Source organism: Nicotiana tabacum, chromosome 9 (assembly GCF_000715075.1).
Source record: "Nicotiana tabacum cultivar K326 chromosome 9, ASM71507v2, whole genome shotgun sequence".
Taxonomy (NCBI): Eukaryota; Viridiplantae; Streptophyta; class Magnoliopsida; order Solanales; family Solanaceae; genus Nicotiana; species Nicotiana tabacum.
Genome location: NC_134088.1, coordinates 117322285 through 117394373, shown reverse-complemented (window position 1 = coordinate 117394373; position 72089 = coordinate 117322285). Strand labels below are relative to the sequence as shown.

The following is a 72089-nucleotide window of genomic DNA, read 5'->3' as shown; positions in this document are numbered from 1 at the left end:
TTTCAGAAATTTACATGAAAAAAAAACACATTTCTGCTTTCAATCAACAAGTTAAAAATAATGAGACCAGCAAGCAAAACTAATTATTTCTTTTCTTACCGTAAGAAGCAGAGTTCCAGCCATAATTATCTCATTCTTAGACATTGGCCCCATTTTCTCCAACTTCTCCTTAGCCAACCTAGGTGCATCCGGACTACTCTTCACAGTAGGCGGATAAATTATATACAAAAGCAATGGAACCACAATCAAAGACACTAAACCAGGAACTATAGCTGCTTTAGCCCAATCCATCCACCCAATTGTTTGATTAATTGTACTAAGTGTCAAATTTGCACTCAAAGGATTAGCAGCCATAGCTGTCAAGAACATGGATGATGAAATAACAGAAGTTTGAAAACAAGTCAACATTAACCAAGATCCTAACTTGTGTTCAGTTCCATCACCTACATTACTTCCACAAGCTACACAAAGTGATTTTACCAAAGGCAAGAAAATCCCACCAGCTCTAGCTGAAACTGAAGGAATAGCAGGAGCTAAAAGGGCTTCACTAAAAACCAAACTATAACCTAAACCCAATGAACTACTACCAAACAATGAAACAAACTGATAAGCAATTCTATTCCCTAATCCAGTTTTAATAAAACCTCTTGCAAAGAAAAATGCAAGTGCAATTAACCATGGAATTGGATCACCAAAAGCTGAAAATGCAGCTGCAAAAGTAAGTGTTTTAGTTAAAACACAAGCACCAAGTCCCATAAGTGCAACAGCACCAAGAGGTAAAGGTTGAGTTATAATCCCAACAATTGTAGCTAAAAATATGGCTAATAATTGCCATGCATTTTTAGTAACACCAGCAGGTGCAGGAATAAACCAGAGGATAATTCCAGTGGCTATGGATGCAATTAATGGCTTTATTGCTGCACCTTGCCATGGTTGCTGAGGTGGAACTATAGCTGAAGGAGTAGTAGAAGCTGAAGCTTTTATAATTACACTTCTGGGTTTGTCAAGATTCGATCTTTTTCCAAGATTCAAGCTTTTTTCAAGATTTAAGGGGTTCTTGAATGAAGAAGTCAAAAAAGATGGGGTCTTTTTTGATATTTGAGTGGATTGTAGGGATTGGGGAGAAAAAAGGTGTGATTTTTGAGATGGGGTTGGCCGGAGACGGAGGTTGACGGCGGAGGTGAGGGCCAAAGACGCCATCTTTGTGATCTGTAAGAGAGAAAATCTGGGAGTAATAGGGGAGTTGAGTTTATAGTATGGGCTAAATTTTGTGGGAGTGAATCTTGACCGTTGATTAGAAATTGAACGGTAGTGATGGCGTTTGGAATATACACGGTAAATGACAGGGCCAGCTTTTGTTTAGTCTGTTGTGTCAGCATTGCGAACTCCGTCTCTGTGTGAAATAGGCTTCTTGCTAAGTCCGTCACTGTTCTTGATGCTAAAACGCGCCGGCTCAACGCTAAAATGCGCCGTTTTAAAGTTTGTAGCTAACTTGAGCTTTCCACGTGGCGGTAGATGAACGGTGAAGTGCCTGATTTAGTGACTTAAGGATCGACCCACATTCTATTGTGTGACACGTGACATGATTTAGTTGGTGGAGGTCATGCTGTGTTGACCCAAAAATGGTAAAGTCAAGGGATTTGGGGTATGGGAGGAATATAAAGGATAAAATTACACAAGAGGCCGGAAGGGTATAATCTAACTATCAACAAAATCATGAAAGGTAATAATTAATTTTTTTTTTTTAATAAGAGAATTTGCCGTCACTATCCTTTGATATATGATCGTACTAGACAAGCCTACGGTCTCGATCGAAAAGGTATGCAAATGAATTCGAACCCTAGACCTCACATTTAGAAAGCCTCATGTTCAATCAACTCAACCAACCTCGTGTTGATAGAATAATTAAGGTACGCATAAACTGAGTCGTAGGTTAATATCTTTTCATATTTAAAAGAAGGATGAAATTACCAAAGAGGGCTTTTAAGTGATGTTATTGACAGCCACAGAAATGCAAAATGGTGGCATGTTGGGAAAAAAGACAAAGAAGAGAGTTCAGAGAAGTGTGAGGTTGTGGTAAATCTCAAGAACAGAGAAGTAATGTCAAAATGGAAGTGCCTCTTTTTCTGATCCAAAGGTCAGAGAATTTAGAAGGCAAATTCACCTGAACCTCACGATTTTCTGTTATTTGTCTTTATTCAATCAATAGGACAACTTACATGTTCAACCTCCCTTTATCACTAGGGCCAGTGTACTACTTACATAGTGGCCTGTTATTTGTTAATATATGTACTACTTAAAGCTGTAATTTTGGACCAATTTATATGCATTTAGGCTAAATTTTTCCGTAGACGTTATCTTCCACCAATATAACTATAGTTAACTCTCTCAACAAACACTTAAACATATACGGAGAAATTACATAGCGTTTTTATTCCCGTTAATACTAAAAATTCGAGATTTCATGATTCTCAACTTAGTGCATTGATCACTGGCCCCATGTTGGGTGCTACCTCCCTCATACTAGTATTTCCAAACAAAAGGCTTTATTTTTCAAAGAAAGATCCTCTTTTAAACATGTTTCTTGAAACTTTTTCAAATAATGCTTTGAAAAAGAAAAGAGTCGAGGGTCTACTGGAAATAATATCTCTATTTTCACAAGGTAGAGATAAGGTTTGTGTACACACTATTCTCCCCAGACCCCAATATGTAGGATTACACTGGATATGTTGTTGTTGTTTTGAAAAGGAAAATCTATTAAAAGATTTTCAAAAAAGTTGTCTAAATGGGCACGCATTGAACACTATGAAGCGGATATAAAATTTAAGTCTATAAATGAAAGGATGTAGCTTAGACTTGGATAGATAAAAACTCGATGGTCCCGGTTTGGCTCATACATAAAATGTTATTCATATGTTCCAAATTTATTGGATATATCTCAAGCCTACTGAATTCATGAGTCCAGATTTTATAAAATAATTAACCCAAATAATCGTTCATTCAATCACTTAAATTAAAAATAGCTGGTAGAGGTACAATATATGCATAATTTATGTATTATATATGTATAATTGTGTATAATTAATTTATATGGCTTGAAAAAGTAAACAATGAATATAACCGACTATTTGTGTAAAGATCTCTTTTTTTATAGTCGAAACCAGGCCCCTTTTTATCGGCCCATGTTGTCTTAATCTCTTAAGTTCGGCCTGGTTCTTGATTCCTAAAATCTCTCCTCACAATTTCGTAACATGTAGAGATAGTACTGTTTAATTATGAAGGGGGAAAAATTGAAAACGTATTTGTGGAAAAAGCAAATGTGTATTTAGAGATAGTTTATTCTTAAAAGGGGTAATAATCTTAAGCCACTTGTTAGACACACTGCTTTTTGTGATGTTCCATGCATTTATTGGGAGCAGTGGTTTTGGCAATAAGATAGAGTCATGCCTCAAATTTTCTTTAGAAAAAGACGTTCTGAAATTGATATAGAGGCAAAGGATGATACATCAATAGCTAATAAAGATCAACCGTTTTGCTTCTTTTACTTTTATATGAGTAGGTGCTTGCAGCTCGCTCGCTGTCTACTAAATGAGTCACTCCCGGATCTTATCTTTAATCTCAATCAAATTGAAATCAAATTAATAAAGTGAGAAAGAAAATAATAAAAAGATTCGATATGGTGCTCACTAAACCTCCGAAATATCTAATAAGTTGAGTTTTAATTATGTGAGTCATATAGAACGTCAATGCATAAAATGGGGGTTATAAGTAAGGAAAATATAGGACACATTTGTAATGGAGAGGACCTAATTGAATTAGTAACAGAGAACTGAAATAAACTATGGGACCATTTGAACCTTTTTCCTATTTTATAGGATAAGTTAATATTAAATATTGAAATCATGAGCAGCGTAACGTCGCTTTGGCCGAGTGGTTAAGGCGCTTGCCTGCTAAGTAAGTGGGGTTTCCCCGCGTGAGTTCGAATCTCACAGGCGACGTTTGAATTATTTTGAGCCACTGATCTTTTATTTCTATCCTCTTCTTCCTCCCCCCCCCCTCCCCCCCACATTAGGAATTTAGGATTATTACATTTTTGCCTTTATCTCAATTTTATCGATCTCCAAGTCACATTGATTAAATTTTATATATATACAGACTATAGTCATTGCGTATCTTTAATTTTCAACAGCAAATTTAAAATTAAATAAGACATTTCACACGAATTGTTTGACTACATGAGATAAATATAATATTATCGAACAAATGAACTAATAGCACTATACATGCAATGTTTAAGTAAATATTTTTTACCCCAACTTTGCTTTGAAAAATTGGGTAAATAAAATAAATAATGCAATGGCAAACTGTTAAAATAAATAAACAAATAAGAAAAGGAACTAGCAGCTAATATATAACTGAACTAACATACATATTTGCAGTGAAAATGACATTGTAACTTATAAGCCGTTATAACTGAGATGTCATAATCATGTAACTAAAATTGCCAAAATCAAAGAAAATGAACACATTACTTAAGATATAAATAAGGAATCTGTTTGGATCATGGGCAAAACCTTAATTCATTTTTGATTCTTTCTTTCTATTCGTGAATTGCAAGTTTGGGAAATTGTAAGTTTATGTGTAACCAACTTTAATATTATCGAAAAATCAATTGATGAAAACGAAACTGAAAGCTACTTGAGAGACGTACTATCGTGCATGGCTTTTCAATTCATTCTCTAATTGGTAGGTTATAAAATGAACTTGAATTTGTGATTATTTGTGAAATAAAAACTTAATTTGAGTTAATTTTTGTACACTAACAGTTTAAAGAATTTTTATACTATTAAGTTAACTAAAAGATAATACATATAATTGTCAATAAAAGTGACAAGTTATTAACTGCAACAGGTTAAAATATATTTATAATGTAAAAACCGATAGACGAAAACGAAATCAAAAGCCACTCGAGAGACGTACTACCGTGCATGGCTTTTCAATTAATTCTTCGTTTGGTAGGTAAAACGAATCTTGGATTTCTCATTTTGCAATATAAACTTTAGTTGGATTAAGACTTCTCAAGGCAATTTTCGCTAGTGATTTTATAGTGGATAAAGTTTAATTACATTAATATAATAAATAATATTTTAATAACTTTAGTGTTATAATAAATATAGCATTTGACAAGGTGGATTGCTCTGATGGTAAGCACCCTCCACTTCCAACCGAGAGGTTGTGAGTTCGAGTCACCCCAAGAGTAAGGTGGGGAGTTCTTGGAGGGAAGGATGTCGGGGGTCTATTGGAAACAGCATCTCTACCCCAGGGTAGGGGTAAGGTTTGCGTACACACTATCCTCCACAGACCCCACTAATCAAATTATACTGGGTTATTGTTATTTGTTATTTATTCATTAATTATGTGAAAAAATAAATATTTTTTTTCCTTTTGGGGCGAGAGAAAAGATAGAGGGTGATTGATTTAGGGTTTTTCTTATACACCATAATGGAAGACAATTAAATATACCTTATCTCGGTCTTATGTCACATCAGAACATTGACTAACTAATTCTTCCATAAATGTGAGATCAAATTTGGAAGTGAAGTTTACTTTGCCTTGTATGTTTTTTAATCTATATGCCAATCTTAAACCTAAAAACCTAGAAGGAAATAGGTGGAAGAAACAAAAATGCAGGCGCCTATTCTGGGCGAGTAAGTTTTTACCATGCTAATAGCTTGTTTGGCCTGAAAAAAATTAGTTTATTTTGAGAAGTGCTTGTATTTGGCTAATCATATAAAAAACACTTTTGAACTACAATTTGTGTTTGGCCAAATTTTTTAAAAAATATTTTTTAAGTGTCAAATTACGAATAAGGACCTGAAGAGATTTTCTTAATAGTTAATGTTGTATAAGTAGATAAATAATTACGAATATTTATTGCTAAAGATAATAATTAAGTTTTTTATATTATTTAAGTAAAATATAAAAATAAAATTGAAAAGTACTTTATTCTTTCAAGATAATTTAAATATATCAAAAATTATTCAATAAATATAAAAGTTCATCCCAAAAGTCATTTTATATTACTTAATAGTTTAAATTAAGTAAGGTTCTTTTGGTATATATAATATTTTGATAAGGGTATTTTTGGTAGGAAGAAAAGTCAAAACTGCTTCTGTTTCTGCTTCTTAAAAACTGCTTCTTCTAGCCAGAAGTATTTTTTTTTTTCGAAAAAACTTGGCTAAACATAGAGTTGTCAATATGGGTCGGGTCGGGTTAACCCACCCAGCCCACCTGGGCTTTAGCAATTGACGGGCTAGGCTAGGCTAGCCCACAATCATGATGGGCCTTATAATGGCTAGCCCACCCAAGCCCTATGTGGGCCGCGGACTCCCACGGATCGACCCATCATTTTAAAATTATAATTTTATATTTTTTTAAGTACTAACCTAAAAAAAGATAAATGTTTAAAAGTAAAAAAATATCTTATTGGGAAAAATTCGCAAAACTTAATAATTTTTTACACTGTTCTAATATATCACAATAAACACTAAAAAGGTAAAAGACAAGACTCAAAACAAACTATTCAAGAGAACGTCTATGATGCTTATAGGAAATCCAACACATCATCTTCATCAAACACATTTAAATCCGTTTGTGACAAGGTTGTCTTAACATCTTCACTTTCATCCACAATTCATATGCAATATTAATTAGTTAAATATTAAGAATAATTAAATTTTTAAAACTAATAATATTCAAATTCACAAAAAAAAATTACCAGTTTGATTTTGAAAAAAGTCGTGTAACTAATTTCGAGTAGTAACAAGTGTTTGGACATTTTCATGATGGATGCATCTCCTGTACCTGGTATGGACACGCCCACCAATGCTAAATGTTGATTCTGATGCTAGTATGCTACAATGTCATATACTTTTTATATTTTATATATTTTAAATAAATATTTTTAATTATTAGGCCCACGGGCCGGCCCAACCCAGCCTCAGTCAAGCCTTACGGGTTGCATGCTTACTCGTGTCGGGCTTAAAAGTCTCATTTTTAAATGGGCTCCAAAAATTCTAGCCCAACCCTACTAAATCATAGGCTAGACTGGGCTGGCCCGGCCCAACAGGCTAATCCCATGTTGACGGCTCTAGCCAAACATCTCAAATTGAGAAGAAAAAAAAAAGAAGCACTTTTTTGAAAGAAAAAAAAATACTTTTGCCTTGGCGAGAAACTTGGTCAAACATGCTATAAAAGTGTATATCAGTGTGACTAACCTCATTAGTTCCCTAATTTGTTATTACGGTTATTTAATAAAATAAACTATAAAACATACTGTAAAATATAAATGGAGGAAAAATAATTAGAATCACATTCCGATCTTTTTTACATTCCAATCTTAAAAAAGATCGAATTCATGACTACCCTCTCTTCCTTCTCTCGTTTTTAACTTATACACATTAAAAATAAAATACTCTTATACAATTAGGGTACTTTAATTTGTTGTAGCACAGTTTTGCCTTATTGTTTTGTTAGAGTAATTTCATTTATTATGGATAATTATTCCTAATTAACTTATAAGTGATATCGATCATATACAAAAAAAATTATACTATTTAAAGAAGTTAAACAATTTTTTTAAAGAAAAAACATATCCTCCCTTTCTAATTGTGCCCAAAAGCTGACCTCATGCCAATGCATAATTTACGTAATCAAACAATCGTGTCAAAAAGATATTCAGAAACCTTCCAGACAAATACCTATATTAAAGTCAGATCAGTTAGTTATGGAATGTCATAAATCTTGAGGTGAAATGATTTAGGGAAGCACTTACTTTCATTCTGTAGCTAATTACCTTTTAACTATACAGAAATCACTTTAATTTGCCTCCTAACCTAAATCGACAAAAGAATATCTATCTTAGAGCTTTTTCTTGTAAAGACACCTCTCACCTGCAAACCCAACAGGCATGGAAATGGATACATGACTGAAAATGTAATGGGCAAATATTACTTTTAGTCTGTGATCGAAACTATATATTTGGTAACAGTAAATATATATATGAATATGAATAATTATAAATTTTATACATTTTTTGGCTATCATTTTTACATCGGCTATACAATATTATTTTTCGAAATGTATTCGCACTAAAGGATCGTTTGGTTCCAAGGTGGAATATCCAGGAATAACGGTCCTGGGATTATTATCCCACCTCCAATATAAGATACTAGTTAATACCAAGATCTTTTGGTATAAAATTTATAACGGTATTAACTAATATCCATAACCAAACATAAAATAAATATAATCTCACATTCTATTTAGGGATTAGTATTCTAATCCCGGTAACCAAACGAGCCCTATAGGTTAAGACAGATCATAAAAAGAAATCACTTCATAAGTTTTCTCTAGAATTTGAACCTTTGTCTCTATCATTTCACTTGTTCAAATATTAAAATTATTCCCAATTTTATTATAACCTTTTCATTGATATCTAGCACCAGATAAAAGATAATCTCAATTTCTGTTACTTATTGTAGTGACGGGCGTTCGGTACTTCAGTACGGTATTTAATAATTACAGTTCGATACTTTGGTATTCAGTATATTAATTGTGCGTACCAAATACCGTACCATAGTAGTTCGGTACTGTTCGATATTTTCTTATTTGGTTCAGTATAGTTTCGCTACGATTTCGATAACATATTGTATACGGTCGAAACCGGGCTCATCTATTGTATGACAAGTCATGAAACGTGACAGGTTGAAGCTCGACCCCAGATTATATCGAACCAAGGCGTGAAGTCAAATCATCGAGCTCGTGACTCCGGGACCGAACAAGATTGAGAAAACTTTATCGGGCCGAATAACGGAAGGCCAAAAATTCGCAATCGGTTGAATATCACGGCAGAAATCTCGGCACGTATCAAGGAGAGGCCGATTAATTAGCAAATTATGAGATTTTTACCTTTTATAATTGTATTGTGTACGGGTAAAACCGAGCTCGGTGTTCGATCGAGCTTGTGAAATGGAGGGCCAAGGTCGGTACATCTGTAATTGGGTAAAAATATAAGTCCGAGGTTCGATCTCACATCCAACATGGTCAACCAATGGCGGAATATAATATTCAAGATTGGACCCAAAGCATCATCAAAACTAAGCCATCGAGATTATCAGATTTTCCCTCGAGTCTACCGAAGGCGTAACCGGTCCTGTTTCTGACGGTCTCGAAGAAAGCTCTGCCAACTCATCCGACAGGTGTCCGTGATTCTTGCCATTTACCAATCTTTTTGGTAGAAATTACGGAATTAGCCAAAAAGGGAACCAACGGTCTTCAAAATCAAGGACTTATGTTTTTTATAGTACAATAAAATAATACCCCAAAGGGTAGGTCTCCCTCAATATATAAAGGGGACTTGACAATTCATTAAACACATTGTAACACATATCAAAAAAGCAATATACTGTTATCTCTAGCTTTGGCACAGTTCATTTTACTCCGGCATCGATAATATTAGTTCTAACTCGAGGGAGATTAATCTCCCAAGGCTAGGATTGCTAAACTTGTGTGGTTTGTATTTATTTTTTATCTATTATTCCCATAATTACTCTGATTTTTTACTCTGTATCAAATTAAATCACATGTCCTTAAAACTATATACAAATTCAATTGTTATCCGATTTTGAGGGTAACCACATACCAAACTCTATAATATTACGCAGCAACAAGAAGCTCCTAGATGAAAGGATTCACTAGATTCATCTATGATTCACAGAAAAACATGTCCAAACTTTTAGACATATTCTTTGATGATCAAAGAGAATGCATTATAGGGCAGCGAAAGGGTAAAAGCTCATGAGATTTCCGTTTCTCAGTGTAGGACACTAGGACTGTAGGAAATATTTCGGTATATTGGTATACTGAAATATCGAGCACTCAATACCGAATATCGTATTAAAATATTAAAATACTAAAAAATTTATATCGAAATATCGAAAAAACTTATACTGAAATATCAAATTAATTCGGTCCTATATTCGAAATTCGATTTTTTTGATATTCTGCTCACCCCTAACTTATTGTGCTATGTTTCTTTATTACCCTAGCCATAATTTCATTTTGAACTGATTAACTTCCCTATTGAAAATGACTGTGTTGCTACCTTTAGGAGTGACAGTGAAAAGGAAAAAAGCTATCATTGTTCTTTGAATTCTACCATTAAGGTTAAGTAGTAATTAATGTTATGACTGCAAAGTCCTAATGACAATTAGCGCAAGCTGACTTTGCATTCTTTTATGTGGAAAGTTCGTATTCCAAGTGGACTTATCACCTTCGAGATTAAACCCCATTAAAGGAAAATTTTACTTGCGTGTCATATCCATAATCCTTGATTAATATCCATAATCGTTGATTTTTCACAATACTACGCAAAACATGCAAGCGCACACATAGATAGAAAATACATATCATACACGAGGACGGCTAAGAATGTCCATTAAAAGAAGCAGATGAATAAGATTATTTTTTAAGCACGAATAAAAGGCGATCTAATTATTTATCCATAAGATAGCTTGTTCAATCCACTAATAAAAAACATAATTGCTTACATTTCAAAAAGTTTTGTACACGAAAGACTAATAGACAATATCACTAATCTCTACAATATTCATATGTGACTATACATATATTCCTTCAAAAGTACATGGTGATTATTACAAACATCAAATTGAAGTAAAAATGACCAAATTACCCTATTTCTAATTACATCATTTAAAGTATAAGGTAATGCAAAATATCCTATACAAAGAGTTAGGTGCATTGCAGGAAATAAAAGTATATATCTACCAGGAAATGATCCTTATTCTCATGAGATTCTTTACCCTCTCATCTTCAATTTCCTGTCCAAATTTATCTCAATATATGAGGTTTTATATGAACTATATAGGATTGAAATTATGTGGTCTAATATTGAAAGAAAAATAAAAGGTCTTGATATCCATAGGAAAATTAAGGTTGTTCTAGGATTATTCAACTTGGAAATCAAGAAAAGGGAAAGGTGAAACATCTTTCATCAATTCCTCCAAGTCCCACTCTCCCACTTTTAGATCATCTCCTTCCCAATAATTCCCTATCCCTCCAAAATTCTCTACTTTGATATTACTACTACTATTGAAATGGCTAGTCAAGTTGGTCATATTGTTATTATTAGGGTTACTGTTTTGGCTGCTCCTTTCAACTAAATTCCCACCTTCAACATTTTGATACTCAATACTTACACTCTCCAATGGTGGAACATAGATCTCTCCTTCAATTCCAAGATTTCCTCCAAATATCCCATGATTATTCCCATAAAAAAGACTTCCATTAGTCACATTCCCTCCTTGTACCATGCATGGTTGTGTAGTCAAGTATGAAGGTGCACCAAATCTACTAGGCATGTTCATTAGACTGTGCTCGAGCGTTGGCAAAGGATCGATAATGGTGTTTAGGGCCATCGATGAGGAAGAAGACGACGTTGAGTCCATGTACATGGCCATTAGGTTATGTTTTTCCATTGACATGAACCCTTGATTGATTCCCATGTTGAGATCTTTGCAGGGTTCTGAGGATGAATCACTTGCATTTGGTGATGGTGTAGAAGAAGAAGATGAATTCTTTAGCCTCTTTTTCAATGTCGAATTCCAGAAATTCTTGATTTCATTATCAGTACGTCCTGGCAAACGTCCAGCTATTTGTGACCACCTTTGAAATAGAAAAAAGGAAATAGGAGTCAACATATAGGTCAAATTGTGTAAAAGTGAAAGTGAGACATACATGTACGTAGTTTAATTTTATTATTTGTTTGGAAATGTTATTCTTAAAAAGAAGATTGTAACAAGTGGAACAAATTCTAACTCTAAGTCCAAGATGCTAAAACACTTGATCAATATTTATTAAAATCCATCTTTAATTTGCCCTTTTGACTAAGAAGAACTAAGTGCTTAATTATGTGAAACAACCTAAATGAGAACAGCGCACATGCATGTTTTATAATTATATTTCTTGTTTGTTAATATTATTAGGATTTAGGATTTTACTTATAAAAAAAAACTACTTCCCCTCCGCCAGATTTGCTAGCTAAAAAATTAAATAGATATGCTATCAACTTCTATAATCACCAATTAACTTCTAATCATACAGTATAACACATATATGAAGAAACCTATGATTCTACCTATCTTCCCTTATTTAAATCAACAAATTTTATAATATATAAAATACTCACTTATTAAATGACCAGTTGGCAAGATGTCTATTTTTTCTTTGCTTCTTTCCATTTCCAATTAGACAAAATCTCAAGATATATATTTATCAGAAAAATAAAGAGAGAGATTCATTCGTTAAGTAACACCAAATTCTTGAAAAGAATGTGAACTCCATTAATTGTAAGCAAGTAACCAAAACTACAAACCTTAAACAGATGGAGATTATCAGACTTTAATTTAGGGGATGCTAATGCAATTCTAGAAAACATTAGGGATTGTCCAGTGGTAGACCTAATTGTGTGTTTAATTACAAAGAAATTAAATTAGGCGCGCAGAATAATTTGGTGGATGTTAACTCATTGAAAACGTATAGCTAAAGATATGCATGTCTATAAATCATATTATTAAGCTGTTGAAGTCAATAACATCATGATTAGCTTTATCATGTTGCCAATGAAGATTACCTGGAATTCACTGTGTTGTCCCCTTAATATTACTAAGATTCATATATATATATATATAGTTTCCTTCTTCCTACCAACCACCCCGCCAAACCCTAGTGGTGAGATGGGGTGGAGAATAATTACCTAATTTATATATACTAACACTGCTGTAATGATTTTAATGTTATGAGTGTATGTTAACTTGTCCTAATAAATTAATTACATTATACTTTTTTTGTTATTATTTTCACTTATTATGAACGGTTTCATATAGTTATCATTTAGATGACATAACTTTTTAATTATCAATGTTTAGATATTAAACTATTGGGAAAAATAATTCTTTATGCGTTAATAGTATTTGTATAGTAGGAATTTTGTTCCTTATTCACCTTTTTTTTTATTTATAGAAATATCGTCATGCAGACTAGTAGTTTTCAAAAGACGTGGACATTAATCTTCAATCTTATTCACTCAAAATACATTTATATTTATATTCTAAAATTTTCAAAATTGTGATAATATTTTATGTATAATCGAATTCAAAGAACATTATTATGTGTATGCTGCAAATTAATTATGTGTGTGGTTATAATGCCTTTATTTTATTTAGAAAATTAGGGATCCCGCTAGGTACTGAAAAATAACACTAAGAAAATTGGAGTTTGATTAATGGTCCTTAATTACCATGTATTCAGGTTTTCTTCCTAAAATAAAATAAAAAATAAACCTTAAGAATTATTCTCCCTTAATTATCCAACCGCCTCACGCCACACACGCACACACACTAACAAAAGAAGTAAACTGAAAAGAACGAATAGGGAAACTTAATCTAAATATTTATCCTAAATTCCCTGTATGTTTTCTCGTGTCAAAACTTCTGAGAAAACGACTGCAGTTTCCCTCGTATTCATACAGGTAAAAATTGATGCATTCTCATGCATAAGTTAATAATCTTTCTTGCTTAGCAGATTGATGAAATTATCAAAGTTGTCTTGAGAAAAAGTTTTACTACTTATATTCACTGACATTACGAAAAATTTTTACTACTCCTTTCAGTAAATTTTGACTTGTAGTATCAGATAACTTACCTTATTATTTAGTTTACTAATCTCGCTGATTATGGATGACTAACTATAGTTCTTATATCTTTTAGGTGGTTTATAACAATAACATACCCGGTATATATTTCTACAACTGAGTTCTAGGTAGAGTAATGTGTACCTAGACCTTACCCTTACCTTGTGTACAGTGGCGGAGCCACCTTATAGGGAGCGTCTTCGTGAGAAAAATATACTGTGTAGCTAGGTAAAAAAATAAATTATATGTAAATATACTATGTATGACTCCTCTTAATTTCTTGGTATGTTTACTTTTATATATTTTGACGCAAAATTTTGGCTCCGCCACTGCTTGGATAAGTATATACAGGTTGTTTCCGAAAACTCACAGCTCAGGTAATCACAGTAAACATCGGTAAAGATAAAAATTTGTTTGGTTAATAGTATAAAAATTTGTTTGACACTTATAAAATGTATAAAAGTTAAACTCGTCCAAAATACTAGTGACCTTCATGCACCAATAAATCACATGAACACATTGAGAGAGAAAAAAAAAAAGAGAAAAAGAACAGAAAGAGAGAGATATACCTGTTCCCAAGAAGGGAATGTAAATGGATAATAAGTTCTTCTTCTTGAGGTGAAAAAGCACCTCTTTTAAGATCAGGCCTCAAATAATTAATCCACCTTAGCCTACAACTCTTCCCACACCTTTGTAATCCTGCATTTCTTGCTACATCACTCCAACACCCTTGTCCATTTGTCAACATATAATGCATCAGCTTCTCATCTTCCTCTGGTGACCATAACCCTTTCCTCAACTTCACGTTCGCGTTGTTGTTGTTGTTGTTGTTACTGTTCGTCCCGTTCTTGCCTGAGGAGGAAGAAGAGAACTCAGGCTTCCTCATTGTATGGATTCTTTGTTTTGTGTTCAGAGACTCTTTTTCCTGTCTCCCCAACTGTTTTGATGTAAAAAGAAGTCACAACTTTATATTGATGAGCATCATCATCCTCAAAAACTTTTTTTTTTTTTAAAAAAGAAAAAGAAAAAAAGAAATTAGAGAGAGAGAGAGAGTGAAACTTCCATGGAATGAAAATCATAATCATGATGATATTGATGGTTGTGGGGTTTTGCTTAGAAATGGGGAATCAAGAAATGACAGGGTATAAGGGATAAAACATAGGGGTGGGAGATAAGACGCGGATTCAATATTTTAATTTGACGAATTTAATATTTATATTACGTAACGTATTTATTATTGAATTCATTTGCATATTTTACAATTATGATATTAGAACTTTAATACCTATTGAAATTTTTTGTTATTTATTAAATATATATTGTATGCTCAGTATAGAAAAATATTGGGTTCAGATAAATCCGTTAAAATTACTTTAGTGTGTGTGCGGAGGAGGGGTAGGGTGGTGTTGGTTGATAAGTCTAGGTAAAAACGGTTTGGAAAAGGATAGATGGTCTTCTTGTCTTTGACTCCATATCTTGTCTTTTTCCTCTATGTATATTTCTTCACTAGTAAGTTAATGATTAAAAGTTGAAGGGGTACTAAAATATGTATATACTCTATGAATATTGGTATATCTTTGATACAACTCTATAAGTGCATGAAATTAAAATGGAAAGTTTGTTTTGTAACCAAGTCTAATATTATTATGATATATATTTGCTTCCACTTCACATAATCTACCCCACCCCCTGCCGACAAAAAACCACAATATATAAATCCACACGTGTACATAAAGATAAGAGAAAATATGATTATTATTTTATAAAAGCAGGATGATGGTTTTGGATGTGGTGGAAATTTTCAAGAATTCAAATCATCAGTTATAATACATGATCTTTGAATGGAAATTAATCATCCACCAACATTTTTCCATTTGTAAAACGACACACTCTATTACATTATTAAAATAAAATACCAATACAAAGAAGTATTAATCGTCTTAAGAAGATATGGAATATTATTTTTCAAGGGACTGATATTTTTAGCATTTTCTTGAATATCTAATTTCAAGGGACTGATATTTTTAGTATCTTCTTGAACATCTTTCAAGGAACTGATATTTTTAGCATGATATTTTAATATTATACAAATTTTTACATCCAATAGTTTTCTTCTTTTCTTGATCGTTGAGTCTCTAGAAATGTTCTTAATATTTGAAAGATAATTTAATAACTGCTCAAATTATCGTGCAAAACTAAAATAAAACAATTGAATTTGAATTTTTTCTTTTTTAGATAGAATAACATCCTTATAAAAAAAATGAACGTCCTTATGCTATAGTTTTAATTAAACCCCACCATTTTGATTTCAGTTTTTTATAACCATCAAGGTTACGGTGGAGTGGTATGTACTGCTCATTTCTCAGGGGTGGCCAGACCCTAAAGCAAGTGAAGTTGCTTTAGGCCCCAAAAATTTAAGGGCCTCAAAATTACTATTTCTCTATAGTCAATCTTATTTTATGTTTTTACTGAATTATATTTCTCTATTCATTAGTTAGTCACGTAACTATATCAAATAATCTAGCTTATCATTTATTTTTCTTACATAAATTATACTCTCTCCGTCCTAATATATATGAAAGTGTTTGACTGGACATGGAGTTTATGAAATAAAGAAAGACTTTTGAAACTTGTAATCTAAAATAAATCATAAAAATTTGTGGGTTAGAAATCAACTTTTCATTAAGTGTAAAACGGAAAATCTAAAGTTGAATTGTTTCCAAATATAGAAAGAGGATTGGCTATAAAAAATAGGAGTCACATAAGTTGGGACGGAGGAAGTATGTTTTCTGGGTTCTCCCATTTCAGTAAATTCATTCAATTTTTTGTACTTTATAAAACCAAGTTCTCATTTTTTTCATTTTACATACTCGCTTGTCTAATTTTTTAAATAATAATGCGCTCTCTATATATATATACCCGCCCCTATTTTTATTTTATGTTGAAGAAGTCATGGTGTCATTTTCTTTAGGTTTCGGATGTTGTTAAGCTCATGTCATTTCTTAACCAGAAGTCGGGTTTGAATCCTTGGTGGAGCCAGTGTCGGATGCAACCTCAAAGTACCGGATTCATATGAACCAAGTACTTTCGATGCGGCGTATGAATTTAAGCGTAAAAAATACCTAAAATTGCAAGAAATAATATATATAAACCTATAACTTTAAAAATATAATAAGTTTGAACCCATAGAACTTAAATTCTAGATCACCCTCTCGGTGGAGCCTCTTTATTAGAGATCATTTGACCATTCAAAATGAAATTTTTCAGTGCAAATTCAAATTAATCAGTCCAAAGCGGGATCAGAAAGAAAATAAAAATCGGTCATTTTCTTCCTTCTAAGAGAGGAAAAAGAGGAATGAAGAAAGAAAGTGGATTTTTTGTAGATTTATGTTCACAATTTGCCAAATCTTGAATGTACACGAAAAGTTTTGAATTTTCACAACGTCATTTGTCTTTCTTTGAAAATCAAATATATAGCATTATTGTATTTTTGGTCAAAAATGAACTTAAAAGCAATCACTGTTCACTTTGGTTACTTTTTCTTTCTTTTTTTAATCTATTAAAAAATCATTCATGTGTTTCACTTTTTATTTATTAGCCCTTTGAGCTTGCTATTGCTTCCCGACACGTTGCAATGATTATTATGTTAAATAAAAATAACGTTATTAGTTGTACTAATAACAATAATAATTAAAAACTCCTTTGCTTATGCATAAAAAAAAGAATCAAAGAGAAGTAGATAAATTGTGGTTTACGTAAGCGTGATAATATTATGTAAGACAAGAGAGAGAACCTCATGAGGAAAACAAGAAAGAAATTTTCCAACTAATTATCAACTGTTTAGACCCCACAAATTCACTTTTTGTTTGCTTCCTCTTGTATTTTCATATTAAGAAGTGGGGATCAAGAGAATGAAAAATGAAAAATATAAAGAAGAAAATAATGGAACCTATTTTCCTAGTTTTGGTTTTACGAGTAAAAATAGAAAATAAAATATTAAAGTGTAGAATCCAAATGAACATTTCAAGAATTTAGAACGGTTTTGCTGAATAATTATATATATATATATATATATTTCGGCTTTAGCATTTTTATTCAATCATATAACAATTTATTAATCAAACAAACTCCATTATTTTAAAAAGTATTTTTTTTTCGCCAAACCATGCGGACTCTAATTCCGCTACTCGCCGAAGTATATGTAGCTTGAGAAGCTGCTAAACATAACATGTGCTAGCTAATTTTAGGACTGGTAATTGAAAAATAGCCAACATTTGTAAAGTCATTGAAAAATAATTATTATTTGATACGAAAATAGAATCTGGACAAAAACACTCTAGATGAAACACATAAAGTTACAGCATAATATGTTGAATTATGGAACTCCTGCATATAAACTTCCAGCATATTCTGTTGGAACTCCAGCACATTATGTTGGAATTTCATATGTAAAAAATTCAAACTCCAACATATTATGCTAGAATTTTTCTAATTTTTAAGGGAGTTTTTGTTCAGATTTTATTTTGACATGAAAAAGTAGCCAAATTTCGATTACATTTGAACTTGTGGCTAATTTTTAATTACTAGTTATAAATAGGCTATTTCTGATTTTTTTTTTTCCCGAGAAACTGTCTCCATTAATAGAACCGTAATAAAAAAAATCGTAAGGAGAACTACTGCTAATATGTGAAAGATCACGTTTAGGTTACTCTAACGTGAAATGATTTAGATAAAATACTTGAAAAGTGATGTTTGAGTACAGTTAATGTAGTTTTGGATCTTTTCATTATGTTTATAAACCAGATAAGAAATTAATTACAAAAGAAATTATATATAATATTCTTTTTTCTTATTTTGTAGTCTCAACCAGAAAGACACGTTGTAAAAGTCAAGCTATATTAATAATAACATGCATGAAAATAGGAATTCCCAAAAGGCCTGAAAAGCACTTTGCCCTTCAAAGTTAGAGTTCAATCACATTTCACTTCATTCTTTAGATTTTGTCACACTACATACTACCCCGACAATCTTTGCATCTCAAAATGGTCTAAAAAATCTTGATATGGCACCAAGTTCTTGTTGTTACGATCTATTGTCTCTTTTCGTATTCATGAGGGTCTTTGGGAAACAATCTTTCTACTTTTCTGGGATAGGGATAAGGTCTGCGTACACTCTATCATATTCTACTTGTGAGATTTTACCGGATTGTTGTTGATGTTGTCGTCGTCGTTGTTAAGGGTTAAACTTTAACAATGTGAATATCACTATGTATCTTACTAAGGGCATAATCGGTATTTTATCATGAGAAACAACCAAAACAATAACAAAATAAAATAAAAAATAGATCAAGTTATCTCATATCCTTTCTATTTTTGTAAGAGATCATGATAATAATTCTATTAAAAAATGTTAGACTTAAAAGCATGAACTTTAGTTATCTTACCAACATAACATTTGAAAACTAATTTGCTATAAACTAAAAATTGGGGATCGTCCGTAGATGTCACGATCCGAATTTTCCACCTTCGGACTGTGATGGTGCCTAACATTTCACTTGCTAGGCAAGCCAACGTTAGAATAATATTAACCATTTTTAAAATAATTTTTAAATTTATTAATAACAAGGAAGCAAATGAGGAAGCAATTTTGAAATAATCTATAATAATAACGGTGTCTAAATACCATCCCAGAATTGGTGTCACAAATGCACGAGCTTCTAGAATAAATACAAATAAAGGTCTGAATAAAATAAAGCTGTCTGAAAATAAACACACAGCTAAAGTACAATAGACGGGGACTTCAGAACTGTGAACGTCATGCAGTTATATCTCAAGTCTCCTCTGATAGCTGAAATCCGAGCAAGTCTATGGTACGCCGCTGGGACCAACTCCAAAATCTGCACAAGAAGTGCAGAGTGTAGTATCAGTAAAACCGACCCCATGTACTGGTAAGTGCTGAGCCTAACCTCGACGAAGTAGTGACGAGGCTAAGGCGGTTCACTTACATTAACATGTACGCAATATTAGTAACAACAACAATAATAGGAATAAATCAGGTAATTCATTTATAATAATTGAAGGCAACTCAGCAGTCATAACCAATTATCATTTCCATTATTTCTGTTGCAGCGTGCAACCCGCTCTCACAATATATCTACATTCAGTTTTGTTGCGGCGTGTAACCCGCTCATCCAACATATTCATTTTAATCAAGTCTGTTGCGGCGTGCAACCCGATCCTCCAATATTAACTTTTTAACAAGTCTGTTGCGGCGTGCAACTCGATCCTCCAATATTAACTTTTTAACAAGTCTGTTGCGGCGTGCAACCCGATCCTCCAATATTGACTTTTAATAAGTCTGTTGCGGCGTGCAACCCGATCCTCCAATATAGACTTTTAATAAGTCTGTTGCGACGTGCAACCCGATCCTCCAATATATTCATTGTAATTAATCATGTTGCGGTGTGCAACCCGCTCCTCTAACATTTTCATTTACCAATTCGTATAGAAAAAATTTTCCCAATAAATGTAACAATTAATATAAAATTACAAGATAATAAGCATACAATAATTATGATTTAATTATGAAGCAAACAATGACAAATAGCAAATTATTATGAAAATCAGGGAGTAAATAGGCAGTTTAATATTTATTATGCTAAATATCAAATAACAATTAAGACACATAATTCAAATAGCATGTAACAATTAATGCAGGAATTCAAGAATTTATATTTGCAAAGAATAAGAGAGAAATAATTATTATAATAATTAATTTATGATTAAAAATAATTTGTAATTTTTCAAGTAAGCAGGCAAACAATTAATTTGACGACGTATAGACACTCGTCACCTTGCCTATACCTCGTTTACATACAATTCACATAACAAACAATTTAAGGGTTCTATTCCCTCAAGTCAAGGTTAACCCCGATACTTACCTCGCTTTGCAAATTCCAATCAATTATTCAACCACAGCTTTTCCTTTAAAATTTGCCTCCGAAAGCTTCAAATCTATTCACAAACAATTCAATATATTCAATACTAATCATAGGAATTAATTCCATATAAATTTATAAATTTTTCGGATAAAAATCTGAAATTCATTAAAATATTCGGTAGTGGGACCCACATCTCAAATCTCGAGAAAACTCGCAAAATTCGAACACCCATTCCGATACGAGTTCAACCATACCAAATTTGTCTAATTCCGATATCAAATGGATCTTCAAATCTTAATTTTTCATTTTTGGAAAGTTTTACAAAAATTCCAATTTCTTCCATCTAAATCCGAAATAAATGATGAATATAGACATGGATTTATGAAATACAATCACTATATGATAAAGAACACTTACCCAGTCCGAAATCATGAAAAACTCCTTTGAAATCGCCCCTAAGCCGAGTTATAATTGAGGGTTTGTGAAAAATGGGAAAAATTCCGTTTTTGGTTATGTTTTAAGTCACAGAGGTCAGGCCTTCTTCGTGTTCGCGAAGGACCTGTCACGTTCACGATGAGTAGCAGCTCGTGGCTTTTGCGTTAGCGAGTCCTCCTTCACGTTCGCGAAGGTTTCCCCCCTGGCCTTCGCGTTCGCGAGGCATAACTCGCGTTCGCGCTGAAGGAATGATCGACCCTCCCCCAGGTGTGCCTAACACTACGCGTTCGCGAGGAGATGGTCGCGTTCACGAAGGGTAATGCCCCCATCGCTTCGCGTTCGCGACCAAGCCTTCGCGTTCGTGAAGAAAAAAGATCCAGCTGCCCAGTTTACTCTTCGCGTTCGTGAGAGTACATTCGCGAACGCGAAGAAGAACATGCTAGAACACCTACTGCAGCAAAATACCAGATTTTCAAAGTCCAAAACATCTCGTAACCTATCCGAAACTCACCCGAGCCCTCGGGACTCCAAACCAAACATGCATACAAGTTCTAAAACATCATACGAACTTGCTCGCGCGATCGAATCGCCAAAATAATACTTAGAACTACGAATCGGACACCAAATCAAAGGAAGTTTTCAAGAAAACTTTAAAACTTATATTTTTACAACCGGACGTCCGAATCACGTCAAATCAACTCCTATTCTCGCCAAATTCGGCATACAAGTCACAAATATAGTGGACCTATACCGGGCTCCGGAACCAAAATACAGACCCGAGGTCAATAAATCCAATATCAGTAATTTCTTAGAAATCATTAAGCTTTCAAGCTTTTAATTTTTTATCAAAATTTCATAACTCGGGCTAGAGACCTCAAAATTCGATTCCGGGTATACGCTCAAGTCCTAAATTATGATACGGACCTACCGAAAATTTTAAAATACTGATCCAAGTCCGTTTGCTCAAAATATTGACTAAAGTCAACTTAGTTGAGTTTTAAAGCTCTATTTCCCATTTTAATCCATTTTTCACATAAAAACTTTCCGAAAAAATATACGGACTACGCACGCAAGTCAAGAAATGATAAATGGTACTTTTCGAGGTCTTAGAACATAGAATTACTTATTAAATTTAAAGATGACATTTTGGATCATCACAGTAGAACAACTGAAATCTAACTTTTGAGGGGATAATTAAGGTGCACACATCCCAAATCTAAGCAAGATAAATACTAGGCTCCTATACAAGTCCCCGGTGATAATAACTAAGAGTCCACTAAACTGTATAGAGAACCAGGTTCTCTATCAATTCCCACAGTAAGAAACAGACTATAAAAACCAAACAGTATAGGGAACCGAGTTCTTTATCTATTCCCACAGTAAATCAGCAGTAAATAAAGAACACGCGATATTTACATGAAAAACTCATTGCTCAAGGGATTAAAAATCACGACCTACCCTAGTTAGATTTCAACTCCACTAAATCGAGCAAACTTCAGATTATAACCAATTGCAATCTAGGAATTAAACTCTTAATCCCTCACCCCTTATAATAACTTTATTGTAAGCCCTTTGCAATAACTCTATTACAAAGTAACAAACATTGATTAACTCTAGTCAAGAAACTAAACCAAACAGTGATTTAAATCTGTCCTACAAAGATACTTCTTGAAAGTAGTGTAAGATTATAAATGAAGAACAAAATAACAAAAACTCAATAAACCTAAGGACTTAAAATATCTTCGATCTTTGAATCTGGTCCTTGAGGTTGCAGCAACTTTGTTCTTAAGAGAGGTGGTGGCTAGCACTTGAGAGAATAATATCTTTTGATTTGCAAGTGTTGGAAAAATTAAATCCCTTGCCTCATGTTGATAATATGTGTGTGTGAGATCATCAAGGATGATGCAGTAAAGTGTCCTTTAGATTGGCCTTAGCAAGCTACAGATATGTTGCTGCCAGACGGTACAATGCAGCAGTCTGCCAGACGGTACAGTGCAATAGCTTTTACAGCTGTAGAGTTGACTGCACGACGACCAAGGGAACTGATCCCTATCTGTTCCCTCTGTTGTTCCCTTATCTGATTTCATTGAGAATTGAACCAGACATCTAATTAGTTACTCTGAACGCAAAGAAACTAATTGTATCAGGTTCCTTATCTGGTTCTCTCATGAAGTTTGTCAAATTATCAAAACAAAAGACGCATAACTTATCACCCGGCATGACATGGCATTGGCAAGGTTTTCACTCTTTGTCACTGGCCTAGTGCGCTTATGGGTTCTTATAGCGATATCAAATTAATAATTACAGTCAAATATTTTATACATATTTTAGTGGATCTTTTAACCTAAATACAATATCTGAACAAAAGTTATTGGGTTCACGTGAATCGATAACCGACCCTTTAAATCTGGGAAAAAAATAAGAAATTAAAGAGCCTGGTTTATATAACTGATAATTGAAATATAGTCACACTTTCAAAAGTAATCGAAATTTAGCCACTTTTTCGTGTAAAGATAAAATCTGGAAAAAAACACCCTTAACTTAAAAATCCAGAAAAAATTCAGGATAATATGCTGGAGTTCAACATAATATGCTGGAAGTTTATACACAGGAGCTCCATAATTCAGCATATTCCGCAACTTTTTGTGTTTTGGCGAGAGTATTTTTGTTCAGATTTTATCTCCGCATAAAAATAGTAGCTATTTTTTAATAGCTTTGTAAACGCTGACTATTTTTCGATTATCAGTCCAAAAACTGACTAGGCTATGATATTTTCGCTCTAAATCTGCCCCTAGCAGCATGCATGATATAAGAAAGAATGAGTGAGACCTAAGTATGACAGTGAACCCTTAGGCATGCATATTATAAGTTAATTGCCTTCAGGTCAGGAGCCAAGGCAGTGTTGCGGATCGATGTTGGTATTCAAAATGGAAAAAGTTTGGCATCAATTAAGGCAACGATGGCATTCAAAATGGTAAAGTTTGGCACCTATTAGAGCATATCATAGACGATTTTAGTGAGGCATGCGCACTAGCTATGAACTACTTTTTGTCGGGAAGGACGGACATATTCAAAATTTTGATTTGACTGTCATTCAACTATTATATTTTTAAAATTATAAATTCGGAATCTGTTATTTATTAGGATTTTTATTGATTTTCACATATATTTTCTATGTTCTGTATTAGAAATGTTTGGTTACTTATGTTCTCCATTCGCCATTTGAGGAAGGGAAACATTAGATAGTAACATGTAACTTTCGATTGTACTAGGATATAAGAACTATCAGTTAGCTATGACACTGTATTTTATACGATCATATATAATAGATACTATTAATATCGTTTGAATAAAATAAAAAATAAAAAGGATGTATCTCCTATTTGTTGGGATAAAGTTTCTTCTCTACATAGGCTTTTTGTAAGAGTCGTCAATCGTCCTAAAGTATATCACTACTAGAAATACTGTCTTTTCCCACATAAGAATCGGTGAAAAATTTGTGTGAAATTTAAATATTTTTACGACATTTCAAGGGGAGACGCTCAGTGAAAAAAATGATTGATGGAAAAACTATGTAGTTTTCGAAAAACTTTCGGGCCGAAGAATAATCTTATTTGTAAGCATAATATTTATGGTCGAACCATGAGCGTCAAAGGTAGTTACATACAAGGGACACTCGGCACAATCTAAGCAAATCTTATAAGTAAACATCCCTAATTAACTGCTAGGCCTACAAGATTAAAGATTCAAAAGTACTAATAATTTTCATATTGTGTTTCAAATGCCATTAAGTTATTGTTTCTGCAAAAAAAAAAAGTGTAATATTTCATCTTGAAATGTCTAAAGTGATCAACTCGAATATCAAATGTTTTGTAACCTTAATGAGTATTAAATTTAGTGGGTGAAATTTAACTTTCATGTTAAGAAAAACGAAAATAGCGAAATTTATTAATTTTATTAAGAAATTCCTTAAAACTAATAATCTTAGTTTCCATCTTATGCTGGTCATTTAGGTTTTAAACATTTTCCAAGTATGAATAAACTTGAATTGCAACTCTTAATTCGCTGCTAACATTTACTTATCTATTGATTAGTGTCGGTGGATCGTTGGTTGGTGTCATATATATTTCCAAAGTTATATATATACATTATGTCATATAACTATAAGAAATGCAACTGCTATCTTTTAGTTTTTACATGTTAAATTTATACAGAAACCTTAGAGAGTAGTCAAATTACTACTTCTAAATCCTCCCAAAACTTTGAAACCAATATACAAATGGGGTCCAAATAGATTTTCTGAAATTACTTTTCAATATTCTGAAAAGCTTCTGCAATATCCGATCGAATTTATTATTTATTTTTTCTAGCCAGTATACATAGATTAATTCTTTTAATTTTATTAGGAACTAAGAAGCATCAAAACCACCAATATCCACGATCCATTTTTTAGTGGTGAATAAAGAATAATATTCTTCTTTTGTAGAAGTTTCATCTCAACTCCAAAGCCACCTTTAATGTTTAATATTTACAAAAAGGAACCCCAAAAAGGGATGAATAAAATAAAAAAGAAAATAAAAAGGTGGAGAAAACATTGAAGTTACTTCAAAGATCTCAACTTTTTGTATGCTTCCTCTTTACTATTTGTTTTCTTTCCAAACTTTCTCATTTGGTCATGTTAATTATACCACCAAAATAAGCAATCCCTTCCCTTTAAAGTTCCCTAGAATGGGCCAAAGAATATTCAATTTGTACTTATTGGAACCTTGTAATAGAATGAATTTGCTATCAACACAAAGTTGCCTATCAAAATAGACCCCAATTGAGAAAGATCTTCACAAAAAATCATTCATGATACTACATAACTCTAGCTAGCAAAAAGAAGATAGAGGCTATTTAAAAATGTAATTTGAACAAGTTGTATGCTTTTCTTTTCTGCCTTTTCTTTCTTTTATGTATGTAACAATGCGGTGAAGAACACAGTCAAATTTTTCTATAACAACTTTGTTTGTTTCGATATTTTTTTGCTGCTATAGTGAAGTATTGTTATAAAGTCAATATATTATAACATAATATAAAATTAGTTCCGAGAAAAATTTCGCTTCTATAGTGAATGTATGTTATATAGAAATATTGTTATAGAGATATCTGACTGTACCAATATTAAAGATAGTTTTTTTGGGGGGGTGTATATGTGAGGAGAATTCATGTTTTACAAATTTGCAAAATCTACGAAGTGTTTTCTCCGAGAAAAAAGTTGCAGTAATTCGATATTTACACCAAACTATATTAGTTTTGTCATAGTCAATGATAAAATTGAAGTGAGAATATGTATTAATTTTCTATAGTTAAGTGATAACGGTGTAAAGATGTATTGGTAGGCGTCTTTGATTTTCAATTTTTGAGGATATAAAGATGCATTCCTCTTTCAACTTACAACCTGCAAAAGAGGATTGAAAATCCAATGATGATCACGTACTATGATTGTACATACTCCTAAATTAGTATGAAATCACGGGGCTTAAAAGACTCTCAGCCTTCTAAAAGCTACTATGCCCCAATCAGGGACGGAGCTAAAGGGTTAGATAGTCCAAACCTCCTACGTCGGAAAATTATATTTTATATATAAGGTCAAAGTGTGGGGTTAGTTTTGGGAAGCTTATACCCTAAGTGTCCGAATGTGTACTTTAAACACGCCTAACGCATAGTACTCGGGACTCGCCTAACAGTTCATGTGCAAATCATGTGTCGAATTATCTAATTAGTATTGTTGATCCTCAAAATATTTTAACAAATGATGAATGTTTTATTTTTATCTGAAAAAATATGAAGATTGAGAATAACTCAAATAACGAGCCATAGTATTGCAATTTATTAATTGAGAAAATTGTCAGGGTGACTATCATTGAATTATTTTATTTTTGAAAATAGATAGGTGAAGTTTATATGTCCACTTGCTATTGATTTTCATTTCTTAGTATTATATTTTTCAAGATTATCATTCTTTTATTATTTTTCTATTAGAAAGTAATTTTATATTTATTCATGAAGGAGTAATGTTTTAAATTATAATTGATAGTTTATTGATTATTACTTTTAAGGAGGTAAAATACGTAAATATATATTTTTGAGGAAAAATCATTACTAGCCATCCGCTAGAAACTTATATCAGCCGCCATCCATAAATTATAATTTATATTTTTATAGCCCAAAACTTATTCTAATAGCTAGCCGCTGAAATTAGCAAATCAAACTGACACAGAACATAAGGGGAAATGAGGGAACGAGAATTGAAAGGTAAAATATCGAGATGGCTCTTAATTTGTTCATAGGAAAATATTTATCATTTGATTCTTTTTGGCTTTTATGCTATTTAGATATTGATATTTTATACATATTTGTGAGGAATATAAAAATAAAACTTTTGTCATAAATGTTGATTTTTATCAGCTGATGGAAGGGCAAAAAGGACAAGTGTCGTGTACACAATAACCACACCTATTTGGGTCATTACATATTTTTTATACACATTAGTATATCATTTAAATTCATAGTATGAAAAAGATAATGCCAAGAAATTGATTTGTTCCTTTTCCTGTATGAGTCCAAGATGTGACAATGCTATAAGTGATCGATGGATAATTAAAACTTCACAAAACCACTATAATTGAGAGCATTTGTATGATTAGCCATTCTCTCATTACCGAAATTAAAACGAATAAATTACATCTAAATTATACGCGATCACTATATATAAAAATATATATTTATATAACTACAATCTTACTATACAAAAATTATACAACATATAATATTACTTATACAAAAAATATACAAGTTTATATAACAAATCAAAAATCTTTCAAGTGTTTCCCTATATTGCAGTTCGTGTGCACGCTAGTATAAAATATATATGCATTTTTATGCTGTTTGTAGAATATATATATATATATATATATATATATATATATATATATATATATATATATATATATATATCGTAGAATAGTCTATACATTGTGAATACACAAAAGCACTTGGAATACATTAATGATACATTGGAAATACATTTCAAAATACATGATACACTCTAAATACACGGTGTGTACACATTACACATACAGAATGCGTATATGATTTATATACACTATGTTTACATATTAGACAATACATATGTGTATACAGTTTTGATACATTGTATAGACATATTATACATTCATGATACAAAATACACTCGGGATACACTCAATATATACTTTAGATACACAAGCATACCCGAGATAGGATCAATATACACTAATGATATACTGTCAAACTTAAGATACAATATATTGACAATATTTATACATTACAAAATAATATATATACAACTTTTCTACAAAACTATAATATTTTAAAATTATCCTGTATGTACGACTTTATACATATACATATACACACACAAAGTCATATTCGATAGTATACATCTTAAGATATACTATATATACATCTTAAGATATATATATATATATATATATATATATATATATATATATATATATATATATATACACACAATATTTATACATTGCAAAATAATATATATACAACTTTTCTACAAAACTATAATTTATTAAAATTATCCTGTATGTATATATATATATATATATATATTGCTACGCTTCGCCCACCTTTAAATCCAAACCCACCATCAATACCCATTTCAAAAGATCTTCACTCGTAAAATGTCATTATGATTCAAAAAAAAGAAAGAAGAATAAGAAGAAATGTACAAAATTAAATACATAGAGCTTGACCATTGTCACGACCCAAAATTCAACTAGTCGTGATGACTTCTAACCCAACCCGCTAGGTAAGCCAACTTTCAACTATCCAATTCCAATAATAATTATTAAAGCAATTTAAGTAAATAATTATCTTAACTTTATACATTCCCCAAGAACTGGTAGTACAAATCATGAGTTTCTAAGAATAGAGTTTACAAAGCGGAGATGAAATAAATACATAGTCTGTTTGAATAGTACATAAACAGAGCTTTTATAAATCTAAGGCTACCATGAACAAGAGGCATCTAGAACAGGAAGGCAGATACATCTTCAAATCCGGCAACCATCGAGCACAGCAACAACAACAGCCAACATCTGCACGCAATGTGTAGAAGTGTAGTATCAGTACAAACGACTCCATGTACTGAGTAAATAACAAACATAATCTTAGGTTGAAAGCAGTGACGAGCTTTTACCAAGGTCGGATCCAAAATCAATAGTTCACCACAGTCCATAACAACGTAAAGCCAATAATATAAGAAGTAACTCAGAAATAAAATACTCAGCTAAATCATGATTTCTAAAAATAGTTCTTCCCTTTCACATACATCAAAGAAAAACTCAAATCGTTTACCAAAATTTTCAAAAATATGAATAAGTTTGAAAGCAATAATTTTTCCAAAATCCTTTCAATAATAAATGAGATGTTTCATTTTCTTTCCAGATAACCCATATAAAACAAATGCATCATTATGCCCATAGGTCAACATGTGTGAGAAATCATGAATGATGTGATACTGTACAGTATGAGGAAAATGCATCTCTATGCCTGTATGTCATGTGTGCATGTCAATACGATGCAACTCAGTGATAAAATCATATGCATACTCCCAGAGTATCATTTCACTCAGTCCTCCCAGTCACTCAGCACTCGCACTCGGCACTCGTACTCAGTAGGTACATGCGTTCACTGGGGGTGTGTACAGACACCGAAGGGACCCTTCAGCCTAAGCACTATAATCGGCACGGATAACTCACGTGCTATAATAATATATGGATCCGCACGGCCAACTCACATGTTGCACGAATAACTCACGTGCTATAATAAAATCTGGATCCGCACGGCCAACTCACGTGCTGCACGGACAACTCACGTATTATAATAATATCTGGATCCACACGGCCAACTCACGTGCTGCACGAAAAACTCACGTGCTATAATAATATCTGGATCTGTGCGGCCAACTCACGTGCTATAATAAAGCCTATAAGGACTGTTGCAGGCGGGCAGCCCCGATCCACATAATAATCCTCACAATCAGGCCCTCGGCCTCACTCAGTCATCATTCTCTCCAGTCTCTCTCTCATGGGCTCACAATGTCATGAAAATAGCCCAAACATGATGATATGATATGATATATCAATAAATAATAACAGAGGCTGAGATATGATATGTAATGACATGACTATGACAGAGTATAATTTTTAATTTAAAATAAATAATTCACAACAATATGACCTCTATGAGTCCCAACAATACTGGCACATAGCCTCAACATGATTCTCAACTCAATTTCTTTAACACATAAAACTAAATAGAAATTGCCAAGATTATTTGACTACAAAATTTCACGGAACCAATTACGTCACAATTTCTATAGTGCACGTCCACACGCCCGTCACCTAACATGTGCGTCACCTCCAAATAATTTACTTAATACATATATTCAGGATTCATATCCTCAACTCCAAGATTAGAAGAGTTACTTACCTCGAACAAGCCAAATTCAATGTCGAACAAGCTAAGCAATGCTCCAGAAATTCCATTCTGCGCGTATCAACTTCCAAATGGCTCGAATCTAATCATAATTAATTTGATTTAGCTCACAAAAATTATAGGAATTAATTCCATATCAAAACACTAATATTTTTTAAAAATCCAAAATTACGCCCCAAAAATCACCTGTGGGGCCCACGTCTCGGAATCCGATAAAACTCATAAAATCCGAACCCTCATGCAACAACGAGTCCAACCATACCAAAATTACTCAAGTCCGACCACGACTCGGCATTCAAATCCTCAATTAAAATCTATGATTTTTCTACTATTTTCAACCCAAAATACTAATTTGTTGATAAAAACAATAATAGATTCGTGTAATTTAACCAAAACCGAGTTAGAATCACTTACCCCAATCCAAATGGTAAAAATCGCCTCAAAAATCGCTTCAATCCGAGCTTCATAGCTCCAAATGTATTAAAATGGCCGAAATCTCAAAATATATCTTCTGTCCAGGTATTTACTCTTAGCGATCGTGAAGCAAAAAAATTTTCAGCCCCAAAATTGCGCTTCGCGATCGCGAACAACAAACTCCCCAACTCTTCTAGATAGCCTCTAGTATAATGGTCATAAGTTTTTGTACAAAACTCCAAATTATAAATGGTTTGGCTTTCTGAAATCTATACACCAAGGGCTATAACTTTCATTTGTTGCTCATCTCCCAGTTCCTTATAGATTGCTAGATATAAGCTTCCAAAGTCAGCCCTGTGCAACAGAGATTTCCAAACTCTTTCCAAACAGCCTATAGTATATCCATCATACCATTTAATACACAACTCCAAATAAACAATGGTTTACATTTCTGAAAACTAGACATCAAGGGCTACAATTTTAATTTTTAGATCATCTCCAAATTCCTTATAGATTGCGAGATATAAGCTTCCAAAGTCAAGTCAGTGCAGCAGAGATTTTGTTCTACACGATCGCGAAAGAGCTTCCGCGATCGCGACTTACAAGGTTCCAAACTGCTGTTTGCTCTTCGCGAATGCAACCAAATGTTCGCGGTCGCGATGCACACCTCTGTAGGCAAAAATCAACAATTAAAAATGGCCTAGAAATTGTCTGAAACCACCCCGAAACTCACCCGAGCCCCCTCGGGACCTCAACTAAATATACCAACAAGTCCTAAAACATCATACGAACTTAGTCGAAGCCTCGAATCACATCAAACAGCGCTAAAACCAAGAATCACACCTCAATTCAAGCCTAATGAACTTTGAAACTTCCAATTTCTACAAACGATGTTGGAACCTATCAAATCACATCCGATTGACCTCAAATTTTGCACACAAGTTATAAATGACATAACGGAGCTATGAAAATTTTCAGAACTGGATTTCGACCCCGATATCAAAAATTCACCCTCCCTCCCCCCTCCCCGATCAAACTTTTCAAAAATTCGACTTTCGCCCTTTCAAGTCTAATTCCACTACGGACCTCCAAAAAAATTTCTAGACACGCTCCTAATTCCAAAATCACCATACGGAGCTATTGGAATCATCAGAATTCAATTCCGAGGTCGTTTACACATAAGTGAATATCTTATCAACTTTTCCAACTTAAGTTTTCAATTATGAGACTAAGTGTCTCATTTCACTCTGAAATCCTTCCGGACCCGAACCGACTAACCCGATAAGTCATAAATAAACTGTAAGGCATAAATTGAGTAGTAAATGGGAGAACAGGGCTGTGATACTCAAAATGATCGGTCGGGTCATTACATTCTCCCCCACTTAAACATACGTTCGTCCTTGAACGTGCCAAGAGTTGTTCTTTAACCTTCAAATCTCTATTCCACCTTACCACGCACATACCCGGGGGTGATCTTACGTCACCCTATTCTATATAGGCTTGACCACACAACATAATTGAAAATAATTAATTTAACCTTAGCCAAAAAACCTTGGAGCCAAATTTCTAACATCCAGAATTCTTTTCAAGACCCGAATCTCACTTCTACACACTGTATAATCCTAAACAAGTTGTATCCAGCCATAACCATAATCCCAGATATAATAACATAACATACTACACAACTCGCATACTCGTAGCACCATTTCTGATCACAGTAACTACTCAAAACCAATCAAGTACTAGTATAAAACCCCGCATTCAACAGAACCTCATTCCGAAACCTTCGTACACTGCCAATGGTGAAAGAAACAATCAAAAACTCATAACCACTCATCAGATCAACTAGCCATGGAGCTCTCTCGCCCTAACCAGAACCATAATCCTCTCAAATATAACATAATCAATCATGATAGTACCCATTCTAGGTCCAATGACCTCATATTATTAAACACAATAACTCCACAGACACGCCACATTAATATAACTCCAGCCACCACTGCACAATCCATGTACCCAAATATGGGAGATGTCTCAAGGAAGGGAACCATATTACAAGTTCAACAAGCACCAACACAACCACAATATTACAACCAACTCCTCAAATTTCGTGAAGCGGATAACCGTAGGTGCATGTGTACAATTGTAGAGGAAGGAAATTAATAGATCAGATAAATTATTATAGAAATAGAATTCTCACACACGGCACGGACAACTCACGTGCCACTAATATGAATCGCCCGTCATGGTCACAGGCCTCCAGTTCCAGCATATCATACATGAGCAATTAAATAAGTACACTTGTGTATGATAATGAAATAAGATTCTCATGCTCCTGGACTGGTAGAAATAGCACGCCATAGTGTAAGCACATGCAAAGTCTACTATCACACTTCAAATCGGATTTTTTTTAACGCAGAATTAGTAACTACCACGTTTAATTAGGGAATCATCTTCTTTGTAACCTCTAGTTCTCAACAAAGGTATGAATACGGGATACGATATAACTTTACACTTAACAGTCAACTCTAGGCATATTATAGCCTAAGCATTCTTCCGAGTATGAATACTTGCTCTAATGCCCGCACAACATACCACATCTATTATGCCATCATGTGACAAGCATAAGAATCCCATTATCAACTCTGAGTCACCGACAAATTACATACCCATTTAGTTAGAAACCTTCATCTTTCTTCCTTTCAGGAGGAAACACAATACATAACATGTTCCCCACACCGGTAGAAAAGTATCCGGCTCAAACCATGGTAGAAACCATCAAGAATACTTTAGAATCCATTTGAACATAATCAAGCCATCAGAACTGAATCTCTCTAACTCAACCAAGCTACGCAGGTCACCAAATCCAAGAATATTGTCACCAAAATATTTGTAAAGTCTTACCACATCGTAATTACCCAAAAGACCGATCCTACCATTACCATACTGGTCCAGTCTACTACCCAGTTGTCTTATTTCTCCGAGTCCCTTCCGAATTTATCTTCATATTGATACTTCTCCTTGCTAAAACACCACGATCTTTAACCACAACTCACTATAAGACACCCTAACATAAAACTACACCGCCCTAAGGCCCATAAGTCAATGTATTCTTCTTAAGTACCCCAAAATCACCACAAATGAGACATCCACTCTGAAAGACCTTATGTAAATTTAAAATTGTCCCCCTTTCCTTTCTTATACTGAAATATAGAGTCCCTAGTCATACAGAATTTCGGCAAGTCCAGTCGCCATTAAAAGCAAATCTCATATTTTTATCCATACACAAGTCCGGAGAAATTCTCAATTGCTATATATAAACCTCGAACCTATTGGAACTTTCTCAAGAGTCTCCCCCTTTGTTCAAATCCAAATTACACCGCCCAAATGGGCCAAAAGACATGTGCCCCATTAGCACAATAACACTCAAAGAATTAACTCTACTTTAATACCACCGATCAATTTCATACTTCATGGGCACTACATCATTCACAAATAACAACTCACTCATCCCACGATTTTCATATACTCATAAAGCGCAATATAACCCGTATCCAGAAATTTCCTTACTCGAGTTATTCTCGAACTCCACCTCTGCAAGTCATCGCTGATTCCCAAGTAAACCTCAGACCAAAACAAAAATTTGACATATAGCCATGAATTAAATTGTCAATAGCAGACTCCCCCACTTGGCTCAAAGCCATAAATCAAAACATTCGATAACTCACAATACCCATACTCTATTACTTCCATGATGCTACAGTCAGCTCAATGAAAATTCTTCTCAAATGCATGTAACACTAACCATAAAATACCTCGATCATCCTCTAAGCTCGTATTTATTCTCTTGACAGTCAAGTCAACTTTCTCAACCAGATTCAAATTCAAATCTCAACACATATAACCCGCCGGTAGAAAAGAAACTCTCCAATCAACATTATAAAGAACACACCTATGTAGATTACTCTGCAAGAGATAACCCACCTGCTTAGCCTCAAATTGGCATCTTATTATACCCTTTCGCAGCCACAATTACTATGAAATCACTTAATTTTTCTGAGTCCAAACTCGTTAACCATTCACGAGAATTTAATTTTCCCCAAAATTTAACAACGTGAAAGATCCTTTAAAACATTCACACTCGAGATTGTACGTCACATCAAAATAAAAATCAAGCACCCAATGGCCTTCCTTTACACTTCAAGGAAGCACTTCTCGCCACATTCACATCGTCTTAACACATCCCGCAGTTACATCATACTCATCACAAAGCCATTCCATCATTTATCGAGCCACAAATTTTGCTCGTAGGGACATCTCCGGACATATAAGTCCAAATGTACAAATTACAACTGAAGCTACCGAGCCTAAGTTGTGGTCTAACCATGGCCTCAAGTCCTCTAGACTGGCCCATCGCCAAAACACAAAATACATATCTCGAACCTCGTTCATAGAGTCACAAGTCGACGATCCACAGCTGATATCGAGCGCTCATGTGCACATACGAATGCGTGGAAGGAATTCAAAGAGCTATATTTCAAGCTGAATCAATTTTGCACGATAAGGAAAGAAATATGGCAAATTATCCTAAATGCCATGTAGCCTCTCGAAGATAAGTATGGACGTTATCATACCGATCAACAAGACTCTACTAGACACTTGCTCATGACTTGTAGAACCTATGAACCTAGAGCTCTGATACCACCTTGTCATGACCCAAAATCCAACTAGTCGTGATGATACCTAACCCAACCCGCTAGGTAAGACAACTTTCAATTATCCAATTCTAATAATAATTATTAAAGCAATTTAAGTAAATAATTATCTTAACCTTATATATTCCCCAAGAACTGGTAGTACAAATCATGAGCTTCTAAGAATAGAGTATACAAAACGGAAATGAAATAAATACATAGTTTGTTTGAATAATACATAAACAGAGCTTTTATAAATCTAAGGCTACCCTGAACAAGAGGCATCTACAACAGGAATGCAGGTACATCTTCAAATCCGGCAACCATCGAGCACAGCAACAACAACAGCCAACATCTGCACACAATGTGCAGAAGTGTAGTATCAGTACAACCGACCCTATGTACCGAGTAAGTAACAAACATAACCTTAGGTTGAAAGCAGTGACGAGCTTTTACCAAGGTCGGGTCTAAAACCAATAGTTCACCACAGTCCATAACAACGTAAAGCCAATAATATAAGAAGTAACTCAGAAATAAAATACTCAGTTAAATCATGATTTCTAAAAATAGTTCTTCCCTTTCAAGTACATCAATGAAAAACCCAAATCATTTACCGAAATTTCCAAAAATATGAATAAGTTTGAAAGCAATAATTTTTTCAAAATTCTTTCAATAATAAATGAGATGTTTCATTTTCTTTCCAGATAACTCGTGTAAAAAAAAATACATCATTATGCCCATCTGTCAATATGTGTGAGAAATCATGAATGATGTGATACTGTACAGCATGAGGAAAATACATCTCTATGCATGTATGTCATGTGTGCATGCCAATGCGATGCAACTCAGTGATAAAATCATATGCATACTCCCAGAGTATCATTTCACTCAGTCCTCCCAGTCACTCAGCACTCGCACTCGGCACTCGCACTCAGTAGGTACCTGCGCTCACTGGGGGTGTGTACAGACTCTAGAGGGGCTCCTTCAGCCCAAGCGCTATAATTGGCACGGACAACTCACGTGCTGCACGGACAACTCACGTGCTATAATAATATCTGGATCTGCACGGCCAACTCGCGTGTTGCACGAATAACTCACGTGCTATAATAATATCTGGATCCACACGGCCAACTCACGTGATGCACGGCCAACTCACGTGTTATAATAATATCTGGATTCGCACGGCCAACTCACATGCTGCACGGATAACTCACGTTCTATAATAATATCTGGATCCGTGCGGCCAACTCACGTGCTATAATAAAGCCTATAAGGCCTGCTGCAGGCGGGTTAGCCCCGATCCATATAATAATCTTCACAATCAGGCCCTCGGCCTCACTCAGTCATCAATCTCTCCAGTCTCTCTCTCATGGGCTCACAATGTCATGAAAATAGCCCAAAAATGATGATATGATATATCAATAAATAATAACAGAGACTGGGATATGATATATAATGACATGAATATGACTGAGTATAATTTTCAATTTAAAACAAATAATTCACAGCAATATGACCTCTATGGGTCCCAACAATACTGGCACATAGCCTCAACATGATTCTCAACTCAATTTCTTTAACACATAAAACTAAGTAGAAATTGCAAAGATTATTTGACTACAAAATTCCACGGAACCAATTACGTCACAATTTCTATAGTGTACGCCCACACGCCCGTCACCTATCATGTGCGTCACCGCCAAAAAATTCACATAATACATATATTCAGGATTCATACACTCAATTCCAAGACTAGAAGAGTTACTTATCTCGAACAAGACAAATCCAATATCGAGCAAGCTAAGCAATGCTCCAGAAATTCCTTTATGCGTGTATCAACTTCCAAACGGCTCGAATCTAGTCACAATTAATTTGATTCAGCTCACAAAAATTATAGGAATTAATTTCATATCAAAATACTAATATTTTCCAAAAAATCGAATTACGCCCCAAAAATCACTCGTGGGGCCCATGTCTCGTAATCCGATACAACTCATAAAATCCGAACCCCCATTCAACCACGAGTCCAACCATACCAAAACTACTCAAATTCGACCGCAACTCGGCCTTCAAATCCTCAATTAAAGTCTATGAATTTTTCTACTATTTTCAACCCAAAACACTACTTTGTTAATAAAAACAATAATAGATTCGTGTAATTTAACCAAAACTGAGTTAGAATCACTTACCCCAATCCATATGGTAAAAATCGCCTCAAAAATCGCTTCAATCCGAGCTACATAGCTCCAAATGTGTTAAAATGGCCGAAACCTCAAAATATATCTTCTGTCCAGGCATTTACTCTTCGCGATCGCGGAAAATGCTTCGTGATTGCGAAGCACAAAATTTTGCAGCCCCAAAATTTCTCTTCGCTGTCGCGAAAAATGCTTCGCGATCGCGAAGAACAAACTCCCCAACTCTTCCAGATAGCCTCTAGTATAATGGTTATAACGTTTTGTACAAAACTCTAAATTGCAAATGGTTTAACTTTCTGAAAACTAGACACCAAGGGCTATAACTTTTATTTGTTGCTCATCTCCCAATTTCTTATAGATTGCTAGATATAAGCTTCCAAAGTCAGCCTTCTGCAACAGAGATTTCCAAACTCTTCCCAGACAACCTATAGTTTATCTACCATAACGTTTTGTACACAACTGCAAATGACAAATGGTTTACATTTCTGAAAACTAAATATCAAGAGCTACAACTTTTATTTTTGGATCATGTCCAAATTCCTTATAGATTGCGAGATAGAAGCTTCCAAAATCGGGTTAGTGCAGCAGAGATTTTGTTCTACGCGATTGCGAAAGAGCTTCCGCGATCGCGATTCACAAGGTTCCAGACTGCTGTTTGCTCTTCGTGAACGCGACCAAATATTCGCGATCGCGATGCACACCTCTGTAGGCAGAAACCAACAATTAAAAATGTCCTAGAAATGGTCCGAAATCACCCCAAAACTCACTCGAGCCCCCTCGGGGACCTCAACCAAATATACCAACAAGTCCTAAAACATCATAAGAACTTAGTTGAAGCCTCGAATCACATCAAACAGTGCTAAAACCAAGAATTGCACCTCAATACATGCCTAATGAACTTTGAAACTTTCAATTTCTACAAACGACGCCGGAACCTATCAAATCACGTCCGATTGACCTCAAATTTTGTACACATGTCATAAATGATATAACAGAGCTATGAAAATTTTCAGAACGGGATTCTGACCCCGATATCAAAAAGTCAACCCCCCCCTCCGGTCAAACTTTCCAAAAATTCGACTTTCGCTATTTCAAGTCTAATTCCACTACGGACCTCCAAAAAATTTTCGGACACGCTCCTAATTCCAAAATCACCATACGGAGCTATTGGAATTATCAGAATTCAATTCCAAGGTCGTTTACACATAAGTGAATATCCGGTCAACTTTTCCAACTTAAGTTTTCAATTATGAGACTAAGTGTCTCATTTCACTCCGAAATCTTTCCGAACCCAAACCAATTAACTCGATAAGTCGTAAATCAACTGTAAGACATAAATTGAGCAGTAAATGGAGGAACGGGCCTGTAATACCCAAAACGATCGGTCGGGTCGTTACAACCATAACATCTCACATCCTCACAAAAATTACCATACCACCAACATACACCATCAGCAACATGCAGAACATGGCTAAAAATCTCACCTCTTCTACTATCACCCCAAGCATCAATTATCGTAGGATTAATCGTAGAATTTTTCTTAAGACTTAAATTGAAATCTCGATAATTTTTTTTATGTCTGCGTATATTTTACCCTCCCTAGACCCCCATAATATGGGATTACACTGAGTGTGTTATTGTTATTGACAACTTTTTTTAGGTACTTAGACAAAACTCCCCAAAAATACTCATACAAAGAGAGAAAAAAGATCAAACAAAAATAGCTAAACGGACAAATATAACCGACAAACAAAGAGGGAAAATAATTAAATAAAAATAGCTGATAGATAAATATTGTTTTAAGTCTAATAAGTGTCTATGTAAAATCACATACTATTTTAGGAAAAGGTAAGAAATAAATTTAAATAGTACTAAAAAGGTAAAAGTAATAAGAGAGAGAAAAAGTGTTAGAATTAAAAGAATTGAAGAAAAAAAGTAAAAAAATATAGAAAAATTAAAAAGTCAAGCGGGATACGTGAGAAAGATAAAATAATTTGGTATGGGGTCGCTAACACTTTTTCAGATATTCCCCCTTTCAAGGACGCTTTCTCGAGCCTTTTTCACAAAACGAAAAAAAGGAAAAGGGCCAAAAATGCCCTTGAACTATTTGAAATAGCTCCAAAATGCCCTCAGTTTATTTTTGGTACCAAAAATATCCCTGCCGTCTATATTTTGGACCACAAATGCCCTTAAACTGTTAGTTTTGCCATTGAAGGTGACATGACAATCCAACTGGGTTAGATTTGCTTACATGGCCATCCACCCAAGCAATACATGGCAAAATTATTTTTTCAGAAAAATTATTTTTTCAAAATTTTTTAAAAAAATACAAAATCAACACTTATTCCGAAAAAAGTAAAAAACTTTCGGAAAAATTATGTTTTTCGGAAATTTTTATTAAAATACAAAATCTAACACTTATTCCGAAAAAAGTAAAAAAATTCCGAAAAATAAATATTTTGGGATTATTTTTCTTAAACTGAGGATTTTGTCTTAAACCGATAGCGATTCTGATAACAAGGATTTGATCCTAACAAGTGGTATTATAGACAAAAAGAAGTATCTCTCCCCCCGGATTCTGATAGCGATTTGATTTTGTATTTTAATAAAAGTTTCCGAAATAAATAATTTTTTCGGAATTTTTTTTACTTTTTTCGGAATAAGTGTTGATTTTGTATTTTAATAAAAATTTTCGAAAAAAATAATTTTTCCGGAATTTTTTTACTTTTTTCTGAATAAGTGTTGATTTTGTATTTTAGTAAAAATTTCCGAAAAATATAATTTTCCGGAAATTTTTTACTTTTTTCGGAATAAGTGTTGATTTTGTATTTTAAAAAAAATTCCGAAAACATAATTTTGTCATGTTGGATTGCTTGGGTGGATGGCCATGTAAGCAAATCTAACCTAGCTGGACTACCACGTCACCTTCAATGGCAAGACTAACAGTTTAAGGGCATTTGTGGTCCAAAATATAGACGACAGGGATGTTTTTAGTACCAAAATCAAACAGAGGGCATTTTGAGCTATTTCAAATTGTTCAAGGGCATTTTTGGCCATTTTTCGCAAAAAATATCTAGGGAAGATAAAACGTTGTACCAAAATTTACTTTTGTCTTTTATCCGTTGGTTTTATTCGATGGGGGCTACAATTTGATATTAATTTTATCCGACTGGACATTTCAGGTTACGTGCAAAACTTTGGGCTAATAATATTTTTTGCCGGCCATACAAGGTAGTTTTCTCCATATTTTTTAAGAAACTATAGTTTTTTGATTGTTTGACAACGACATTATAGTAGATTTGTATCTCATAATGACTTAAACACTATTACATTGTTTATACTTGTAAAAACATGCTAGATATTTTATCTTCTACGAGTTTCTTCAATCCTTTTTAAATTTTTAAAAAATTTAATGTGCTTTCGATAGTTTTCGTGTTATTAAGCTATTTTATTAATTTATAAATTAAGAATTTAAAGTTCCATGGGGCTTATGGCCAGCCCTTTATGGAGTAAATCGTCCTGCCTCACGTCTCCACCTTTTAAAACACCGACCAAGAATAACATTGCAATACATGTACAAATCAAAACTTATTGACAGCTACTTACATAAAATTGATTATCTACAGTTCAGCACCATGTATTCTTTCTAATCACGCCAAATCTGGAAACTAATATCAGAACCACGTCAAAATAGTTAACCACATGAAAGGAGCTAACAATTTGCTAACTAACGTAAATCTATCAGTTCCTAGAAATTTTTATAGAATCCAAAGAAAGCCTATTGGGTTGACAGGAATTTTTTAGCATATTTACGTGGTAAGTCAAAATAGACAATGACTGTTGCAGATCAAGAACAGCAAAGCTGCACGCTCTTGCAGAGTGCCCACAGAAGTGCTTGAAACTCTGATTTTTATCCTAAGCAGAAGATCCATCATTTTCCATGGGCCGCCATCCTCTTGCGTATTTCAAGTGCTGTATTGAATATCCCAAGGGTTGGCTGGTTGCATACAAAACACTTATTGTTCTTCGCATGGTGCTGTTAACCACAGCAACAACAACAACAAAAAATTTAACTTGCAATCAAACACGGTAGAAAATAGAAGTGAAATAATTAAGTTGTGTGTGCGAGGTGACTGTAGCTCAGATTGATTGCAGTAGTCTCTATAGTTTGCCAGAAGCCCAACCAATACAAGGTGCAGCTTTTACTTAAGAAAAAAGGTACTGCTTGCTTCAGTAGTAACTCCTGCCAAGTAGTTGCTACTTTTATATCCTAGTGCTAATATCTCCTCTACATCAGATATACAAAATTTCTCATGTCCCTAGTTGCATTGAATAGCTAAGAAACTAGCAAGAAAAACGGAAAAGGGCATATTGAGGGCATTAGGCACCAAGAAAGTCCTTTAAAACCATCTCACATTTCCACTCTGTTGGCTTTCCTTTTTTCAGGTGATTAGGGTTGGGGGAGGGAATAAACTCTATTGTCACTTCAAACAAGAGGAAAAGGTTCAAAACAAGAGAAATGGACTAGGTACATAAAGGGGTTGTCGTTCACAGATTCTATGACATGATCAAGCAAACAAAAGAAGGTCAATGAAATTACCTTTAATGCACAATGCACACAGAAGTAATGCTTGCATTTGGTCACGACCGATCAATGAAAGGCTGTCTGCAGATAAAACAAGCAAATGGTAAGGAGTTGTCATCATCTTCATCGCTCTTCTCTGCATTCTCACCATCCTCATCGAGCATCCCCATAGCCAATTTTCTTTTCCTCTCTTTCTCAGCTTCCTCCCACTCTTTTTCAAGCTGCCACCCAGACTTATAATCTCCCCGGTCATGCAGAAATTTGCAAGCATCCCCATATCCACAATATCCCGTCTCTTTATAGTCTTTACATATATCTGGCTGATAGTCAAACCTCGTTGAAACTCTGATGTGGGCAGAAGCCCTAAGAGGACCGTGCGCGCCACAAGCTTTCTCACTGGAAATTGTATGTTCTCTTCTTAAACCAGCTTTGTAATCAGTGTATTGATTCATCCCTTTGTATAGTTTTTGATCAGCGCTGCTCTTAGATTTTCCTTTTATAGCCTCCTCTCCCAGCTTCAGAACCCTCTCTCGAATGGCCCGAGCATCTTTAGAGAACTCAGTCTCAGTTTCTAAAGATGCTGTTGCTCTACTGTCATTTTGAACTGTAATTTCCTTTGGGGACTCAAAATAAAAAAGAGGGGCCTTGTTACACTTTGGAGGTCCAGTAGAAAAATCTGCAATTGCTGGCTTTTTCTTCATATATATGACTGAACTTTCACCTTCTGCATCTTCATTCTCCCCCTCTTCAAGCGTAGGACGCTTTCTGATATTTTTGGCCTTGGATTGTTTTCTGAAAGAATTGCATACTGAAAATAGCAGGAAAGAAAACATATTAAGCAAAAGCAAAATGCACCAGTAAATTGACAAGGGAAGGCAGAAACAAAATAGAACAGAAAAGGAACTTAGGATTAACATTTGCTAGCATAGAATACATAGCAGAAACAAAATAGAACAGAAAAGAAACTTAGGATTAATATTTGCTAGCATAGAATACACACACACACACGCGTCCATGCGAAACCAGGAATACTAACGACAGCAGTACCTAATGGAACATTAGTTACACGGTCATGTCCAATGACAATTACAAGACAGTCACTTATGATAGAGTAACACGAAATACCAATAAAAATAAAGCAAGATAACAAAGGAACCAGGAATACTAACAACAGCAGTACCTAATGGAACATTAGTTACACGGTCATGTCCAATGACAATTACAAGACGATCACTTATGATAGAGTAACAAGAAATAGCAATAAAAATAAAGCAAGATAACAAAGTTTCAATCATAACATTATGATAAAGTGCACTGCATAAATAAGACATTAGCTTCTGATTAGCCAAAGGCATTTGATAATACTACGTATTTAGATTTTCCATATTATGACATAAAGATTAAAAAAAAATTAATAAATTCTGAGAAGATTATGCTAACTTTGAAATATTTTACTAGACAAACCATGCTAAACAAAAGTTGCATTACAGGTAAGACAGTTAGAAAACGTAAAGGTAGAAGCTTACGGTCAGCTGATGCCAAGGGATTCGGAAGTGGATTAGCATTGGGAGCGGGAGGATCATCGGTTGTCTCAGAACAAGTAGCAGGAGTATTAGTTAACTTCTGAACAAGAGGCACGTCTGTAATATCTCTCATCATGTTGGGCTTTTGAGTCAGCTGCTGCTGGACCTGCTCCTTCAGACCTGCTTTGCCACAAAATTAAAATAAAGGTTATCACTCTGAAAACCTGATAAAATGCAACATGCAAATAAGCGCGCAGATAAAATTTGGCCTGCATCTATAGAAAGAATATTTCTTCAAAACTCAACCATGAATGTTATTCAGCTACAGCTAATTAATTATGAATTGATCAACTTGATTAGTATCAAAGTAGCATCATGATACAGATAAGAGTTAGAAGTTAACAAGGAGTGAACAATCCATGTCAAATAGAATGTTACTTTGCAAAGTGGAACCTAATGCACATTGCCCACTATTTGCAATTCCAGATACACCCTTTTATATTCTAAAAGAAGAGCCAAAAAAATAAAATAAAAACACCACTGCATCTATATGCAATCTTTTTTACACTGAACAACTTATTAACATTACTCCCCGGAATCGCCTCTTTTTCACTGTCCTGGTAACCATTTCAACCATACCATGTAAAGTAAATCCCAAACACTGATACACTCCTTAGAATTTGAACACTGAAATGCATATTAGCAAACAATACGCTTTCCACGCACACCGAAGACAATTGACGTCTTTGCCTTTCATATTTGCTCACATTCAGTAGGTAAGTTCAAGAAAAATCTAGCTTCCAAGTTAGCTAACAAACATAAAAAAAAAAAAAAAAAAAAAATTATATCATCAACAAATACACCAAATAGAGCAGAATATATAGAGCATTTAAATAAAAAACCCTTACTAGCTGGTAATCGAGGTATTGATCAGTAATATACAACATGAAAATAAGAACATAAATAATTCAGCATTATACTAACAAAATAGCAAGTTGCACATACCCTATCGATTGAATTGGTGAGACCGGAAAGCAAAAGAGTTTGAGCTTAAGTGATGGATTTCTATGGAGGAATTAAATTGAAGCCCTAGCTCAGAGGGTTTCACAGTTCAGGGGAAGAGTGAGGCGGGAGAGAGAGAGTAGCTGGTTATTTGTTTGTTTTCCATCTATATATATATAGCCTTAATAAAATATTAACGCCTTTGGAAACGAAGGCGCCTTTTTTTCTAAACCAATTAGGACACAAATTATGAAAAAATGAAGGATTTTAAAATAGGCATAACACGGAAATGGTCCATTTAAACTAATTACTTTCGCTAACCAATATATATATATATATTATTTTAAAAACGGCTAAAAAATATATTTCTCTTTTAAAATTGAGTAGTAACTTTTAAACACTAACCTAAAAATAATTTCATAAATTTATGTTAGATTATTTATGAATCACAGAACATTACAAAAAATCAACAAAACTACATGTTATAGCATGTCATATGTCTAGTTTTATGAGTTATTAAATCCATCGATAATAATTATGGACTAGTTATTTTTAATGACTCGAATTTATGTGACATTATTCTCACGTTTAGTAAAAACTACCACTAATACCATCATTGTGAAAAAGATTTGCTTGACTATTGTTTCCTCAAATTGAAGTTTAATATATTTAAAAAAATAACTACACAAATTAAAGCTTTACCATGATATTTTATGTAATTTTAAAGTACGTATAATTATTACGAAAAATATAAGAAATCACGTCATAATTTCCACTAAACAATAATATGCATTGATTCTTGTATTTTGAAGGAGCCAATTAATTTTTTGGAGTAAAGGAAGTGCATACCCTTAATCTCAATTCACAATATCAACCAATTTGATTATGATCTCAACTTTATTCCTAAACCTATAAAACCACTAGGGTCTTTAATGCAATTATCCTCCCCCAACACCCAAGAAAAAAAATCGAAGAATTAATCAAAATAAACGTTCATCTAACCAATTAAATTAAAAATAGGCGTCGCAAAGTATAATATATGACTAAATTAGGTATTATATGTGTATAATTAATATATAATTTATGTCAAAGCACTGTACAATCAACCCTGCACAGTGTACAACACTTATAAAGCTCAGCAGCCATATCAAAAAGCTTTGAAGCTAGTATACCCCCCAAAAAAACCGCCATAGCCAGAACTTCACGAACCTCATTCCCCAAACGAACAGAAATGCTAAGGGCAACCATGTCAACAATCCCTCTTACCCTTCAATCTTCACAATCTCTCAAACATTTATTCTCCCTTTCCCCTTTCCAAAACCCCCTTATCCACTCTTTTACTCAACTAAAAAAGCACCCAACTTTTACCAGAAGACTGTTTTCTCTAAAACCCATTTCAGTTTCATCCCCAATTAGGACTTATGTGGATGAGAAATTCGACCCCACATACTTATCTTGCTCCATGCCACAGAAGAATCCACTCAAAGTTGCGGTTTTGGTTAGTGGCGGCGTTGATAGCAGCGTTGCTCTTAGACTGCTTCATGCTGCTGGACATTCCTGCACTGCTTTTTATCTCAAGATTTGGTTTCAAGTATGTAACTTTACTACTTTGGCCCATAATTATTTACTTTCTTCTTTTGAGTTTGTATGAGCTAAAGAATATCAGCTGTTTTGCTGCTAATTGACACGAAATTTAAGAAATAAGAAACTTTTTGAAACTTGTGGTCTAAAACAAGCTACAGACTACCTGAAATTTGATATCGGGGTTAGTTTCTAAGCCTAGCAAAACACGTTGCCTCGCCTCGCCATGCTTAACCGGCGCTTTCATTGAGGCTCTAAAACATATTTTTTCTTGCCAATGAATATCATATTGAAGAGGCAAGACTAAACAATTGATATTTCACATACTTTTCTTTTATAATTTCTTTGTCCATATATTTGTTATTCATGCTTATAATTATTAGTTTTGGTCTATACATACATATTTGTATTTTTTCACCATTTCTGCCTTTCTTCATTAAAGGCCACTTTATTTGCACTTTGCATACCTTCTAGCTTTTTTGCACTTTTCTCCTTTGATAACATTGACGACCCCTTAATCTTTTTAGTTTCAAGCAGCGAATTTGGTTTATCAAACAATTCCTAAAGTGTATTGCCTTCGCTTTTGTAGGAAGACTTTGAGAACTTTTGGTCTGAATGCCCATGGGAGGATGACTTGAAATATGCAAAGGCTGTTTGTGACCAGGTCAATCTTATTTCCTAGGTTATTTCTCTTTTATGTATTCGTTTGGAACAGAATTTGGATACATTGTAGACACGGCTGCTTTCTTTCAGTCATCTCTATAGCTCTGACTGATTTAGGTTAATTAAATGCTAAATCTGTAGTTAATGGACAGGATTATAAAACTTCCTGCCTGGCTGTGGAAAAAGGAAAAAAGAAAAAGGATAAAGGATAACCATACCAAATACCAAATAGTTTGAAAAAGATTAAATCAAGAGTGCTTAAGTTCTCTTGCAATAGTTAGTTTGTTATTTCCAAGTTAAGTTTCCACAGCATCTGTTTTCAAACTTTTCAGGTTGATGTACCATTGGAAGTTGTCCATTTGACTGATGAATATTGGAATAATGTGGTATGTTTCTGTTTACTTTTGAGCTGCTTAATTACTCATTTTACCAACTTTGTCTCATTGAGTGGGACTTTGTTACGTGTTTATTGGGTTCTTTTTACAAAGGTTTCTTCATGTGATGTAATATAAAGATAAGCTAGGGGCTATTGATGAAAGCTCGGTTGTAATATTAGTTTGTTTTTTGATAAGTAAGTTTAACATGTTCAGGTATCATATATCATTGAGGAGTACAAATGTGGCAGGACTCCAAATCCAGATGTCCTTTGTAATACTAGAATAAAATTTGGTCAGTCATCTTATATTATCAATGCACTATTTTTTCCGCTGTCTTATAGTTTCGTTGGCTTGAAAATGGCAAAATTTATTTTCAGGTGCTTTTATGGATGCCATTAGTGGAATGGAATTTGACTTTGTTGCTTCTGGACATTATGCAAAGATTGTCCACGCATTTACTGAGCATCTGGATGAACCTTCTGTCTTAGAATTGTCAAAGGATATGGTGTGTATATAATGTTTTGAACTTGTATTTACAGTACGTTTTTACCATACTTATACATGTTTCTTAGAGCCTGTTTCCATGTTTTCTTTTGCAAAGTTTGATGTATTTACTTGAGAAGGGGAGATTTTGAAGATGACAGTGGTGGGAAAGAATCTTTCTTGATTTTAGGTAAAAGGATGAACATACGAGAAATTGAATTAACTTAGGCAGATATATATGGTCAGGAATTAAGCATTATGCTCCCATCAAAAGCAGTTTTGTTTGCAAGAGACATAGGCGTTCAGCAGACGAGGATGGACTGTTTGATAAAATACATTTGCACACTGAGTTTCTCTTCTATAAAGAAAGGAAAAGTTTTTTTGATTTGGTTAAAAAATAAATAAATGAAAAAATGGTTTGAGTTGGGTTGGTTTAGCGATAATCCGTTCTACCCGAATTGGCCGAATGCCCAAATCCATCTTGATTCAAGAAAATTCTGGACGGGTTGGTTCATCAGCCATTTATTGACTCAACCCTTTTAGACTGGCCTAAATTTAGCCCGACATTCCTATTTAATACCCCTAGTTTGTGAGTGTACCAAGTTGTGCTAGTGTTGTCCTTCATTTTTCTGAAAACTTGCATTGAAGGGCTCTTTAAAATCTCCTGCCTACTCTTGGCATAATTAATTTCTTTTCAGAAATCCCATGTCTTCCTTAGTCTAGTGCACAGTAACATTAAACAACACATGAGTGAAATTCTTTGAAATTCCATTTCTATATTCATCTTTTTATGTATTTTGGAAGTTTTGTCGATAAAAAGCAACTTTTATACTCTAAAGTTCATGATATTTCTGTAGTTTCATTTGATTTTCCCTAGTATTCTAAACACGTCCTCATCCCAAGTTTTTCATTCTCTTTTTTGGGTCAATGCAGCTGATTTCTTATGTCCGCAGTGGTGTTGTTTCAGGTCAAGGACCAAACCTACTTCCTTTCGCATCTCTCACAGGCTCAGCTTAAACGGCTGATTTTCCCACTTGGATGTATCCCAAAGGTGAGGTGAGACTATTCTCATTACGCTTATCACTTCTTTACAATATCGTTGCTATAATGATCAAATATTATGTTGCTGAGAGAGAATCGTCTTTACCCTCCTTCGTACTGGGATGTGATCATTTGAAAAATTCAATTCTTCATTGAGGCTGAATTGCTCTTAATCTTTCGTCACGTATCTACAGGATGAAGTTCGCATGCTTGCTAAATCATTTAATCTACCAAACCAAGACAGGAAGGATTCGCAAGGAATATGCTTTCTTGGCAAGGTCTGTTTTACCAGCACATTCGACAGTTAACATGAATTTTTTGTTTTTTGGTATAAGGTGATGTCGGTACAGTCGTATGCCATTCTCATGAAGTAACTTAAATAAGTTAGTTACTAACTAGTTTAGCTATTCCTGCTGGTAAGTTATAACCAGTTAAGTAGCTCTCTTAACCATCACTCATGAGCATTATTTGCTAAACAAAAATAGATGAGCTTGCCGGATTTGTTGCGGCAAACAGGTAATTGTCTAAACTTGTCCATGCAAAGTGGGCCTTACAATCTTTTTGCTATATCTGAACCATTTTATATCAAGCTGCCAACGCTTTATAATGGGATGTGGAGGTTCATATTTTGCCATGCACCAATACGAGTAATATAAGTATGTTCTATAACCATGACTAGTTACATTTGAAAACTTCATCTTCTGCGTAGAGGGTCTACACGACAAATCTTTTAGCCGTAGATTCATTATTTTAGCTATAACAACAACAACAACATACTTGTGAGGATAGAGAGGTTGTTTCCAATAGACCCTCGGCTCATTATTTTAGCTATACACTTTCTTAATTCTGTTAGATTGCAAACTTCTCCAAAAAGTTTAAGATTTGTTCTTAATTTTTTGTAGTTGCATATAGTTCAATTGTCCCCAAAAGATCTTAGTCTCAGTTCCATTTGGAATTTCAGATAAAATTCAGTGAATTTGTCGCTAGACACATTGGAGAATCAGAAGGTGTTATATTGGAAGCAGAGAGTGGAGATTATCTCGGAAACCACCGTGGCTTTTGGTTCTATACTATTGGCCAACGCCAAGGTTTACGTCTTCCTGGAGGGCCCTGGTATGTGGCTACTAGCTCTTTCTTAATATATATGTGACCAGCTCTGGTCTCAAGTAGTTATGCAATTCGATTATCTTATATCCAATTGTTTTTTATTGTGTTATTAACCGCCTACTGCACATGGCTACTTGATCATTAACAAAATTATATGGCGGATGATAGTTGCCATAATCCACCCTCCAAAGAGAACAAAATGCTTGCGTATTGTCATCTTATGGCCCTGATCTTCATTGCGTTTAGGAATTTTGAGCAATTATAGTAATCATCAATCCAAATATATGTTGTTCTTTTGTATGAGTTTTCAAATGTACTTATTAGATATTTTGCTTACTTTGTAGGTATGTTGTGGAGAAAGATATTAAAAACAATGTCGTATATGTATCAAGAAATTATTTCTCTGTTGACAAGAAAAGACGGTTATTTTGTGTTGGATCCTTGAAATGGCTCAGTGGGTTACCTCCTAGACAAATCAGTCAGCTTCAATGCAAGGTAAACCTTTCTTTTATTTTTTCCTCCTTTAAACTTCTTGTTTATTTTTTGAGTTCATTGACACCTTTATACGTATCTAAGAATGTTCAACATGAACTTAGGCTGTAAAGAGCAAAGGCTATAATATACGTGACATAGCAGACTAGTGGAGATATGAGTTGAATTTCTTGGGATTTCATTTTTCTTTTGCTTGATTATTTTTATTTTAGGAGCGTACTGTTGTTTTTTTCAATATTTTGCAATGTGAGCGTGGCAGCGCTGTAAATTCAGAGTAATATGGTGTTGATATACAAGCGAAATTCTCAGTTTTTACTGGTTTTCTAGGTTCGTCATGGTCCCGGTTTTTACAACTGCAGCTTGGTCATAGAAGTTGATGAACACGGTCAGGAAGTTGCAGTTGTCCGGATATCTGAAGATGATCAGGGTCTGGCAGCTGGACAATTTGCAGCCTTTTACGACGGAAGAACTTGTATTGGTTCTGGCGTAATACTGGAGTCATGGGATGATCAGGGATATCCAATTTGTGCGAGGGCTCTTGAAATTGCTCGAATGGAAGATAAATCCAAGCTCGGGAAACCAGTCAAGATAATGGTTAAACCAGAGCAGAGTCTTGCTACAATCTGATAATAACTATCAGGCAAAGCTTTATATGGTATTGCTAATTCTGGAATTGCTATCACTAACTAGATTTCGCCTTGATTTGGTATGCATTACATTGGCTGCAATAGCTTGAAGAATAGCAGTGATAAATTGTTTTAGGCTCTATACATGTAAACTCTAATGAGTTTTATCAAGATTTATAAGGAGAGGTAAGTTTGTTTTGTATAATATTGGAATGAGATAGCTTGACTTATAGGTCATGGGTTCGAGCCATGGAAGCATCAACTAATGCTAATCACACCCCTTGGGGTGCGACCCTTCCGCAGACGCTGTGTGAATGTGGATACTTTGTGCACCGGGCTGCCCGACTGAGATAGAGCTTATATGGAACGATATGGACAAGAGAAGTGGACCCTTACTTGCTTGCGATTGAGGCACAGTAGTTGTTATTTTAATCAATAGAGCTAGTGAAATATGCGCCTGGTCATTGGAGGAGGGTGGTTGGTTGGTTGGTTGGTTGGTTGGTTTTCAGTTGTATGGGAACTAGCATTTATGTTTGGTGATATATATTTGCCAAGATTTAGTTGAGAGGCATTGTTTAGATGAAGCAGCTTTATTTCTAGTAGATAGACCAGTTGCTGCCTGTTATATAGAATATCTTTTTCTTTTAGTTTCCAATGATAAAAGCACAATGTTGTTAAAAGAGATGTATGTACCCCTCTTTCTTAATTTGTGTAATAGTTTGAACGTTGCAGTCAAACCTTATTACATGAATTTTCGGGAAAATAAAAATTTACCCAATTAAAGCTAGCAATCTTCACCTTTTATCTCAGAGAACCAAAATGTCGTTTATCTTTTGTATTTTTTATTTTATTTTATATATATACAAATGACCGTTTTACTTATTGACAAAAATAATACAAATGACCGTTTTACCTAAACTGGCACCGCAGTATTGTAATCTTATTGAGATAAAAAACAAATCTCTATTTTTACCCACATTTGGGACTATCTTTTTAGGTCTTTGCAGTTTTCCCCCAAAATATGGGATATTTGACTGAAACATTGTGTGTTATTTTAGTGAGAATTCCCGAAATATGCAAAACACAAATGTAAAATGTGATTTATACGCGTCTTGAGTTAATTGAGGTAACAGTCCGTCTTGGAGATGAATATTAATAGCATTTTATAAGGGGACAAAAACACAAATAGGCAATATTTAAGAAAATTTTATAAAATCCTAGCAGCAATCCGTGATTAACAAATATAGCAGCTAATTAATTACATCCCTTAATAGAACCTATAAATCTAGACCGTGAATCTTGTTTAAAAAAATTCCAAACGTTTCAGTTCCTAAAAATCCATCCAAAAAATTAGGACCTCAATAACTCCTCCTATAACCAAGGCACCCTGGACTTCACACTTCCTCAATTTCATGCCATCACCTAAATCACACTCATTGCTAACACATCACCCCCCCCCCCCCCAATAAATCACAATTAATTTACCCCACATAATAAATTTTAGAGTATATATATATACTATGTCTTTTGAAGACAAAACTATATACTATTATTATACCTAAATACAATTAAAATACATGGTATATTATATTTATTTAATTGTATTAACTAGGTATAAAAATTGTATGTACTTTGTCTTCAAAATACATGGTATATTCTATTTATCTAATTGGGTTTAGTTAGTATATACTTTATCTGGATATTATCCAACATTTTGAGGATTCGATTATGGTATAATTGAGGAACTGTGAGAAAATCTCTCTATAAACGTTTTTTTTTTTTTAAGAAGAGAGAAAAAAATTAATAAGCAAATCTTCATTTTTTATCCCTTAAGTAAATAAAAGAAGAGTTTTGTGACCCCTTGCTTTGTTGATTAGTTTATTTTTAAAACTGCTAAGAGGAGAGAGAGGGTAAACGATAAATAAGGATAAATATCAGATCCCTTGATTTGGGCAATCAGCTTTTGTATAATTTTTATAATGTGTTAATATTGTAAAAATTTCTGCTATATATGGAATAAAGAATAAGTGATATTATTTTCTTAAATAACTTTTTAAGAGTGCTCTCCCATGTAGTTTTCTCTTTTATAAATGCAATAGTCATATTTTTGAAATGCGACTCATCATTCACACTTCAAGAATGCGACTCATAATTATAATTCATAATTCAAAAAGTGCGACTCATATCATACTTCAAAAATACGACTTTATAAAATATTATTGGTAAATCATAAATGCACTTACAAATAACACTTTAGGTGCGTGTATCGCCAATGGGTACCTATGCTACTCTCTTTAAGAAACTCGACAAAATACCCCATCACTTTGGAGAAGGGATGCCTCCTCATAAAGGGGGTCGTAATGACCAGACCCTAGTATATTCATCTTTATAAATTCTTTCTAATTTCAATAAGAAAGAAACTGATGTAATAGTAGTTGGTATAGTTCTGTAAATATCATAAATGCAATTGCAAAAAAGAGACTTATTAATCGTAATTGTACTTATAAAACACAATTTGTAACTGTGACTTATAACTCGTAATTGCATAAATAACAATTGGTAAATACGACTTGTAAATTGTAATTTCTGAATCGACTTATACTATCGAAATTGCTAAATAAATTGGTGTTTCCGAATCGACTTATCAATTGCTAAATGCAATTTATAAATTGCAATTCTAAATCGCATTTGCTAGATGGACTTAGAAATCGCAATTGTAAATACGTTAGAATAATCTCATTATTGTGTAATCACAATCTTTTAATACGACTATGAATTCAAATGCGACTTTCGATTTATAAAGCTACGGGCTGATAAGCCCCTCCGGAAAACAAAGGATAAACCTCTCTTTGCTTCACTCTTTCACTCTCTCAGCATCAATGGAGGTGAGTGCAGCAATATCTCTATCACGAACTCTCTCTCTACTCTCCCCAATTTCACTCACTTCTTCATCTATTCCATATCTTCCACCTCTCTCTCTCTCCCGCCGTTGCCACCTCCGCCATCGCCGCTACACTCTTAGCCGGAGTTTTTCCCTTCCACCGGCCGTACCATTCTCCAGTAGTAGTAGTAGTAGTAGTAGAGAAAATGAAGATGAAGAAGCGGAGTTGGTGGAAATTGAAGACTCTGAATTAGAAGAAGAGTATGTTGAAGATGATGATAGCATTGATGTTGACTCACTGGAACGTGAAGCTGAACTTGTCGTTCGAGAGTTTTCGGATTCTTTGTCTCGACAATTGACTATAGGTTTATCTCTATTTCCATACTTCCACTTTACGAGTTATATTAATAGAGAGAGTTACTCTATCCTGAAATGTAAAAGTCCAAAACTTTGTCACAAAGAAGTAGTGGGTGCAATGGTATTTCAGCTCCACTGACTTAAAAATACATTGCAGCCTCTTGAATGTGAGAGAGATTGTTGTTATTGTTTGGTATATTGAGTTTAATCTGATACAAGTTACAAATGTGAGAGATTGTTGTTATCATATTTTTCTTTACCTTGTTTGGTCTTTGTACACACTACACTCTCTAGACCCCACTAGTGGGATTACATTGGGTTTGTTATTATTGTTGTTGTTGGTGTTTGTTCAGAAGGTTAACTAAACAGAGTCTTGGGCTGTCCTTTGAGCTTCAAAATTAGACCACACTTTCTAGTTGAATATAAAGTGGCAAAAGGGGACAGTAGTAGAGTGAAGGAATCTTAATTGAAAGTTGAACTGTTCTGAGTATAAGATTTATTTTTCCCCTTGATGCTGAAGTTTTAACCTTTTTAAACAGGGAAATCCAAAATACTATCTTCCCTTTTCCTTGTTTTTTTTCTAACTGTGGTGTCCGGGCCAGCTCTCACGCACCTCGACTAATTCCACAGTATACCTGCTACCTCCACCAGCAACCGGTACCAGGTAACTCTATCTACCAAGGCATGGACATATAGGAAGAAATCACTTAGTGTTTTTGTCTCCGCAGGGATTTGAACATGAGAACTCAAGTTCTCAACCCACTTCATTGACCACTAAGTCACACCCTTAGGTGCTATCTTCCCTTTTCCTGTATCTGCACAAACATGGGGCCTTTGCATTTCCCCGTTCCCATCATGCATATGTTATTTCAACAGAAAGGTTTCCTCCTAAATACTAGCAAATTGCCGACATGTAACTCTAGCACAGAGGTTCAACGATACTGCAATGGATGGAGTTCTGTGGATAATCTTGTTACAGCTCTTTAACTGCTGAAGCTTTGGAAATTAATTTGGCTGTTAATCAGTGAATTGCAGGGAAGATGAGACCAAAATGCAATATATTGTATAAGATCTTGCTAAACTGTTCCATTGTCGCAGCCTATATCTTTTTAGCCCTTTAACGCTCAAGATGTTCTTCCTGTGTTGATTACAGATGAGGAGAGATCTAGTCCAAAAGAAGCACAAGTCAAGGAGAAGAGACGTAATAATACCTCAAAAAATGTTAGTATCTCATCTGCTACTATGTTGGAACTTATACTCCCATACTTTTAGAGTCTTACTGAGAAAGTAAAATTGAACTGTAGTAGAGATTTGTTCATAAATCACGATATGATATTCTTGTCTCAGGGATTCTTCCCTTTGTTTGTTATTATATAAGCCTGCTATGTGTAAACTGTAAATTGATTATTAATCCTGAAACTGAAGAAAGAGCCCGAAGTGAGCCTGCAACCATAACTCATTTTTAAGTATTTGCTTGTCCTCATTTTTCGCATTATGATAAGCACAAGATACTACATCTTTCTTTTACTTGACTCAACTCTTTCTATTTTGTGATTATTCAACTAGTATCTTGGAATCATGAGTAGCTATGCGTTTTGAATCTAAGAGACTCCTGTGTTGAGCTGCTGAATTGACTCGTCTAGCCAGAAAAAGGAGGATAGGTTGGAATGCAATTTCCAATATATTGCTTGGATCCTCCAAAATGCGGCCGCACCGATGTCGGATCCTCCAAAAAAGCATTACTTTTGGAGGATCCGAAACATACCCGGCGACATTTTTGGAAGACTTGCGCAACATAGATTTCCATCAAGCAAACGGCTAAAATATGTACAAATGCAGTTCAGCAACTAACATTCTGAGTGCTTTGTTTTTTTTTTTTTCAACAAGTGATGCGACTATGCTTTCCTGAGCCGGGGTCTATCGGAAACAACCTCTCTACCTTCACAAGGTAGGGGTAAGGCTGCGTACCCACTACCCTGCCCTGCCCAGCCCAGCCCAGACCCACTTGTGGGATTACATTGGGGTTGTTGTTGTTGTACTAACATTCTGAGTGCTTTGTGAAGATCTACCCTCTATGTCCTCTATGTGTATTCTACTAATTTTCTGTGATCTATATGAATATCTAATTTTATGCGGTTGACTTGACCAGTAAAAGTTTATTTGCAGATTCCTGATCATCTTCTTCCTAAGGTGGCGATTGTTGGAAGACCGAACGTTGGTAAATCAGCACTATTCAATCGTCTTGTTGGGGTATTTTCTCTAAACTTGTCTTGATTTTTGATTGCCAGGAAATAGAACCTTGACAATCTTTATAAATGATCCAGTTTTCTTATATGATTTCTTCTTGCTCTGGCTTTCTCTTCATGACACTTTGTTTATCTTCATCAGGGGAAGAAGGCCATTGTGGTAGATGAACCCGGGGTAACAAGGGATCGCTTGTATGGTAGAGCATTTTGGGGAAACTATGAATTTGTGGTGGTGGATACAGGAGGTGTGCTTACCATTTCGAAATCACAGGCTGATTTAATGGAAGAACTTGCTATCTCAACTACAATTGGAATGGAGGGCATTCCACTTGCTACCAGGGAGGCTGCTGTTGCTAGAATGCCTTCAATGATTGAGAAACAAGCTACTGTGGCTGTTGAAGAGTCATCTGTCATTATATTCCTTGTTGATGGCCAGGTATACCCTTTAGCAGAATTACTTGGAGACTAATTGTATTTTGAAAAATTAATTAATAAGGGGTGATGAACTTTCATTTTTAGGTAATGAGATTTCCAAAAAGATAGAGGGTGTGTTTGGTATGAAGGATATATTTTCGGAATATGTTTTCCTACTTTTCGTTTGTCTAGGAAAATATTTCCCTGAAATTAAAGGAAAATGATTTCCCTAAGGCCCAAGAAGAAAGCATTTTCCTTGAACCGTAATTAGAGTTTTGTTCCCCTTTTTTCTCAACCCACCCTCGACTCACCCACCTCACTCTCTCTACCCCTTCCCCCAGTGGCGGAGCCAGAATTTTCACTAAGGTGGATCAAAATATAAAGAAGTAAACTCATGAAAAAGCCAAGGGGTGTCAATATGTTACCTATCTGCATAGTGTAATTTTCTGAAGAAGGGGTGTAACCGACACCCCTTGAATACATGTGGCTCCGCCACAGCCTTCCCCAACACATTCTTAAGCTTCTCATGTATCATGCAGTTAGCAGAACCAACGTGCTTAATATATGGATGTCGTAACTTTATTTATTGTCATATTCTTTTGTCAAATTCTGATTGCGAGACATTACCTTATCCTTATTAGTGGTTAAAGTGTATAGCTTAATATGGTAAGACAGAATAACAAATTTTAAACAGGCAGGTCTAAATGCTGCTGATGTGGAAATAGCAGATTGGCTACGCAAGCACTACTCGGACAAATGTATTATTCTTGCTGTAAATAAGTGTGAATCTCCACGCAAGGGAATCTCACAAGCATCAGAGTTTTGGTCTTTGGGGTGAGCTGATTATTCTGGCAATATATCATTATTTTTGTACCATAAGTTCTGTTTATTTCTTTTGTTTATTTGAAAGTCTGTTGCATTCTGGGCTTGAGATTTTCAAAAACTAGAATTCTTTTCCCTACTCTTTTTCAGAAATTCAATATGATATGCATCAATGAACTTGATTCATTCTTTATAAATAAACATTGTAACTTCATGACTGCTGTTTAAATGTTCCTTTTCTTTAATCTTATAAAACATGTTCCTTTGTTTAATTTATTAGGTTTGATCCCCTTCCAGTATCTGCTTTATCGGGAACTGGAACTGGAGAGCTTCTAGATCTTGTTTGCTCAGGGATAAAGAAAGTTGAGGTACTCTTTCGTCTGCGCTGAGATTAGGTGTCCTTTTACTTGGATTAGTATACTATCTTAGTGGCTAAGGCCTCTGAGGAGTATTTCTGTGCCTTATTTCCAGAAATTATGCACAGAAATAGGTTAAGTCACATATTCGCTAATTTAAGTAAACTATAAAAGCAACAACACAAAAGTTGGTGCCGAATCAAAGCTACATGTACAGAATCTGAAAACAGCTATGCATAGGATAAATCTGTACAGCTATCGGAGGTATGAAGCAAATTAAATTTTTTCATCTATATATCAAACTATGAAAAGGAAGTTATGAAAAGAAATCTAAAGTTTATGTGGGATCAATCCCGGGGATTCAGATGAAAGAGCAATGTTAGAAGGGGGCATGAGTTACTGCTATAGAAGATGGAAACCTCATGGCAGCCAAAGAAATCTTCTTCTCTTCAGCTCCTCCAGGTGAAGGCTTCAGTAGAGAGTTAATTTTTTCACAAGAAAATGAAATTTTCAAGGAAGGTAGTGGGGAACACATGTCTTGGACTTCCTCTTAGTAACTTAACGCATAGGAAATTTCTGGATTTTATTATAGCTTTTTCCGTTGTTTTATTTTCCTTTTCCTGTTAATTTTTGTATTCCTCCTTCTTCATCTTGAACCCTTTTCATTTAATACAATTGTTTTACCAATCAAAAAGAAAAGGGAAATATTTTACTTTTTGAAATATTTTGTAGGAGCCAGAATATCTTGAAGAAGAGAATTACGTTCCTGCAATCGCCATTGTTGGTCGTCCAAATGTTGGTAAAAGTAGTATTTTGAATGCTTTAGTTGGAGAGGACAGAACAATTGTTAGTCCGGTTAGTGGAACGACTCGTGATGCTATTGATACAGAATTCACTGGATCAGATGGCCAGGTGAGTCTGTGTCTGGCCTTTCCGTTATTAACCTGAAAAGATATAATTTTGAAAGTCAAACATAAACCACAACTTTTTGGAATGCTCAACTTCATGTGAATCTATTTGGTGTGCAGAAAGTTCGCAATACTAGTCTCAAGATATTGTGCTACTCCTTGCGTGGTTAAGGAGTGGTGAATAATTTTAAGGGCTTTAACTGAAATCCATCCACCCTTTCTATGCGTGGTACTGGCTATTGATCTTAAAGTTTGAAGGCTCTAAATTTTCTTCCAGTTTCGGTTTTAAACTTTGACCTCAGGATTACTAGTTAGTAGATTATGAGGTTTTTATTTCTGGTTAGTAAATAAGTTCTGAGCATTCCATATGTTCATATATGTCTAGTGTCTGCAAGTAGTAAATTAATATTTATATCTCTAATCAATAGTCTTTCAGCAAAAACATTGAGAGAGAGAGAGGGAGGGAGGGGGAGAGAGAGAGAGAGAGAGAGAGAGGGAGGGAGGGGGAGAGAGAGAGAGCAGAGGGGGGGAGAGAGAGAGAGAGAGAGAGAGAGAGAGAGAGAGAGGGAGGGAGGGGGAGAGAGAGGGGGAGAGAGAGAGGGAGGGAGAGGGAGAGGGAGAGAGAGGGAGAGAGAGAGAGAGAGAGAGAGAGAGAGAGTATATCTGACAAATTGTGAGAATTGGTTATACAGTATTTTGGAATAGCCTTCTCAAATCCTGTCACAAAATGCGTCAAGTTTGTTAATTGTACATGGTCTCATGATGGAATAACTTGTGTGTTTCTCACCCTTTAGAATTGTATAGAACTTAAGGATATTGGATTGGGCAGGTAATTTATCTGAGGGTACCTGAAGTGTTTTCAGAAGCTCGAGCCTGTTCTTGGAGTTGCTTTAACTTATTTATCTGTTTATATAGTGTTTTTCTTTCCGCCACAGGACTTAGTTCAAGTGGCAAAGGTTGAGGGACTTGTGATTTAGGTCACAGGTTCTAGCCTTGCGCCAAGCGAATTAAGTCTGGTATTTAAGTAGAGAAGGGTAGAGGTGCGTCCATTATCCCCGAGTTTCAGAGGCTGCTGTTAGTTCTAAAGGTTGGCCCCAGATGGATTTCTCAGAAAAAAAGATAGTGTTTTTCATTCTTCAATTCTTTTTAAGTGGAATGGTGATGCTAGTTCCATACCAGTTCACACTTCATTTCTCCATATAGTTTCATTTCCCTCTTTAAAAAGAAAGGGGAATCTTTCTAAAGTTACATGGGTGCTTGCATTTAGATCTACCTTCTTTTCGTAGAAGCTTTTAAAAGATAGATATCCAGGTTACCAACTACCTGACAGAGGTTTTTGAGGTCTTTAAAGATAAATTTGGGAATGAAATTGGCTCAAATAGCGCAGAATGGGTATAAAAGTTTCATATAGCTGACCCCACTAAATATACTTGAGGTGTAGTTATTTTGCTGCATTTGGGAACAGAAATTGCTGGATCATATTGGGCTGTATATACCTCTTTATATTACTCAGGCAAATAGTAACTGGGTCGCACTTGTTCTTTTCCTTCTTGGATTTTGTTTTTAGCAGGATGACTCTTTATTGATCAGGGTACTTTTCTGTGTAAGGGAGCATGAGTTCTTTCTTACATAATTGTCATTTGACAGAACAAAGAATTATTCCTGCATCATGCTTATAAAGTGATTCTTTGCACAATGTGTTGCATTTGTGATGATAAATGCATCCGATTTCTTTTTTATTTTGATGAAGTAAGTGGGAAATGCATCCTATTTCTCAGATAGTAAATCAATGAAAGAATTTTCCGAGTATGAATCTTTTGCAAGGGAGAAAAAGGATCTTAAGACTAGGTTGATTTCCAATCAAGGCAGATACTGCCTGATCACATTCTGAGATGCTGACCTTCTCATTTTTGTTTGTGATACAATTTATTGCAACTATATACAACAACTTGTTGATCATATGTACTTCTCATTCTGCAGTATTCATTTGTTATTAGATGACTGCACTTCGACCTCTACTTGCTCTAGTTGAACCGTTAATGTATGACAGAGTAGATGTGTTTATTGATATAACACAACGACTGGGTTAACTTTAACTAGTACATAAAGTGGTCAAGCAATTGTTAAGCCTACCAAAAGTCTAGCTAAATATTTAGACAAGACTGTATACTCTCTTTACACTAGAAATATAAATGAAAGAAATTTACTTACCTTATCTAACCCAAAAAAAAAAAAAAAAAAAGTGAACATTGTTCATAAAAGCAATTTGGATGCGTAACAGAGTCAACATTCATTCCCATCCTGGATGTAAGATTTATAAAATGGCTTGGGTTAAAATTGGAGTTTCCAGGTTTATCACCTGAAGTTGGCTGAGAAAACTTACATTTTAATGATCCTTTTCTGCAGAAGTTTCGGCTTATTGATACTGCTGGAATAAGAAGAAAGGCTGCAGTGGCTTCATCAGGTAGCATACCAGAGGCTTTATCTGTAAATCAAGCATTTCGCGCGATTCGTCGGTCAGATGTTGTGGCTCTTGTTATTGAGGCTATGGCTTGCATCACTGAACAGGTACATTAAGCTGACTTGGAGAAACTATTGTTGTGAGATATGGTGTAGCACAGCAATGAGTGCACGGCATTCCTTAGTAATAGGCAAAAGAGTAGTTCCCTCTGTGCTTATAACATGGCTACGTAAATATTGATATGTTAACTTATATTTGTTTCCTTGCAATTTTTTAGGATTGCAAAATTGCAGAAAGGATAGAGAAAGAAGGGAAGGGTTGCCTCATTGTTGTGAACAAGTGGGACACGATCCCTAACAAGAACCAAGAAACTACTGTGTTTTATGAGGAAGATGTTAGACGGAAGGTTCGTTCTTTGAGTTGGGCACCTATTGTGTATTCAACAGCAATAGCTGGGCACAGTGTTGAAAAGTATGCTCCTTATTCCATCCATCTTCGTAGTTTATACTTTTCGACTCTCATTTTACAAAATTTATTGCCTTAGTTCAGACAAATCGGTTGCAATTGACTTGGCATTTATATTGAGTATCAGATGTGTAGGTGCATTTGCTTACTAGACCAAAGGGATAAAAGAACAGCATATCATGCCATTCTCGCGGCTGTTATACAACTCAAACTTTGTATTTCTGAGCTTAATGCTCGAAAACAGTAACGGATAACTGAAGGTGTATTAAGAAAGATACATAGTGGGACCTCCTGTGGGTAATAAGAAGCTTAAGAAATTAGGTCCCCTTCTTTTGTAATCCCACTTGAGTATTGTCAATAAAAAGTAGACTATTAGAGACCCAAAACAATGAGAAAATGACTTGTAACTGTGAAGCTATGATAAAGCTTCTACCTGATGATATCCAACTGAATTTGCTCATGCTTACCATCTACAGTTTAAATGGCTTAATGAACTCCTTCCTTCAACTCTCTGTTTCAGTAACATCATAGGAGAGGATGATGAGAAGGCACGTGCAAATTGAACTGATACTGATCCTTCTGATTAATTACTTTGTTCTTTTGTGATGGAGGAATTTTCAGGAAATGTATCTTTAAACCAGAATCAGTGATCACCTTCTCTGACTTCCGAAATGCTTTTCATATTTTCGATAACGATTTAAAACATTTTTTAATTTGTTTGAGGTATATCCTGAAAAAGATCTGTATAATTTCATTTACTAATCATAATGTGGCAATTTGATTCGCTTTTGCTGGATTAAGACAGGATAGAAACATATAAAGTAAAACCAGTCAAGCTGGAACCTGCCTATCCTCCATACAGGAAGAACAATAGGAGGTTTCTGTTTATTATCCATGTGGTGCATTTGTACAATTTGGAATGATTTTTTGAGAAAATTTTTAAATTTTTTGGAAGAGATTTTGGCTTGCTAGATACACTGAATCCAATGTTGGTGCAAAATTCGGTTCCGCGACATCCATCAGACTAAGAGATGATTTGATGAGACAGTTGGTTACCAAGGTGAGTCCCCCAGTTTACCTGGAGGTTTCGGCACACAAATAATGGCGCAACTTGATCAGGGTTGCTCCTGAACGAGTTTGGCCGCCGTGCAATGGATTGATGTCATGCTTAGTGCAAATGGACTGCTTGGTATTGTGCTTGATGAGATGCGACTTGTTATGCAAATTTAAGGTGGAGAGTCATGAGATGTTTGGCGGCATATTCTGTTTTGTTGGATTACGACAGGTTAGAAACATATAAGGAAAACTGGTTAAAATGGAACCTGCCTATAATCCAGACAGGAAGAATAAGAGGACATTTCTGTTATATCTATGTGGTGCATTTGGCTTTTGTTACAACGCAAAAATCATTTGGCTCGTACGCTCATGGTTTGCTGAGCACGAAGGGTAGGTATTTCTGTGAATCATCTTCAGCGGATCCCGAGTACACATTTGTTTTTCTTGTTTACTTTTGGGGGCTTGGATAGGACAGGGAGGGATGTAAATGGAGAGCATTTTTTTCTACTGAAGCTTTTGTTTGGTCTCACTGGTGACCTTTTGTGTAATATTATTTCTGTTTAAAATAAAAAAATCTTGATATATTACTGTTATATTCTAGAATCATTGTTGCTGCTGCTGCGGTGGAAAAAGAGAGATCAAGAAGATTGACTACTGCAATATTGAATCAAGTTGTGCGGGAAGCTGTTGCATTTAAAGCACCTCCCAGGACTAGAGGTGGGAAGAGAGGACGTGTTTATTATAGCACTCAGGTAAATTTCATTTGGAAAGATGCATTTACATTTACTATTTTCCACACGAGAAAAACTAGTAATCCCTTTGTATTGTTACTTAGGAGGCAGGAAGGACATAAATTATGTCCGATGTGATACTTTAACTATTGTAAGAGGTTTACTTCCAAGCTGGCTACCCCTCATTCTGTGTCTGTGACATCATTAAAATGGAAAATTGATTTAACAGAAATTGTATTGGCATACATGGCATGGAATGCAAGTGTGTTGTAAAGTTACACTTCAGTGGCTTGAGTTGAGATTCACTAAAACGTAGTAAACTCATGTCCTGCCTTTAATTTACAGGCAGCTATTCGACCACCAACATTTGTCTTCTTTGTTAACGATGCAAAGCTCTTTCCAGAGACATACCGTCGTTACATGGAAAAGCAACTGAGGACGAGTGCAGGGTTTGCAGGCACACCAATTCGGCTTTTGTGGCGCAGCAGGAGAAAAATGGAAAAGAATGATGGTTCGTTTTCATTAACAAATGAAATTTATTTTCATCTTTCGTCATGTATCTGCATTTTCTTCTCTTTTTTCCTTTTCCCTTTTGCTGTTTAATCGCAAAACATGAGTGTGCTATTTATAGTCATTTAAGTTATGCAGCAAATACTCATGTACAATTCTTGCCATGAGTGTGCAAACAGTTGCGCTGCAGGTATTTGAGCCAATGGATGTCTAGTTCCATGTCCTCAATCTTAACCACGGCTAAACATACTGGTTGAAGCACATCCTTACACATGTTAAATTTACCTCATTTAGAACCTAATGGTATATATTCCTCTGATCATTTCATAAATAGCCATAAGATATGTCTCTGGAGATGGCTCATGAAAGGTTTATTAATTCCATTATCATGTCTCGTTACACACATATTTGGTTCCACATTTTTATTTACCCAGTTTTAATTTCTAATTTTATGGGGTTTAGAGAAAATCATCGGGCTAGTGCTTTCATGGTAACGCGCTATATTCTGTATATGACTTGGAAAACTAACACAGTTTTACTCTGTTGGTCTTCAGGCAAGGATGGTCCAACAAAGATGCAAGAGAACTTCAAAGACAGAGAGAAGAAGTTGGCAGTTCCAGCATGAACTTATGGTACTATTGAGCAAATGCAGTTATCTTCTTGATGTCTTCGAGAAATTAAACGTCTATGCAAGATCATCAAGCTGTTACTTCGGAGGCTCATTCTGGAAAAGCTGTCAAGGCTGCCGTTTGAGTTTGATAACTACCATCTATTCTTTATAGGTAAAGCAAGTGTTGAAGAAAGGAAGTGGCACTCACGTCGAGTGATTGCTTGATTTATGACCTGACCATCACTGGTGATAATAACATATGTTTCAGGGCCAAGAGGAATTGCATTCAAGCACTTGCATGTGACCAAAACTTCTGTTAGTTTGTCAACTACATTACAGATGGAATAGAAAGAAACAAGAAATATGAGAAACTCTGTTGTATATATTCACGGTATGGCAGATCTTGCTCGTACGACATATTGTAATAATGTCAAATCAGTTTACATGTGAAATAACATTTATATGGTAATTACATTATGATGTTCCAGCAAGAGACCATTTGTGAACATACGAAGAAAAGTTTAAATTTTCCTTTGGATGGGGAGGCTTTACTATCTTGGTGCAATTCTGTCGAAATGATACCAAGTAGCCACTTGTAACACCCCTATTTAAAACATATCCAATATTCAAAAATTATTTAAAGTTTAGTCCATTTTGGAAAATCTAAGACTGAACCTGCCGCTGCTGCTTTAGTTGGAGTCTGTCAAATTCAGACCTTCGGGTTTGTATAGTCCAACTTCAGACGCATAGGTTGAAATTTGAAAATTTCAGACCCACAATACTTTGTTCTCCTCCATGATACTTAGTCTGACAGACAAGGAGAAATATAGATAGTTTATCTCTTAGTTCTTCAGAAAAGTAGTACTAAGACAAGGTAGCCCGAAGACGTACAAAATTTATCGGTAGTAACAACGGATTGATACCTAATTCTATGAGAGAACTAAGGCTACAATTACACTAAACATAAGAAGAAGCCAAAATGGAAAATTTTCGAAAGGAAAATGCGGAAAGCAGCATTAAGCATGCTAGACTGAGTTGCGGTGTGCATTTTGAAGGCCGGCCAAGTCTTTGTTACCAAAAGATACACACAGAACCCAAAGTCAATCCAAACAGGTACACTATTCTCCGTAATGGTGAAGTCTATACTTGAGAAAGCGATGATGTCCTCTGCCACAAAGACCGGCCCAAGATTGAGCTTGCATGGACAGAAAGGTAAGCATTATTTAGCCTGTGGCAAGAAACAAATATCATTAGGGTGGAAACCATAGAATATGTGAAAAGTAGGTGGGATAATACTGGGTATGTTGTTGTTGTAGGTGGGAGGGTAGAAAGTAAGTTTTTCTTCACGCGCAACTGGTGCTTTAAGTCTAACAAAGCAACTACAGAGATTACAGTACACAAGAAGAAGCTGCAAATGCAATGTTTACCGGTCAACGTCTGGCATAGCCAAAGGATCATGCTGCTCTTCTCTTTGTTCAATAACTGGAGTAGCACCAGTCATGGTAGCCAAATCTTGAGCACCTTCAGCCTACACCAGAAGGATTGACAGCATATGTCAAAAGATAAACACGAACTATACACATTCTTCATTTAAATATGACACAGTTAAAAGAGGAGATACAATTTATAGTCTGAAACAGGATATTATGAAAGGAAAAGAAAGTTAACAACATAGATATCACATGTACAGCCTGCTCAAACTAATGAGTTATCATCAACTACTACATAATGTTCGGTAATGAAAGAGATACCGATCATCAGGTAAGAGAATTGTCCCAGAGGAGAAATACATGGAGGGCACTTTCCACCCCTTAACATTCACCAAGCAAAAATATTAAAATAAAAATAAAAAAAGAAATCAAGAACCAGGCCACAGCAGAAGTTATGAAGCTGATGAGAGATCAGAAAAAGGTGCAAAACTTTGAATTTCTTGAACAAAGCATTTAAGGTAATGGCGTAAGATGGATTTCTCAATAAAATCACATTTTTCCTGATTCTGTGCTGAACAGATCCTTGAATATTCTAGACAAAGCATTAAAGGTAAATGGCGTAAGACATGGATTTCTCAATAAAATCATATTTTTCTGATTCTATGCTGAACAGCCTTGAAAAACCGGTCTGTGTATAACAAGGAGCTCTTAAACTGAGTTAGCTTCCTTCCAGCTCATTACTAGCAGTCTGTTCAGCAAAATGAGGAAACCTAAACAAAAGGGAAGCAATATTCTGGTACTCCCGGACACAAATATGAAGAGTGACAGACTATGAAAATTTTAATTTGATGCTTAATAGTTATGGCCAAGAGATTTGAATCTATTTTACTGACTGCGATTATCTTATCAGTTGTTCCAGCATGCAAAAAAATATTGATAGATAAGTTCATGAAGTAGCTTAATCTTTTAGCTTCTCATCAAAAACAGTAATTGCACAGAAAGGAATTGGCCTGAATATGAAAAATAACCAAAATCTTGCCTGTTGAGGGTATTGCGCATAACCAGCATATGCACCATATGCATATAGCGAAGGATCCTGGGTGGCTCCATAAGCGTAGGCATCATAACCTTGTCCATAGCCATAATAAGCATTCCACTGACTCGGATCAGCAGGCTGACTCCATACACCAGCGTCCTGCAAGATAGCGCCATATTTGATCAGATGCTAAACAATTAATAACTCGTGGAATATAAGCAATTCAGATCTATAGTTGATAGTCCAGCTTGCTGAATAACAGTTTGCATCTTGCATGTACACACGTAACATAAATGTCTATAATGAACAGATCCATACATAGAACACAATATTTTACTATGTTTGTTTTAAATATTGACCGCTTATCTTGAATGGACAACTTTTTCAGAGCCTGATAACGAATTTGTTCCAATCACTGGCTACATTTAACCCGATGGTTCTTACTTTTGTTTTCAATGGCTTGTTAATGAAGAATCTTACCAATATTAAATAATTTTATGACATGGATAACCTCTTCATGACACTTGCATAAGATCCTAAAGACTGCACTTTGTGGCTAAAAATAAAAATCTACAGGATTTTTTTCACCTGCTTAATGGTCGGACTCCTGCAACAATTTCATGACATGAATAACTTCTTCGTGACACCTTCCTAAGATCTTAAAGAAAAAGTTCGTGGCTAACAATAAAAGTCTACAAGGATAATCTTCACCTGCTTAGCTGTTGGACTCCTACCCCATGAAACACGAACAACTTGTTGACCAACCAAAGCACCCTGCATCCTCTGGATTGCTTCTTCAGCAGATGACCTGTATAGTGAATATTAAGGGACAAAACTTGAAAACAGAGAAAAAATGCTAGGAATAAGTAAAAGATCAATATCGCTATGATTTGACATTTTTGTGTCTTACAATCAACTGTAATAGGCAACTATCACACATCAACTTAGGCAGACAGATACACTTATTTCCCACCCCCACCCCACCCCACACGGTTTGATATAAAAGTGAAAATTCATGAAGACAGATACCTGGCAGTAAACTGCACAAAACCACAGCCCTTGGAAGCAGGGATCTTAACATAAACAATTTCCCCAAACTGCAAAAAAACTTGTCTCAGTTCCTCCTCAGTTAAGTTGGGGTCCAGATTACCAACATAAACCTGCAGTTAAGCAAAGACGGTCAGAAGAGAAGTGGAAATATGAGGTAACACATTCCAAGTTCTTAACTTACTGTTGTATTAGTCAAGTCATTATCTACAGGAATAGTCTGCACTGTAGGAGGATAAACAGCAGGCGGATAAACAGCTGCATCAAAATAAAAATTCACTGTTTAGTGTACTGAGGAACAGAAAGTAAATCAAAAGATTACTGCATTTATAAGCTACACGAATCTTCCAAGCAATGATTTGCGTGACCACCAAGAAATTTAATGTTCTTTCTCAGATAATTATTGTTCTCTTCAGTTATCAAAGGTGCATCAGCAAGAAAAATGAAAAGATTTGGGAACTGTTCCTGCAAGAATTTTATGAGTTGTGTAATCTGAAACTTGTAGACGAGGTTGATACTCTAATAGAATTCCATTGAACATTACAGGTTTAAGTTATGAACTGTATTCTCATATTGCATAGTCATTGGGATTCGAGGTTAGCTCACACATAGTGAGCACTTCATGCCTCACCAGTTGGTGCCCCCCCCCCCCCAAAAAAAAAATAGTAATTACTTTTATAAGAATTGTAAATCATTTTAGTAATCATTCAGCACAATTTTTTTTAATGACGGTGGTGTCTCCAGGCCAGCTTACGCACCTTGACTAATTCCCTCGAGTACCTGCTACTACCTCCCACCAGCATAGGTACCAGGTAATTTTGTCTACCAAGGCTTGGGCAGACGAGAAAAAATCACCTAGTGTTTTTTGCCTCCATTAGAATTTGAACCTGAGACCTCATGGTTCCCCCGACAACTTTATCGTTGGATTTAAATATTAACAAAACCTTGTTACCCACTAAAAATACAGTTCTGAATTACCTTTTACTACTGCTGCATATTGTTGCTGGATAGGGGTTGTCTTTTTTGGTGTTGCTGCACTGATGCGCATCGGCCTAGTTGAGCAATACATCCCATTCATTTCAGTCATGGCACGGTTCCGTTCATTTTCATCAGCAAATTTAACAAATCCATATCCCTTTGTGCGTCCAGTATTGGGATCAGTAACAACCTTGGCTCCTCTAACCGAAGGATAGTGAGTACGAAAAGTCTCTTGCAATAGATAATCCGTTACATCAGGTGCTAGATCTCCAACAAATATAGAATGCTCAGGTCCAGCATCACGACGCTCTCCAATCCCAAATGATGCCCAATTTAACCTAAATGTTACCTCTGTCCCTGGTATTTGAGTTCCATTATACGACTGCAAAATCCGCTCAGCAACTGCATGTGAATTAAACTCCACAAATCCATAACCCTCAGGTTGGCCAGTAATTTTGTTTCGAATTACTTTTATTGAGAGCACCTGCATAGGCCAACATTGTTCATTAACATCACATTAAACTGCATAAGCAAAAGTTAATCAAATTAAATATTTATACAATTTGAGCTAAAATCAAGACACCCAAATAAACATATTCAAAGAAAAACCCATTTTAAATGGAAAAAAAAACAATATAACAAAATTTAAGCGCTTCCAAGAATTCAAAGGAACCCACATAAACTATTCATTAACCAATCCCAAAACATGGCTTTTTGAGCTTCTCAAACAAAAATCTTGGCTACTTTAGCTAAAATTAAGATATTCAAATAAACAAATCCAAGGAAAAACCCATAATAAATAATAATAAAAAACAACAGCATAGCAAAATTTAAGCTTTTTCAAGAATTCAAAGGAACCCACATAAACGATTCATTAACCAATCCCAAGACTTGGCTTTTTGAGCTTCTTGTAGACATCGAAAGCTTCTTGTAGACATCGAAATTTTACCGGATCAAGCTAAATCCTAAATTAAAGATACTATAGGACTCTTGAAATCCTAGGATTCTATTAGGGTTATTTGGAGGTTACTCTAGCCTAAACCTAACTAACACCTATATAAAGGGATACATATTCCCTTGAAGAAGCGTCTCAAAATTCCCATAAACTCTTGGGATATTCACAAAGAGATCAAAATATGGTCGAATACTTCTTGACAATCAAATAGTTCAAGAAGCTAGAGATCAAGTACATCCCAGGAGGTCTGCCCATCCTACGTTCAAGAAATACGCTACTTCAGTCCTCGAATCACGGAGATAATCAGGATAGAAGAATCAAGGGAGAAACAGAATTGTACTCGCAATTGATTAGTACAAATATTTTTCTCTTATTTTGTGATTGCAGTTTATTTTTCATATCTTGAAAAATTATTGCAAACACTTCTCAAACAAAAATCTCGACGATTTGAGCTAAAATCAAGACACCCAAATAAACAAATTCGAAGAAAAAACCATAATACATGGAGAGAAAAAAAACAGAACCAACAAAGTACAAACTTGAGGGGAAGAAAAGAAAAAAGGAAAAATAGGAGAGAGAGAGAGACCTCAGCAGTTTGAGCAAACCAGCTATGGAGATAAGATTCATCAGCCCAATAAGGCAAATCGCCAATCCAAAGAGTACGCACTTCTTCTAGAGTAGCGGGCTGGTGGTATGGCTGCTGTGTATTCATCTTTGGCTCTGTGTGTTTCGCTGGGGTTTTAAGAATTTTGACATATATATTACATTAGGAGAGAAAACCTCTGTGAATGTTAAATAACATGGATGGCAACTGAATATTACATAAATATCACAAATATTAAAATGACCAAATAGCCTTCTTATGACAAAATTAATTCATGGAATTCTAAATTATGCTTATCTTAATTATTCTTCACTTTACAATGTGATTCATTGGACTACTATTTGTTGACATGCCAAGGAGCGTGGCTACAACATTTTTTAGGCACATAAGAGTGAAGACAAAGTGAAAATCAACTTTCAAGTGTGTCCTTTTGTATACGGCCAAAATCGATTTTCGACCTTTGTATGATTAGTCAATATTGGAATATAATGGATCGAAAGTCATCTTCATAATATCGGGTATGAGATCCGAAGCTAGGTTACCAAGCTCAAGTTTCAGGAACCAATTAAGTATCGAGCTCGAAGTCAATACCGAGCTCGATTTCAAATTGAACTATGATGTGAGGCGGTGTTATCGAGCTTAAAAGCCAGAGACCGGCCAATACCGAGCCAAAATCAATACCGGGCCCCGAGCCAATATCGAGCTCTAAACCTAGAAATCGACCAATACCAAGCCCGATCAAGATCGAGC

General features: G+C 34.9%; 5 protein-coding genes, 1 non-coding gene and 1 pseudogene across 8 annotated transcripts in view; 3 read left to right on the top strand and 4 right to left on the bottom strand.

Moving 5' to 3' along the window:
* Positions 1-1382, bottom strand: part of LOC107785134 (dicarboxylate transporter 1, chloroplastic) — a 5953-nt gene extending 4571 nt beyond the window's left edge. Inside the window, exon 1 of the mRNA XM_016606358.2 lies at positions 100-1382. Coding sequence (XP_016461844.1) covers positions 100-1200 — 1101 coding nt within the window. The 5' untranslated portion in view covers positions 1201-1382. The remainder of the gene's footprint in view (positions 1-99) is intronic.
* A 2534-nt stretch (positions 1383-3916) lies between these two features.
* Positions 3917-3998, top strand: TRNAS-GCU (transfer RNA serine (anticodon GCU)). The gene has a single exon. It is a non-coding gene; the product is annotated as a tRNA-Ser (tRNA).
* A 6589-nt stretch (positions 3999-10587) lies between these two features.
* Positions 10588-14729, bottom strand: LOC107785133 (transcription factor MYB46-like). The gene is made up of 2 exons (XM_016606357.2): positions 14341-14729; positions 10588-11745 (listed from the first exon to the last, which is right to left on the bottom strand). The coding sequence occupies exons 1-2, from the start codon at positions 14655-14657 to the stop codon at positions 11028-11030; spliced, it is 1035 nt and encodes a 344-aa protein (XP_016461843.1). The 5' UTR covers positions 14658-14729; the 3' UTR covers positions 10588-11027.
* Positions 14730-41789: 27060 nt separating this feature from the next.
* Positions 41790-45276, bottom strand: LOC107802740 (zinc finger CCCH domain-containing protein 1-like; annotated as a pseudogene).
* A 989-nt stretch (positions 45277-46265) lies between these two features.
* Positions 46266-52175, top strand: LOC107802744 (uncharacterized). 2 transcript variants are annotated; one of them, XM_016626301.2, is made up of 11 exons: positions 46266-46693; positions 47273-47347; positions 47679-47732; positions 47937-48015; positions 48101-48228; positions 49174-49257; positions 49442-49525; positions 50209-50360; positions 50699-50849; positions 51174-51501; positions 51776-52175. In XM_016626301.2, exons 1-10 carry the CDS (start codon positions 46334-46336, stop codon positions 51471-51473), a joined length of 1467 nt encoding a protein of 488 aa, XP_016481787.1. In that variant the 5' UTR covers positions 46266-46333; the 3' UTR covers positions 51474-51501; positions 51776-52175. The 2 variants fall into 2 exon arrangements, with proteins under 2 accessions (XP_016481787.1, XP_016481786.1); XM_016626300.2 differs by having other exon boundaries at positions 51174-52175.
* Positions 52176-54225: 2050 nt separating this feature from the next.
* LOC107802742 (uncharacterized) lies at positions 54226-65780 on the top strand. 2 transcript variants are annotated; one of them, XR_012695044.1, is made up of 12 exons: positions 54226-54718; positions 55864-55931; positions 56877-56960; positions 57099-57392; positions 58065-58204; positions 58473-58560; positions 59281-59460; positions 61863-62024; positions 62195-63828; positions 64040-64190; positions 64515-64680; positions 65234-65780. XR_012695044.1 is itself a non-coding variant. In XM_016626298.2 (12 exons), exons 1-12 carry the CDS (start codon positions 54352-54354, stop codon positions 65302-65304), a joined length of 1965 nt encoding a protein of 654 aa, XP_016481784.1. In that variant the 5' UTR covers positions 54226-54351; the 3' UTR covers positions 65305-65780. The 2 variants fall into 2 exon arrangements, 1 of the variants encoding a protein (XP_016481784.1); XM_016626298.2 differs by having other exon boundaries at positions 62195-62388.
* Positions 65781-66114: 334 nt separating this feature from the next.
* On the bottom strand, positions 66115-71526 carry LOC107802743 (polyadenylate-binding protein RBP47B'). The gene is made up of 8 exons (XM_016626299.2): positions 71322-71526; positions 69781-70264; positions 68987-69060; positions 68785-68915; positions 68467-68563; positions 67759-67914; positions 66717-66817; positions 66115-66517 (listed from the first exon to the last, which is right to left on the bottom strand). Exons 1-8 carry the CDS (start codon positions 71445-71447, stop codon positions 66430-66432), a joined length of 1257 nt encoding a protein of 418 aa, XP_016481785.1. The 5' UTR covers positions 71448-71526; the 3' UTR covers positions 66115-66429.
* Positions 71527-72089: the final 563 nt, after the last annotated feature.

What these genes read in the sequence shown, in the direction of transcription:
- LOC107785133 (XM_016606357.2), bottom strand. Translation starts at nt 14,657, where the DNA reads ATGAGGAAGCCTGAGTTCTCTTCTTCCTCCTCAGGCAAGAACGGGACG. An exon ending in CATTCCCTTCTTGGGAACAG is followed by an intron (nt 11,746 to 14,340) that starts GTATATCTCTCT and finishes TCTATTTCAAAG; the next exon opens with GTGGTCACAAATAGCTGGAC.
- LOC107802744 (XM_016626301.2), top strand. Translation starts at nt 46,334, where the DNA reads ATGCTAAGGGCAACCATGTCAACAATCCCTCTTACCCTTCAATCTTCA. An exon ending in ATCTCAAGATTTGGTTTCAA is followed by an intron (nt 46,694 to 47,272) that starts GTATGTAACTTT and finishes TCGCTTTTGTAG; the next exon opens with GAAGACTTTGAGAACTTTTG. An exon ending in CGTCTTCCTGGAGGGCCCTG is followed by an intron (nt 50,361 to 50,698) that starts GTATGTGGCTAC and finishes CTTACTTTGTAG; the next exon opens with GTATGTTGTGGAGAAAGATA.
- LOC107802742 (XM_016626298.2), top strand. Translation starts at nt 54,352, where the DNA reads ATGGAGGTGAGTGCAGCAATATCTCTATCACGAACTCTCTCTCTACTC. An exon ending in TATTCCTTGTTGATGGCCAG is followed by an intron (nt 57,393 to 58,064) that starts GTATACCCTTTA and finishes AATTTTAAACAG; the next exon opens with GCAGGTCTAAATGCTGCTGA. An exon ending in AAAAATGGAAAAGAATGATG is followed by an intron (nt 64,681 to 65,233) that starts GTTCGTTTTCAT and finishes GTTGGTCTTCAG; the next exon opens with GCAAGGATGGTCCAACAAAG.
- LOC107802743 (XM_016626299.2), bottom strand. Translation starts at nt 71,447, where the DNA reads ATGAATACACAGCAGCCATACCACCAGCCCGCTACTCTAGAAGAAGTG. An exon ending in ATATGCAGCAGTAGTAAAAG is followed by an intron (nt 69,061 to 69,780) that starts GTAATTCAGAAC and finishes ATTTTGATGCAG; the next exon opens with CTGTTTATCCGCCTGCTGTT. An exon ending in GCTATGCCAGACGTTGACCG is followed by an intron (nt 66,518 to 66,716) that starts GTAAACATTGCA and finishes TTCTTGCCACAG; the next exon opens with GCTAAATAATGCTTACCTTT.